The sequence below is a fragment of the Schistocerca nitens genome, chromosome 12 (assembly GCF_023898315.1).
Source record: "Schistocerca nitens isolate TAMUIC-IGC-003100 chromosome 12, iqSchNite1.1, whole genome shotgun sequence".
Classification (NCBI taxonomy): Eukaryota; Metazoa; Arthropoda; class Insecta; order Orthoptera; family Acrididae; genus Schistocerca; species Schistocerca nitens.
This window is the reverse complement of record NC_064625.1, coordinates 44,557,439-44,629,527: the sequence shown is the minus strand read 5'-3', so window position 1 is coordinate 44,629,527 and position 72,089 is coordinate 44,557,439. Positions and strand designations below refer to the sequence as shown.

The 72,089-nt window shown below is 41.3% G+C and overlaps 1 protein-coding gene across 1 annotated transcript; it reads right to left on the bottom strand.

Moving 5' to 3' along the window:
* Nucleotides 1–30,500: 30,500 nt before the first annotated feature.
* Nucleotides 30,501–63,285, bottom strand: LOC126214898 (uncharacterized). Its single transcript, XM_049941541.1, has 3 exons — nucleotides 63,052–63,285; nucleotides 42,733–42,886; nucleotides 30,501–30,649 (listed from the first exon to the last, which is right to left on the bottom strand). Exons 1-3 carry the CDS (start codon nucleotides 63,283–63,285, stop codon nucleotides 30,501–30,503), a joined length of 537 nt encoding a protein of 178 aa, XP_049797498.1.
* Between the last annotated feature and the right edge of the window lie 8,804 nt (nucleotides 63,286–72,089).

The following is a 72,089-nucleotide window of genomic DNA, read 5'->3' as shown; positions in this document are numbered from 1 at the left end:
AACGGTATTCCGAAGAACGGAAAACGTACGTTGTTGACAGTGTTGACTGGAACACATTCTGTGAAATTCTGAAGGTAGCAGAGATCGAATACCGGGAATGAAAGAGTATCCTCAAATTTTACTGAAACCAGCCCTCAGTTGAGTGGTGCAGAACGGGAAGCAGTGTTTGAGAATGGAATGAGATAGTGATTCAGCCTGATAAACGAAGTAAGAGCCTACGGAACATCAGATCAGCTGTGTGGCTCGATTGAAGAGTTTTTAGCAAACAGAACACAGCATGTTGTTCTCAATGGAGAGACATCTACAAACGTTAAAGTAACCTCTGGCGTGCCACAGGGGAGTGTTATGGGACCATTGCTTTTCGCAATATACACTCCTGGAAATTGAAATAAGAACACCGTGAATTCATTGTCCCAGGAAGGGGAAACTTTATTGACACATTCCTGGGGTCAGATACATCACATGATCACACTCACAGAACCACAGGCACATAGACACAGGCAACAGAGCATGCACAATGTCGGCACTAGTACAGTGTATATCCACCTTTCGCAGCAATGCAGGCTGCTATTCTCCCATGGAGACGATCGTAGAGATGCTGGATGTAGTCCTGTGGAACGGCTTGCCATGCCATTTCCACCTGGCGCCTCAGTTGGACCAGCGTTCGTGCTGGACGTGCAGACCGCGTGAGACGACGCTTCATCCAGTCCCAAACATGCTCAATGGGGGACAGATCCGGAGATCTTGCTGGCCAGGGTAGTTGACGTACACCTTCTAGAGCACGTTGGGTGGCACGGGATACATGCGGACGTGCATTGTCCTGTTGGAACAGCAAGTTCCCTTGCCGGTCTAGGAATGGTAGAACGATGGGTTCGATGACGGTTTGGATGTACCGTGCACTATTCAGTGTCCCCTCGACGATCACCAGTGGTGTACGGCCAGTGTAGGAGATCGCTCCCCACACCATGATGCCGGGTGTTGGCCCTGTGTACCTCGGTCGTATGCAGTCCTGATTGTGGCGCTCACCTGCACGGCGCCAAACACGCATACGACCATCATTGGCACCAAGGCAGAAGCGACTCTCATCGCTGAAGACGACACGTCTCCATTCGTCCCTCCATTCACGCCTGTCGCGACACCACTGGAGGCGGGCTGCACGATGTTGGGGCGTGAGCGGAAGACGGCCTAACGGTGTGCGGGACCGTAGCCCAGCTTCATGGAGACGGTTGCGAATGGTCCTCGCCGATACCCCAGGAGCAACAGTGTCCCTAATTTGCTGGGAAGTGGCGGTGCGGTCCCCTACGGCACTGCGTAGGATCCTACGGTCTTGGCGTGCATCCGTGCGTCGCTGCGGTCCGGTTCCAGGTCGACGGGCACGTGCACCTTCCGCCGACCACTGGCGACAACATCGATGTACTGTGGAGACCTCACGCCCCACGTGTTGAGCAATTCGGCGGTACGTCCACCCGGCCTCCCGCATGCCCACTATACGCCCTCGCTCAAAGTCCGTCAACTGCACATACGGTTCACGTCCACGCTGTCGCGGCATGCTACCAGTGTTAAAGACTGCGATGGAGCTCCGTATGCCACGGCAAACTGGCTGACACTGACGGCGGCGGTGCACAAATGCTGCGCAGCTAGCGCCATTCGACGGCCAACACCGCGGTTCCTGGTGTGTCCGCTGTGCCGTGCGTGTGATCATTGCTTGTACAGCCCTCTCGCAGTGTCCGGAGCAAGTATGGTGGGTCTGACACACCGGTGTCAATGTGTTCTTTTTTCCATTTCCAGGAGTGTATATAAATGACCTAGTAGATAGTGCCGGAAGTTCAAAAGTGGTTCAAATGGCTTTGAGCACTATGGGACTTAACATTTATGGTCATCAGTCCCCTAGAACTTAGAACTACTTAAACCTAACTAGCCGAAGGACATCACACAACACCCAGTCATCAAGAGGCAGAGAAAATCCCTGACCCCGCCGAGAATCGAACCCGGGAACCCGGGCGCGTGAAGCGAGAACGCTACCGCACGACCACGAGCTGCGGATTCGGAAGTTCCATGCGGCTTTTCTCGGATGATGCTGTAGTATACAGAGAAGTTGCAGCATTAGAAAATTGCAGCGAAATGCAGGAAGACCTGCAGCGGATAGGCACTTCGTGCATGGAGTGGCAACTGACCCTTAACATAGACAAATGTAATGTATTGCGAATACATAGAAAGAAGGATCCTTTATTGTATGATTATATGATAGCGGAACAAACACTGGTAGCAGTTACTTCTGTAACATATCTGGGAGTATGCGTACGGAACGATTTGAAGTGGAATGATCATATAAAATTAATTGTTGGTAAGACAGGTGACATGTTGAGATTCAGTGGGCGAGTCCTTAGAAAATGTAGTCCATCAACAAAGAAAGTGGCTTACAAAACACTCGTTCGACCTATACTTGAGTATTGCTCATCAGTGTGGGATCCGTACAAGGTCGGGTTGACAGAGGAGATAGAGAAGATCCAAAGAAGAGAGGCGCATTTCGTCACAGGGTTATTTGGTAAGCGTGATAGCGTTACGGAGATGTTTAGCAAACTCAAGTGGCAAACTCTGCAAGAGAGGCGCTCTGCATCGCGGTGTAGCTTGCTCGCCAGGTTTCGAGAGGGTGCGTTTCTGGATGAGGTATCGAATATATTGCTTCCCCCTACTTATACCTCCCGAGGAGATCACGAATGTAAAATTAGAGAGATTAGAGCGCGCACGGAGGCTTTCAGACAGTCGTTCTTCCCGCGAACCGTGCGCCACTGGAACTGGAAAGGGAGGTAACGACAGTGGCACGTAAAGTGCCCTCCGCCACACACTGTTGGGTGGCTTGCGGAGTATAAATGTAGATGTAGAACCCCGATGTTATTCAGTGTGTACACTGAGCGAGCTGTGAAAGAAACTAAGTAGATATGCTGGAAAGGAAATAAAGTCCAGAATATCAAGAAAAGTAAAACAAGGCTAATGGAATATAGTCGAATAATTTTAAACTATGGCGAGGAAATTAGGTTAGGATATGGGATAGAAATGGGATACTAAAAGCAGTTTTGCCGTTTGTGCCATAGAATTACTGACGATGGCTGATACATACAAGATGTAAAATGAAGCCTGAAAAGCATTTATGAAAATGAGAAATTCATTAACGTTGCCTACAGATTTTAATATCCCGACGTCTTTTTCGGAAGATTTTTGTTTGAATTCTAGTCGCGTACGGAAGTGAAATGTGGACGAATAATGTTTCACATATCGTGATTCTACAGGAGAATTCAGAAGATTAGACGTAGTGATCGAATGAGGAGGTATTTCATAGAAATGAGGTGAAATGGCACAACTTGACTAAAAGGAAACTAGGAGAAAGGATATAAAGCCATCAAGGAATAAGAGAGAGTAAGGAGGAGGGTAAAAATTATAGTGGGAGGTCAAGGCCTGAGGACACCAAATCAGGGTTGCAGTAGCTACGCAAAGAAGAAGAGGCTTGCACAGGACAGAGTAGCGTCGAGAGCTGCATCAAACCAGTCTTCGGACTTAAGATAACAACACATTGATAGTCCTATTGATGGGTGGAGCGAGGTTAAGTGCTGACCACTTGTACAGGCTCAAGATGATAGTTGCTTGTTAATCTATATCTTCACTCACACTATCCATAACGATCTACTCAAATTCTGCTAGGGACTCACTGCAGGATGAATGGTGGTATTGCTGATTGGTAAACTACACTGCACAACAGAATTATAGGACGTGTCGCACCATGGGAAGGTCGTCACACCCCTTCTTAGACATATTCCACCCCTTCTCTTGACGCCTCTGCGATGGCGGTAAGAAACGTGACGCGCTGCAGATCAGTCACACCACCGCTCAGAATCTAAGCGAAGAGGACTCACGGGGTGGTATAAATGCCGTCAATGAAACCACTCCTTCCCTGGGGCGTTTTTTCCCACGCTTCGCAGTCGAAACTACTCTACTGGCCATTAAAATTGCTACACCACGAAGATGACGTGCTACAGACGCGAAATTTAACCGACAGGAAGAAGATGCTGTGATATGCAAATGATTACCTTTTCAGAGCATTCAAACAAGGTTGGCGCCGGTAGCCACACCTACAACGTGCTGACATGAGGAAAGTTTCCAACCGATTTTTCATACACAAACAGCAGTTGACCGGCGTTGCCTGGTGAAAGGTTGTTGTGATGCCTCGTGTAAGGAGGAGAAATGCGTACCATCACGTTTCCGACTTTGATAAAGGTCGGATTGTAGCCTATCGCGATTGCGGTTTATCGTATCGCGACATTGCTGCCCGCGTTGGTCGAGATCCAATGACTGTTAGTAGAATATGGAATCGATGGGTTCAGGAAGGTAATACGGAACGCCGTGTTGGATTCCAATGGCCTCGTATCACTAGCAGTCGAGATGACAGGCATCTTATCCGCATGGCTGTAACAGATCGTGCAACCACGTCTCGATCCCTGAGTCAACAGATGGGGACGTTTGCAAGACAACAACCATCTGCACGAACAGTTCGACGACGTTTGCAGCAGCATGGACTATCAGCTCGGAGACCATGGCTGCAGTTACCCTTGACGATGCATCACAGACAGGAGAGCCTGCGATGGTGTACTCGACGACGAACCTGGGTGCACGAATGGCAAAACGTCATTTTTTCGAATGAATCCAGGTTCTGTTTACAGCATCGTGATGGTCGCATCCGTGTTTGGCGACATCGCTGTGAACGCACAATGGAAGCGTGTATTCGTCATCGCCATGCTGGCCTATCACCCGGCGTGAACGCTGGTCAATGGTGGCCGAGGAACGGGCTCGTCACAATACGCCAGTCACTACTCTTGATGAACTGTGGTATCGCGTTGAAGCTGCATGGGCAGCTGTACACGCCATCCAAGCTCTGTTTGACTCAATGCCCAAGCGTATCAAGGCCGTTATTACGGCCAGAGGTGGTTGTTCTGGGTACTGATTTCTCAGGATCTATGCACCCAAATTGCGTGAAAATGTAATCACATGCTAGTTCTAGTATAATATATTTGTCCAATTAATACCCGTTTATCATCTGCATTTCTTCTTGGTGTAGCAATTTTAATGGCCAGTAGTGTATTTGCAGTGCGATGAGCAGTGGGAAGATGTTCTTGACAAACTTTGACAGTCCTGACTCCGTCGGACATTTCGTCCCTTCTCTAAGGTCACCGTGGGGCTGCATCCCCACTGAATATGATCGCACTTCTTTGGAGTGAAGCGTGACCGCAGTTTTTGCTCTCGTCTACTGGTTGGAACCACTAGGGACTCTTCAAAACAATTCGACGCAATTTGAGCGTGATCAGAAGCAGAAAAGCGTACTTATGCTTATTCGGTCCTCCTGTTTTGCGGCCACCTTGGAGTAATCACGAGGGAGTACAATATTAACTTGTGCGTGAATAAAATGCCAAAGCGTCTTTGTAAGACATCCCAGTCGGGCAAAACCCTCGGTGCCACTCTCACACCTTTATTGAACATATTATAAGTGCACCTGTGAGAAACTTCGACGCCAATTCAGCCTCACGCTGCTCCAACGCCTGAAGGTAGGCAAGCCCTACCTAAGGGGTGTCGAATGATCTGTTAAACTAATTGTGCGGTAGTTCTCTTTACCTGTCCTTTGCGGCTTCAGGTGGCGCGTCACAGCTCGCACAGCTTCCCCCTTGGGTGTGGTCGTTTGTGTTGTCCTTAGCGTAAGTTAGTTTAGGGACTGATGACCTCAACAGTGTGATCCCATAGGAAATTACCACAAAAATTTTTCAGGACTGTCTTAACGATATTTTTCCGAAAATCTGATGGGATATGTTGACTTTCATGCATGTACACTGCTTGACATAAAAAAGGTGAAACACTCCCACGATCAGATGGTAGTGTAACTTTGCACATACAACACACTATCAGCAGGTGTGTAAATGATGAGGATGGCATTTGTCTGTGATATGAATCATTCTTGTGCGTGTTAAGTGTTGCTACTAAGCTCGGTAGATCATATAAGAGGCCTGAACATTGTGAGATGTACAGAGTGATCACTGTGAAGGCGATGGAAATGCCACGTACTTGTATGAGATAGTGTCATCAGCACCTGACACTGTTTGAAAGGAGCCGGCTGGTGTGGCCAAACGGTTCTAGGCGCTTCAGTCTGGAACTGCGCGATCGCTATGGTCACAGGTTCGAATCCTGCCTCGGGCATGGATGTGTCCTTAGTTAGGTTTAAGTAGTCCTAAGTTCTAGGGGATTGATGACCTTCGATGTTAAGTCCCATAGTGCTCAGAGCCATTTGAACCATTTTGTTTGCATGTCCAATTGGCTGGCCAGATCTGAGAGGCATTTGGATGTGACAGTGGTCCATTGTTGGACTCCATGAGAACGTGAGGACAGACATACTCATCATCAAGGCTCCGGTCGACCATGTGACAGCACAACCGTATGTCATGGACATACTGCTTCCTCAGGTGTTAACTCTCATGTGGTAGTGTTGTGGTGCCACTTTTCAACAGGACAATGCTCGTCCACTCGTGACTATGAACTGCCTGTGCAATTTTGAGGTATATTCATGGTCAGCTAAGTCCCTAGATCTGTCCCCAACCAATAGAACACGTTTGCCGCGGCCCTACATCTACATCTATGTACATACTCCACAAGCCACCATATGGTGTGCGGCAGAGGGTGCCCTGTACCCCTACTAGTCATTTCCTTTCCTGTTCTATTCACACATAGAGTGAGAGGAAAACGACTGTCTATATACTTGCCTACGAGCCCTAATCTCTTGTGTCTTGTGTTCGTGGTCCTTACGCAAAATGTATGTTGGCGGCAGTAGAAGCGTTTAGTAATCAGATTCAAATGCCGGTTCTCTAAATTTTTTTTCCTCGACAAGAACCCCTTTGAATTTCCGAAGCATCTCTGTAACACTGCGAGTTGTTTGAACCTGCTGGTAACAAATCTAGCAGCTCATCTGTCTTCCTTTAATCTGACCTGGTACAGATCCCACACTGAAGCAGTACTCCAGAAAAGGTCGCACTAGCATCCTATATACGATGTCCTTTACAGGTGAACCACAATTCCCTAAAATTGTCCCAAAAAACGTTCCCTACCACAAGCCTCACATGCTCGTTCCATTTCATATCGCTTTGCAAAGCTACACCCAAACATTTAAATGACGTGACTTTGTCAAGCAGGAAACTACTAACGCTGTATCAGAACATTATGGTTCTTTTTTCCTACGCATCAACATTAACGTACATCTTCCTACATCTAGCGCTAGCTGCCATTCATTACACCAATTAGAAATTTTGTCTAAGTCCTCTTGTATCCCCCTACAGCCACTCAACTCTGACACCTTCTCGTTCGCCACAGCATCATCAGCAAACAACGGCAAACTATTGCCCACCCTGTCTGACAGGTCACTTATGTATACAGGACGTAACAGCATCTACGAAAACTCCATCCCGGAACCAGTATCCAAAGAATCGATAACCAGTTACAATATTTGTAGTTCATCTTGCCTCAGGAGAGGGTGCAAAGGTCCTATGACACCCTTTCTAGCTGAATCAGTGCGTATAGACAGGCCAGAGGGGGTGACATCATACTGACCAATGGGCTCATACTATCAAGTTCTTTGTAATCTGACTTGATATCGTAGTCACTGGAATAACGTGACATACCCACTCAACTCATGAATTTTAATTTAGTTTCCTCGTACTCTTCTGGGTGCATAACGTTTTCATCAGGCAGTATACATATTGGGGGCCAATGGCCTTGCTGCATTGGCAGAACCGGTTCCCTTCAGATCACTGAAGTGCTGTTGTGCTTAGCTAACATGAGGGTGGCTGACTGTCAGGAATTGTTGCCAAGTGGAGTGCACTTAGCCCTTGTGAAGCAAACTAAGGAACTATCTGACTGACGTGAGAAGTAGTGGCTCTGGCCTCATGAGCCGACAACGACTGGGAGAATGGTGTGCTGATCACATGCCCCTCCATATTCGCTCCCAGTGACGTGTATGGGCTGAGGATGACACGGCAGTCGGTCCATACCTTTGACCCTTCTGAAGCCTGTTGCACAGAGTTTAATTTATAGTTTTTAATGTACATACTGGTAAGTATCCTGTACCACGAGTTTCACAGTGGTTTGCAGAGCACATATGCAGACGTAGAGAGGAGTATTCCTTGACCTCTCTGGCAGCGCTAGAGGACTTCTGCGAGGTATTTCAGGCGCCACCAACAGCGGAAAGCGTTCGCCGGCCAGCGCATCCAGGTGAGCTGGCTGCCAAGGGCCGCCCGCCACAGCCTCACACCTCACACCTTCCAACCGGTCCCGCTGTAGGGGCAGGGCGGACGCCGACCTGGTGCGCTGAGCAATCGTTCCCACCATAGGTGCGCAGTAGCGCTACACCATGCCTAGCCTCCAGATATACAAAGTAACTTCTGGCACCCCGCAGGGGTCTGTTCTAGGACCATTACTGTTCACCACACATAAAAGAGACCAGTGCACAGTGTCGCTAGCTCCATGAGGCTGCTCGCTGATGATGCTGTGTTGTATGTTGTCATTGTTGAGCTCTTTAGTGGAAGAGTGCTCTGATGCAGCTCTTCACATTACTCTGTCCTCTGCAAGTACTGCAGGTACATTCTTTTGAGCCTGTTTACTGTACTGAAACCTTGGTCTACCTCTACCAATTTAAACTTCCATTTTCCTCACTTATTCCCATCATCAAACTGACAATACCTTTATTCCTCAGTGTATGTCCTATCAACTGATCTAAATATGTGTCTACATTCATACTCCTCAAGACGCTGTACGGTCTGTGGCAGAGAATACATTGTACCATTACTAGCCATTTCCCATCCTGCTCCACTCGTAAATAGAGGGAGGGAAAAATCGTATTGAGTTACTTATCACTCTTTCATCGAACACATCATGAATTGCATGCAAAGAAACATTGGCATACGAGCTCTTGCCGAATCCTGTTGAAAAAATGTGAAGCTTTGTTCTCTTTCACTCAGTTCATTAAAAAACAGTCGCAAAATGTTTTGCACATATTTTTCACTTGTAACTGTGTAAATGAAAAAAATTGGGTCTATTTTTCTGTCACCACTAACTGTTCACCACACCCCTATTTTTTAATTGTGAAGGGGTTCCTCATGAAGCACAACAGGTCTATCTGCACTTCAATGTCGACAGTTTTGGGAATTAACATAACTGTGTAAATGGAACTGAGCCTTGTTTCAAAACTGAATGAGGTAAGGATCCATTTCTCTGTCATGCACTTGTTTTAAAACCCATTCACAAAACTTAACCCTGCATGCAGGATCACCAAGTTGAAGTTCTTGTACTACTGACACTTTATAGGGCCTTAGCCCAAGCAGCTTAGCACCTCTTTGTACATAGGCGCATGATATTTGTGTTTGCTGCAAAAGACGTCTAAGAGACTTTCTAGGGGATTTTTCCAGATGGTATGCAATGTCATTGAGACGAGCTTCTGTGAATACTGTACATCATTGTTTATGCTTCTTATCTTGAACACTTCCTGTTTCACAAAATTTATTCACTAATTTGTGAACCACATCATGACTTGGAACTTGAACACCTGGAAACTTCTGTCCAAACAGTCTCTGAACAGTACGGGCGGACTCTGTCTGCAGATACGAATCATAAATAAATACTCGTTGTGGAAACTTCACTGTTACACTGATGATGCCTGTTCCACTGCTGCTGTTTCACAGAGGAAGACCGCTCTGCAGTTCCTTCTCTAAATCCTCGCACAAACGAAAAAATGGCTGACATCGAAATAAGTGTCCAAGGAATAGAAAAGCAACTGAAATCACTCAACAGACGAAAGTCCACTGGACCTGACGGGATACCAATTCAATTCTACACAGAGTACGCGAAAGAACTTGCCCCCCTTCTAACAGCCGTGTACCGCAAGTCTCTAGAGGAACGGAGGGTTCCAAATGATTGGAAAAGAGCACAGGTAGTCCCAGTCTTCAAGAAGGGTCGTCGAGCAGATGCGCAAAACTATAGACCTATATCTCTGACGTCGATCTGTTGTAGAATTTTAGAACATGTTTTTTGCTCGAGTATCATGTCGTTTTTGGAAACCCAGAATCTACTATGTAGGAATCAACATGGATTCCGGAAACAGCGATCGTGTGAGACCCAACTCGCGTTATTTGTTCATGAGACCCAGAAAATATTAGATACAGGCTCCCAGGTAGATGCTATTTTTCTTGACTTCCGGAAGGCGTTCGATACAGTTCCGCACTGTCGCCTGATAAACAAAGTAAGAGCCTACGGAATATCAGACCAGCTGTGTGGCTGGATTGAAGAGTTTTTAGCAAACAGAACACAGCATGTTGTTATCAATGGAGAGACGTCTACAGACGTTAAAGTAACCTCTGGCGTGCCACAGGGGAGTGTTATGGGACCATTGCTTTTCACAATATATATAAATGACCTAGTAGATAGTGTCGGAAGTTCCATGCGGCTTTTCGCGGATGATGCTGTAGTATACAGAGAAGTTGCAGCATTAGAAAATTGTAGCGACATGCAGGAAGATCTGCAGCGGATAGGCACTTGGTGCAGGGAGTGGCAACTTTCCCTTAACATAGACAAATGTAATGTATTGCGAATACATAGAAAGAAGGATCCTTTATTGTATGATTATACGATAGCGGAACAAAAACTGGTAGCAGTTACTTCTGTAAAATATCTGGGAGTATGCGTGCGGAACGATTTGAAGTGGAATGATCATATAAAATTAATTGTTGGTAAGGCAGGTGCCAGGTTGAGATTCATTGGGAGAGTGCTTAGAAAATGTAGTCCATCAACAAAGGAGGTGGCTTACAAAACACTCGTTCGACCTATACTTGAGTATTGCTCATCAGTGTGGGATCCGTACCAGATCGGGTTGACGGAGGAGATAGAGAAGATCCAAAGAAGAGCGGCGCGTTTCGTCACAGGGTTATTTGGTAACCGTGATAGCGTTACGGAGATGTTTAGCAAACTCAAGTGGCAGACTCTGCAAGAGAGGCGCTCTGCATCGCGGTGTAGCTTGCTCGCCAGGTTTCGAGAGGCTGCGTTTCTGGATGAGGTATCGAGTATATTGCTTCCCCCTACTTATACCTCCCGAGGAGATCACGAATGTAAAATTAGAGAGATTAGAGCGCGCACGGAGGCTTTCGGACAGTCGTTCTTCCCGCGAACCATACGCGACTGGAACAGGAAAGGGAGGTAATGACAGTGGCACGTAAAGTGCCCTCCGCCACACACCGTTTGGTGGCTTGCGGAGTATGAATGTAGATGTAGATGTAGATGACACTGACCAGCAAGGCGAGTATGTGTGTACAGCCCTCAGGCTAAAACCCACAAAAAAGGGGGGCATAGTGCAGTCACACAGGACCAATTTGACGGGCAGATGTGGCTTCCATGGCTGGTCTGCAACACCCTGGCCAGGTGGTCATCAGATAAATGGAACACCCTGCACTTTTGTTCTAATGCTGTCAACTGCTTTCACAGTAGAGAGGGTAAAACTGAAGCCATACTGTGAGCAGGTGGGGTTATTAAATTCAAGTCCACAGCACATGGTTTAGTGGTTAGCATTGATGCCTGTAGATCGTGGGTCCCCTGGTTTGATTCCTGATCTCACTGCAGCTTTATCCGCTCTGGAACTGAGTGTTTTGTTGTCCCCATCGTCATTGCAGCTTCATCAATGCAGAAATTTCTGAAGTGACATCAAATACACTGCCAGAATAAAATGCAACACCTGCAAGGACTAAGTCTTTCAGCAACTAGGTGTAATGTACGCATCCTGAAGGGTTGCAGTGTTAGTGATTCATTTTTTTGGTCACTGGAGAACAGATGTCATTCAGGAGGCCTGTATTTGCAACTTCTGGTTTCACTCCGCAGGCAGTAAGTGTGCTGAATTTAGAGGTGCACAATATTTGCAAAATTTATTCTAGGGCACAACCGTGCACCTCCAATGAGTATTTACTCCTGTTGAGTAGCTTCAGTCATTTGAATGGGTCACATTGTGGGTTTGCAAGATGATGGATGGTAGTGTAAATAGACTGCTGCACACTTTGGCCACATCATACGGGGGGCACATCACTGCTTTCAGCAATAGTGCTGGCTTACATCGAGATTGAAGCAAGCAGTGGTGGCTGACAGACAACATACAGGCATGAAATCTGGGCTCATGTTGCATCTGCTTTGTCATGAAGGACCATTGGGAACCATCTGCTCGCGGCAGAACTAAGATCACATAAGCCTCTGGCGAGGGTACTACAGACACCACCAAGCATGGCTACTCTGCTGTCATGAAAGAGTTGATTGGAGAGTGAAATGGTGCTCTGTTATAACTTCAGTGATCAGTGTAGATTCTGTCTATATGCAAGTAATGCACATACATGTGTACAGTATAGACCTGATGAAGTGCCTGTTCTGTAGTGCATTCACCCATGATACATAGGTGTGGGGGCCATAAATTACAGCTCCCAGTCACATCTGGTATTTCTGCAAGGTAAAGTAACCAGTGCTCACTACAGTACACAGGCTGTTATGCCTGTGCTACTGCCATTTCTTTGATAGGAAGCTGATGTGCATTTTTAGCAGGACACTGCATGTCTGCATATGGCTACTGTGATGCAACAACTTATTGATAGTGTACAACAACTGCCGTGGGCAGCAAGATCACCAGATCGCTCACTAACCGAACATGTGCGAGACATGATGAAGCGAGAAGTTATGCATTTTACACAGCCTCCTGCCAGTCAGTTCACCACAGATATTCGATACCTTCCAGGAAGAGAGAATGTTCCTGCTGTTACACATTTCTGCTGCAAGACATTTTGATAATGGACTGCTAAATAACATAAAACAGTTAAATGGAAACATATTCAAGACAAAATTAAAGCAAATGTTAACTGATAAATGTTTTTGTGTATAATTTATCTTTATTTATAAACTCATATTAATGTTCATATGTTTACAGACTATCTCCATGACTGTAAGAGCTATTATGGGCAAATAAACCATTTATTATTATTATAAAAAGATGTTGCTAAGCAGTGACCCAGAATTGACCAAAGTGAAGAATTCAGGCTCCTGTTCCTTAGCATTTCTAACAATATTGTTACCTGCTGGATCATAGCTACTTTGTGGTAATGCTACAGGAAAATGTTAATTGCTTGCAGTCTGTGAATATTGTGAACTCTCTGCCTTCCATAAGAGAACAAAAGTGTTTGACTACCAAATATTCATGGTTGTATGAGGGCTGCCCAGAAAATAACGCGTTGCATTTTTTTCTCAGCTGAAAACAATGCTACGAATACAAAACATTATGTATGTACTATCTGAAGTCTCCTGAGTGAGAGCACCAAGTTTCCATCACTTCCAACAGATAGTGTAGCTGCAGGACAGTTTCAAAAAGGCGTTTGTAGGTGGTTTACATTACAAGCAACATGCCATCACTGAATTTCTCACTGCGGAGAAAGAAACTGTGGGGAACATTCACAAACACTTGTGTAAAGTCTATGGAGCATCTGCTGTTGACAGAAGTACAGTTACCAACTTGGCATGGACGGTGAGGTCATCAGAAGACAGTTTGATGGAGCTCCACGATTTCCAGCGGCTGTCGCACCTGACATGTTGCAGCGAGGTGATGTTGTCATTCGTGAGGACACACACATTACTACTCAGCAGTTGGTGCCGCATCTGTCAAACAGCAAAGGAAGTGTGGATGCAATTATCTGCACACTTTTGAATATTCAAAAGTGTGTGCAAGATGGGTCCTGTGGCATCTGACAGTGGATCACAAATTGCACAGAAAAAACATTTGTCTTGATTTGTTGCAACATTTTGAAGCTGAGGGGAGGCCTTCTCGTCCCAGATTGTGACAGGTGATGAAACATGGGTTCACCATTTTGAGCCCGAAACAAAATGACAGTCAATGGAATGGCACCATTCGCACTCCCCACAGAAGCAAAAATTCAAAGCAACTGCTTCCCCCGGTAAGGTCACGATCACAGTGCTCCAGTACTGTGAAAGTGTGATTCTAATTGGAGTGATGTCAAGAGGTGGTACCATTAAGTCAGAAGCATATGTCAACACATTACCAAAACTTAAGATGCGCTTCTGGTGACTTCAGTGCCACAGTAACTCAGGAGATATTTCGCTGCAACACAATAATGCTCAGTCCCACACAAGTCTGAGGACTGATGAACACATTCAAAACAGGGCTGGACAGCGTTACCACATCCACCCTACAGCTCTGACCTAGCCACCTCAGACTTCCATTTGTTTGGGCCATTAAAGGATGCCATTTATGGAAGACATTTTGAGGATGATAAGGAGGTGATTCACACAGTGAAGCACTTGCTCCACCACCAGGACAAGGACTGGTACTGACAGGGCATAAACACCGTCGTTTCACACTGGAGGAAGGCAATAAAATGGGCTGGAGATTACATGGAAAAATAGGGTGTGTAGATAAAACACCATTTTTGATGTGTGTCATTCTCTTTATGTTCAATAAAGAATTGTTGAAGAAAAAAATTGGTGCATTACTTTCAGGGCAATCCTTGTAGGTACTGTAGCTACACTGCATGCTAGTGAGAGATGGGAGAAACATGCAAGTGATTCAAGCATTTCTTCTCACACTTGGTATAAAGAAGCACCTGTAGCATTACCTGAAGCATCAATTATCAAAATTAAGAGAAGATCTGTTGAGGGATGAGCAAGCTCAACTTTCGTTAGCTAGTTCTTTTTTTAACTACTTGTATGATTTGACTGTTGTGTCAGTTGATGTAACAGGTTGATTACCTTTCCTCTTGGCATTTTTGCACAAGATAAACAAACAATGGTTGTTTCATTTCTGCAGCATGTAGTATCAAGATTCTATAGAAATTTTCACCATTTCTAAGGAATGGAATAGTTCATCTACTGTTTTATGATGAGAAAAATCTTTGATTTTTTTAACTTTCTCCTTGTAATGGAGAAATTTCTTTATGGGGCACATGATAACCCAAGAAATCTTGTTAATGAGGTATTGGATAGTGGTATGACACTGTGACATCATCTGAAACTCTGTAATTTCACAGGGACACCAAGTTACATCTTTCCTTGGAATGAGATGGAAACTGCTAGTATAGCTGTTTTCAGGACCACAACATTTGCAATCTCTCGAAAATCAAGTTTTGTCTGAGTTAATTTTTCTGGTGATAAGTGACCTGACTAGCTGCAACAATAGAATGCACATTGGTTGATAGTTGTTGAAGAAAAAAATGGAAATGAGCATATGGCATCGTTGGCCGGGAGGCCCCAGTCAGGGAAGTTTGGCTGCCAAGTGCAAGTCTTATTTCATTCGATGCCACACTGGGCAACTTGTGCACCAATGATGGGGATGAAATGATGATGAGGACAACACAACACCCAGTCCATGAGTGGAGAAAATCTCCAATCCGTCCAGAAATTGAACCCGGGCCTGCTTGCATGGGAGGCAAGCACGTTACCTCCCAGCTAAGTAGGCAGACATTGTTGAAGAAATATAGTTCTTAAAAAATCATTGGTTAATTATGTTTTGCCAAGAGCATGTATCTCTCTGAGCAAATGAGATGAGTTTTTGTCTCCTACTTGTACGTTAATTAGTAATTTTTTAACTGTGTGTGACTGATTCTTGAAACTCTGCGGTAAGGTATACTTTTATATCCATGTATGGGGAAGCTGATAATGCTTTGGCATGAAATCTGAAATTGGCATAGCAACTTCACTATCTAGTCATACCACAATGTAATAATATTTTGTTAGTTCATTGCTTATATTTGCCATAACAAATTGAGATTCCAGTTCAAAAAACTATATTTTCACATTTTTTCCTCTGGAAGGATTGTATTTTACAGCCGCATGCAATATTTCCATGCCAACACCATTTGATGTTGACTTTGTCATGAAATAGTGTTTGTAAATTGGTGCAGTAAAACTGGAACAATGTTTATGATTTTGTGTGCTCATGTTCATGCTATGGGCTTACCAATAGTGATGCTACTAACAATAATTATTTATTTAGCCCCGCAATACAAAACTACAACAAGTGCACATATATTTTTTACAGTCATGTTGCAATGGTAATGGTATACAGAAACAAAAAATTAACTACTCCAACATACTGTTCTCCTGTTCTATGTATGGATGTGGCTGAGAAAGGATTGATTGTTTATATGTCTCTGTATGGTTTTATTAGCATAATTTTATCTTAAAGGTGCTGATATTTATGAGGCTCAAAAATAATCAAAATTCCATAAAGAAAAGCAGTACAGAAACCATAATTTTTTAGTAAAGGAAAATGCCCAAATCTGGATCCCCATTTTGTTTTTGATTTGAAAAAATAGGAAACAGTAAAAAAGCGTTTTAAAATGTGTAATATTTTCTTTATAATGTTACACACCAGTTGCATTTTACTCTTAGAAAATATCATTGAAAGTTATTATGAAAAAGAAAAATTAATATCAACAATCTTACACTTAGCAAGCAAAATCAGACAATTTAAAAAAATAAACAAAATATTACTTAAAAAATTGAAAAAAGGTCTTAAGTGAGAAAGAACCAAACTAGTTTCAAATTGAGTATAATATAACATCATCCAGTCCAGCTCTCGGCTGATACACTTCAATGGAGCAGCAAGTTCAGTGTTTATCATTTCCTGTGCTTTCCTTTTAATATATTTGTGAAATTTTGTTCTTGTTTCCATTTAAGAGGTGTAAGAATGCATTTTGGAAGTCTAAATTTGGGCAGTCTGTAGTAGAGTTTTCACTTCTTCTGAACAGCCAGCTACCTACCTCATTGATTCATTGGTGTCCTTTGGTAACACACCAGGAGGGTAGCAAGTTGCACATCAAAGATTCTGTCTGCTTTTATAGCTTACTTCTTCACTTAATGCTACTAGTACGGCTGTATGAATGCTGTGTGCCAACACAGTAGGAGCTGGCTGTAGTTCTCAAATGGCTGAAAGCAGTTTCGGCTCCACGCTGCTGCCTCGAGGTGTAGCAGTGGCAGAGAACCTAGCACATTGCATGGGACACCTCAGGTGCTGCTCGGTTTGCCCACAGGCTCTGATACCGAGGCACCTCCTAGTGTACCTGATGCAGTGGAACCACCCTGAAAGCAGAGTGAGTGGCGTGTGGTAACGTGTTCGTGAAGCTTGAGGTGGAGAGACAATGTGGAGACTAGTCGTCTGGCATGGTACATTCACCCTGTCAGTGGACTGGTGGCTGCCCCTTCAGCAGGATCCGAGCATGACTTGAGGGGAGGTATTTACTAGTTATAAGAAGCTCCAACATTAGGCACGTTGTGGAGCCACTTTCGTGGATATCTTTCAGGGCCGCAAAGAAAGCCAATGTGCACTCGACACGTCTTCCGGGGGCCGCATTCGAGACGTGGAGGTGGCCTTGCCTGCAGCAATTGAGTGTGCAGGGTGCAGTCATCTGCAAGTTCTGGCTGTTGTTGGCACAAACTAAGCCTGTCACATGCATCCTGAGGCCATCCTCAGTTCATACAGGTGGCTGGCAGAAATGGTGAAGGCTGCTGGCCTCTCACATGGGGTGCAAGCAGTGCTCACAATTTTCAGCATTGTTACCAGAGGTGATCAGGGTTTCTTTGGTGAGTGGGGGTCTCAACCAAAGGATTCATCAACTCTGCAATGGTCTTGGCTGCAGATTTCTAGACTTGCTCTCCTTGATAGGTTAGGGATACACCACACAAAGGAAGAAGTTACTTGGGTAGAATAGTACTTATGGAGTGCACATGAGGTAATTTTAGGCTTGGCAGTAGTTTGAGGTACTCTGATAAACACTCATCAATCAATGTGCAGCAAGGGAAAGCAGTTTGTGTTCAGAGTAAAGACACTTTGACTGCCAAAATTTTATCAGTAGATTTTCAAAGTAATCATATCAAAGTTGCCAAATTTACTGCTCTCCAGGAAAGTTCTTGCGCTCAAATTATTGTCATGGCCAAGAGATGACTGAAACCTAAAGTGGAAAGCTCTGAGATGTTTAGTGAGTCATGGAATGAATACTGGAAAGACAGATTAGAAGCCATAGGAGGAGGAGTGTTCATTGCACTTGGCAAAAATACTGTCTCTATTGAGGTCGAAGTTGAATGCGACAGTGAAATCATCTGCAATGTGCAGCAGTTCTAGGTTAAACTAAGTTAATTGTTGGATGTTTTTACCAGCCACCTGATTCTGCAGTAACAGTTCTAGAGTCATTCAAAGAATGTCTATGGTCAGAAGTGTGTGAATACCCAGGCTGAGTATTATTAGTTGGAGGCAACTTTAACCTACAGAGTATAGACAGTGATATCTATAGATTCATTGGAGGGAGTACAGACAGACTGTCATGCAAAGTTTTTCTGAAAACTTTCTTGAGCAGCTAGTTTGGCAGTCCACATGCTGTGAAAATATCTTAGACCTTGTAGCTACAAATAGGCCAGACAGTACTGACAACGTCAGTATAGAAATGGGGATTAGCAATCATGATGTCATTACAGCAACTATGGTTATGAAAGTTAAATCAGTTAAGAAGGCTAGGAGAATGTTTCTGCTAGAAAGCAGTTGTTATCATCTCACTTAGTGAACTGATACCACTTAATTCCAGTATAGGCAATGTTTAAGCAGATTGTAAATCATGGTCTGGAGGGTTATGTTCCTAGTAAGTGGATTAAGGATGGGAAAGACCCACCATGGTTTAATAATGAGATTTAATAATGAGATGCAGAAAATGGTTAGGAAGCAGAGGCTTTTGTACTCTCGACTCAAAAGAGAATGCAAAAAAGATGACAGGTTACAAGTTAACAGAGATTCATTTGCCCATGAAAAGATTCATGTGTGAAGCATACAACTACTACCAATGTCATACCTTAGCAGAAGATCTGGTAGAGAACCCAAGAAAATTCTGGTCCTATGTAAAATTGTGAAGTGGATCTAAGGCTTCCATCCAGTCACTTGTTGACCAGTCTTGTGCAGCAGTTGAAGATGGCAAAATGAAACCTGAAGTTTTAAATTTCATGGTCAAAAATCATTCACTCAGGAGAAGCATAAAAACAGTCATTTGACCATTGAACAGACTCCCTTATGGATGTCATAGTAATAATCATCCCTGGCATAAGGAAACAACTCACTTCTGTTTACAAGAAGGGCAAAAGAATGGACCCATTAAATTTCTTGAGACTGAATCAGCATGATTTTAGAAAGCATCAGCCATGGAAAACTCATCTTGCCATTTTCTCATACGATACACTGTGAACTATGGATGAAGGGCAACAGGAAGATGCCATATTTCTAGACTCCGAGAAAGTATTTGACATGGTGCACCATTGCAGGCTGTTAAAGAAGGTAAGAGCATATGGAATAAGGTCACAGATATGTGAATGGCTCAAAGACTTCTTAAGTTATAAAGTCCAGTATGTTGTCCTCAATGGCGAGTTCATCAGAGACAAGTGTATCGTCAGGAGTGCTCTAGGGAAGTGTGATAGGAGTGTTATCATTCTCTATATACATAAATGATCTGTCAGACAGGGAAGGTAGCAATCTGCAGCTGCTTGTTGAAGATGATGTTGTGAAAGTAAGGTGTTAAAGTTGAGTGACTGTAGGAGCCTACAAGATGACTTAGATGGAATTTCTTGTTGGTGTGATGAATGGCAGCTAGGTCTGAATGTAGAAAAATTTAAGTTAATGGGGATGAGTAGAAACAACAAACCCATAATGTTTGTATGCAGCATTAGCAATGTTCTATTTGATACAGCCATGTCATTTAAATATCTGGGTGTAATATTGCGAAGTGACGTGAAATGTAATGGGTGTATGAGGATTGTGGTAGGAAAGTGAATGGTCAACTTATATTTATTGGGAGAATTCTAGGAAAGTGTGGTTCATCTGCAAAGGTGATTGCATATGAGATGCTAGTGTGACCAGTTCTTGTGTACTACTTGAGTGTTTGGGATCTGTACCAGGTCAGACTGAAGGAAGACATAGAAGCAGTTCAGAGGTGGGCTGCTAGATTTGTTACTGGTAGGTTTGAACAACATGCAATTGTGATTCTTCACAAGTGTTACAGAGATGCTTCGGGAATTCAATAGGGGCTCCCTGGAAGGAAGGCAACATTCTTTTTTAGGAACACTATTGAGAAAATTTAGAGAACTGGCATTTGAAGCCGACTGCCCAATAATCTGCTGCCTCCCACATACATTGTGTGCAAGGACCATGAAGATAAGATACAGGAAATTAAGCCTAATACGGAGGCCTGTAGCCAGTTGTTCTTCTCTTGTTCTATTTGTGAGTGTAACAGGAAAGGAAATGACTAGTAGTGGTGTGGGGTATCCTCCACCATGCACCGTACAGTGGATTGTAGAATACTGGTGTCGTTGTAGGTGAAGATAGAATTCTCTGTGGTTCCTTTGCGAAACCCAAGAGCCCTGCTATAGAATGTTCATGTAGCCTTTCTTTCTGGCAGTTTGGTTTTGTGATGTTTAAGAAATGGGCTAACCTGCTTTTCACCAGCAGTTCTGGTGTTGAAAGGGTGTTCAGTATTATTTCTCTCTGCCAATTGTCTGGCCATTTTTCTTGAGTCATTATGACTAAGCCTGAAGAAGGAAACTTCTATAGCAACCCAATAATGAAGCAACTGTTCTTCAAGATCTTTGCCCAAAATTGTATGTCTGCCTATTTTGTTTTTGGTGCTTCCTCCAGTGTACTGTACTTCATGTTGGACAGCCTCATAAATGTTCTTCTTAGAACATTAAACTGTTTACTGAGTTTCTTCCAACCCACCTTCTTTTTCCAAATCTTGTCAGTAGCTTTATTCATTTTAGAAGTCCTCTGGTGATTTTGATTAACCTTCTACATTGTCCTCTTCATATCTGCAACATAGATTCAAGAGAATAAGAGTGTATACTAATAAAGGCAGACTTTAAACATGGAAAAATAATGGATCCAGTTTAAGCAATTGAAGGGAGTTCAATTTACACAGCTACAGTCATCATGTTGTTAACCAAATAAATTATTTTGTTAACCAAATAAATTCTTAAACTTTTCTATTCAAGAAAACATATATGATGAATAGCTTACCTGCCAAAATGCAGAAGAAATAACAAAAACTGCAGCACACTGTAAAAACTGTTTCCACTGTCAAGACATATAAAGACAAACAGATGAGTAACAAGTGGAATGGGCTACTTGTGCATCCTTATTCAGAGTGGTAAAAGCCTAAACAACTGCTTACACTTGGTTTCACTAAAGTTTAGGAGGCTGCAGTGTCAAGAGCCAGTGGTCCACTTCAGGGGACAGAGTCCAGTTTAGGGCACTTTCACTTATTTCTAAGACTTCGTTGTTATTGACTTATCTGATGAAATTTTGAATACTACTATGGAGAATATGAGGTCTACATTTTCAGATCTTTCAGACCGGTGCATCCTACAGTGTAACCAGTGTCACATGGGACAAGATTCATTGCAAAAGATAAATTGACACATTGTATCACGGGGTTCATTGCAATAAATAAGGCAACTAATTATTTGTACTATATGTTATTCATTGTCATTAAATAAAATACTTCATTATTTATAAAAATATTAAATTTTTTATGAATTCCAAACAAACTAATTTGGTGACAATGAAGTTCTGCTTACTTCAAACACTATTCCCCACACGTCCATACTGTCCTTACTTGTATGCATAAAGAACAGAGACTGTTTTCTGTAATTTTCTGAAATACTGTGATATGTGGTGCAAAGTGGGAAATGGTACAATGCACTTTCTAGTGATTTTCAGAGCATAGACTTAGAGATAAGGCATGCAAAAAATCAAAGTGGTTCTTAATGAATAATTCCTGTCTCAAACCTTCAGCATTGTCACATTATCTCCACACCAGTTATCTTTTGTTTTATTTCTGCAATACATGTTTGAATGTACTGAGGTCTACATCAATGGAGCAGCAATCCTTGACAGAAAAATCAGGAGTACATGGGACTAACTGAAACTTCTACCATGCTTATATTTCTACTTATGTGAATTTCAGCTCCAGTGGGAATTGATATGATTCTTTTAATATTAATTCATATGTAATCATTAGATGATATTGCCGTTATGACTGTTTCAAATTCGGAAACAAAAGTACTGTTCTTGAACTGAACCATCCATAGTGGCCTTGTTCTTAGATTAGATGGGATGTTAGATTAGGTTACATTAATACCTGTTCTATAGAAGATGAATGTGACACAGTAATGATGTGGAATATGTGAGGTGAACAAAAGACTGCTTTACACGACATAGATTACTAATTTAAGTCTAGAAATTCACCTACTGAGCAGAAGGAGTTTTCATTCGGAAAAATCTTTTAATTTGTTTTGAAATGTTGGTTTTCTATCTGTCAGGCTTTTGATGTTATTTGATAAGATACCGCAGATTTTTGTGACATCATAATTCAGCACTTTCCATTTAAAAGTTAAATTTAACCCAGAGTACTGAAGATAAGCCTTTCTCCTAGTGTTTTAGCTATGCAGATTGCTATTATTTTGAAATGGGATGGGCTATTAATCATAAGCAGATACATATATTGTGAAGCTACAGTGAAGATCCGTAGTTCCTTAAAGAAATGTTTGCAAGATGATCTTGGCTGAACTCCAGCTATTATTCTAATTACACACTGTTATGCAACAAATACTTTTTTCCTTAATAATAAATTACCACAGAATATGAAATAAATGAATGAAAATAGGCAAAGTGAGCTAATATATATTTACTGCCAAAATTCAATAACCCTAATAGCATAAATAGTCGAGCTCAAATGTTTTGGCAGATCATCAATGTGTTTCTTCCAATTAAATCATTCATCAATGCACAAACCAAAAATGTGGAATATTCTGCCTCAGCTACAGACTTCTATACAAACTCTATATTTATTAGTGGTGTTGTGTCATTTACTATATGGAACTGTATACACTGTGTTTTATCAAAATTTAATGAGAGTCCATTTGCAGAGAACCACTAAATAATTTTCTGGAAGACATTACTTAAAATTTCCCTAGCTCTTTCATGTTTGTTGGCTATGATTACTATACTTGTATCTTCAGCAACAGGAACTAGCTTTGCATCTTCGTAAATATAAAGCGGCAAGTCATTAATATAAATTAAGAACAATAAGGGACCCAAGATTGAACCTTGTGCAGTCCCATTTTTGATACCTACCCAGTGTGAGGAATCTTCTGGTTTTTGCGCATGATGTGAATGGTGGTCTTCCTTCCTCGAACATAACTGTATAAGGAAAATATAGATTGGTACTGACCATGTCCACTGGAGACAGTGTGACAAGTTAGCCCAGAACTGTAACACAGCACACACGTCATACTAGCACATGTAAAGTCATGTGATGATAGAAGTTTAAACCTCCAAAATGTGTTGTTTGTATAAATAAATAGTGACTGGTAACAGCAAACTTGTTGTTTCACTTGATATCAATAAAAGTTATAGTAAAACCTAACCTAAAATGTGTGCAATATGTTACATTTATTTATGTTCAGAGTCAACTGCCAGAGCCTGCACAACTTTTTAATTCTCTGCATGTCATTCTGCAAATTGATACTATCTTCTGGAATTGCTACTTCCTTACAGACAACCACATCATCTGCAAACAGTCACCAAGAGCTTCTGATGCTTCCTGCTAGATTAATTATATACATTGCAAACAGTAATCATCATGTCACTCATCCTTAGTACTCCAGAAATTACATACAAATCACAATATCTCGATACTATTACACATGATCATCAGTGAGCATCTGAGAATGAGGGTCTGATTTGGGGGAGGGGGGGGGGGGGGTATTTATGAAAGTGTGCAATTGTGACAACTACTGTACCCGACAGTGCAGTTGTCAGTGCATCTGCCTAGTACAGAGGAGACCTGGATTTGAATCTTGATTCAGCACAGATCTTCAATTTTCCCCATTGATTTCAATGAATGCCCACTCACAGCCAATGTCTGTAATTTCTTTGTCTTAACAACATAAAAGGTGCAAAACTAATGAGATGTGTTTGGGTGTCAAAAGAGCAATTTGTGGAGCCTTCAATGACTACCATAGCAAAATTTTATCAAGAGACCTCTCACAAAATCCAAAGAAACTCTGGTCATGTGGTAACTATCACAGCAAAAGAGTTAGCGACCAGACACTCATGGATACACAGAAACTGGAACTGAGGGTAGGAATGCAAAAGCACAAGTTCTGAATTCTGTCTCCAAATGTACCTTCATTAAAGAAGATATAGTTCTGCTCTAGTTTTGTTCTGATACCATTATGAAGATGAGTGAAATGGATATTAGTGTCAGTGGTGTTGATTAATAGATAAAGTAGCTGAAACTGAACAAACTTCCAGAACCCAACAAAATCTCTATCAGAATTTTTAAATTATTACATTAACTTCACTTTTTATGTAGATGAAGAAATTAAACAAAACCACATATTTTAATGTTTACACAAAATATCAGCAGCCAGGGACTGTGGTCACTTATGTGTCAGTTGCATCTGCGGGTATGTGTGTGTGCTCTTTGTCTATTTTTGACAAAGGCCTTGTTGGTCAAAAGCTCATTGCCTGAGTCTTTTTGTTGTGCCTGTCTGCAACTCAGCATCTCTGCTATATGGTGAGCAGCAACTATACTTTTCATAATGTGTTAAATTCCATCTTGGATTTTCCTTTGCTTGAAACATAATTTTTGAAATTATGGATATGCTATGTGTACAATACCATACCAATTTAGCTTTTACAAAATATGCTATTGTTAATGAAAAAGTTATAAAACATCATGTTTACATGTGATGTGTTACAAAAGAGAAAGGAGCCTGTGACCACTGGAGACAGTGCCACGGTTTACCCCCAAATCATAACACAACACACATACATACGTCAAACTAACACATGTAAATCCACCTGATGATGAAGGTTTAAACCTTTGAAATGTGTTGTGGACTGATTGGTAAAAGTAAACTTGTTTCATATGACACTGCAGATACATAGGACAAGAAATCCAACATTGCACAACTACACTGTTGATGACAAACTTCTGGAAACAGTATCTACTGTAAAATATGTAGGAGTAACTATCTGCAATGACCTTAAGTGGAATGACCACATAAAATCAATAACCAGGAAAGCAGATATGCCAGATAGATTCATAGAAAAAATCTGAAGGAAATGTAACTCATCCATGGAGGAAATGACATAAGAGGCACTTGATCGACTGATTCTAAAGTATTGCTCAGGAATTCGGGACCTGTACCAGGGAGAAATTATAGAAGAAAAAGGCTCAACAAAGAGTTGCACATTTCATTACAGTATGTGCAGTGCAAGATCATTACAGATATGCTAAAGAAACTCCAGTGGCAGACACTACCAGTGGTGTGTTGTGCATCACAGAGATGTTTAATATTGAGATTTTGTGGGAGAACTTACCAGGAAGACAACATTCTACTTCCTCCCACATTCGTCCTGTGAAATGACTGATGAGAAAATTTGAGAAATTAGAACTATTACAGAGGCTTGCAAACAGTCATTCTTGAGTGGAACAGTGAAGGGGAGATCAGGAAGTGGTACCACAAATACCCTTTGCCACTATTAGGTGGTTTATGGAATACAATATAGATGTGTACATAATGTCAAACACTGCTCTGTCAGTTGTCGAGTTTGAGGGGAGATCACTGCAGTACCACATGAGGTATCCAGTCACCTACCTCTGGTAGCAGCAGGCAACTGCCTGAGCTGGAGACTGTATGCATACCACTTGGTGCCTTCACACAGCCAGGTCTCCCTCTGCTACTGGTGACCACCACTCTAGTGAGACACACATTCGAGCACTGGCTGTGATGGCCCGGCCCCTTGTTGCTGTACACTGGTTCGTGAAAGCTTCCACCCAGTGTGGGCATACACCTACAGCTTTGGCAATGCTGGATGTTACAGTTTGAGCACTGTCTACCCAGGTGTGGTATGTGGTGACCACAACTGAGACAAGCTGTGTCTGACACACTGCAGGCACAGCTTTTGATGCCACTACCCGTCACTCCCAGCACGTGCTGCGCTGGCTCCCGAGCTGTCAGTTCCTGACTGTAGTGCTCAGTGCACCGGCAGTCATCAATGTCATCGAGGGGTAATGATAGTCCACCTCCTTTGATCCCATCTCTGTTTCCATCTCTGTTTCCATCTCTGTTTCAGTCACCACAACCTCTACAACACACATCCCGGCGAGAAAATGGCACCGTTCCTGACCTATGAACGGCTGAGTCTTCTGCAGTTCTGGGGTAGTGTCCTGAAGCCAACACAGCTAATACTGGTCACATAAACTTAAAATGCTTTGTCTGAAGTTTATATAACAGCATCTGAGTTGCATATACAGAGGTGTAATGGCTTTTTTTTTTTCAGAGTAGCTGTTTTTCTCCTAACAAAAGTAGTCTGAAAATAATTAACATAGTTATCAGTTTCAGTAGGTTTGCATTGGTCGTAATTTGTTGTTAGTATTATTTACAGAAGTTGCCAGTACTGGCTTCTTCTTCCTGTTAAAGTATAATTTGACACATTCCACACGTCTGAAAACTCGCCTTCATGATGAGATTGATGGAATGTGATGTGTGAAGACCAGATATATGCCAAGCTTTTAAAGGATGGTGACACAGCTGGAATTAGAAGTTGTGTCTTTAATGGAAACAATTTGGAAGACAGAAATCATACCTAAAGACTGGGAAACCACAATTATATACCCCATATTTAAGAAGAATGATCCCCAAGTGAGTGATAACTACAGAGGACTTGCTTTGCTGGATGTCACTTATCAAATCCTATCAGTGTCCCTATTAAACAGATTGATCCCAAAAAAGTAATTAAAGAACTAACTGGGGACTACCGATGTGGTTTCCACAGAAATATATCCACATTAGATCATTTTTTCGCCTTAAGACAAATAACTGAGAAGGGGTGGGAATTCAGTTTAGATGTCCTGTCAGTATATGCTATTGTATGTGATAGCATGTACCAACAGATGCTCCTAAATATAATGATGGAATTTGAAATATCCTCAAAGCGAAACTGATTAGTTAAAATGTGTACAGATGAAGCTGAAAATTTTAAGGTGTACACTGGACTGAGACAAAGGGATGCTGTTTCACCTATTTTATTTAGCATCACCGAGCAAGGTGATGCAGTGGTTAGCACATTGGACTCATGTGTGGGAGGACGATGATCCAAACTCACATCTAGACATACTGATTTAGGTTTTCCATGATTTCCCTAAATCACTTCAGGCAAATGCTGGGATGGTTCCTTTCAAAGGGCATGGCTGACTTCCTTCCCTGTCCTTCCCTAATCCAATGAGACTGATGACCTTGGTGTTTGGTCCCCTTCCCCCAAATCAACCAAGCAGCCAATTTAGCTTCATCTTAAAGAAGATCGATAGAGAATTTAGTAAAACTAATCCACATGGGATCCAAATGTAGGTGGTGAATATTAGTAGACCTGCCCACACAGATGATGTAGTATTAATAAGTTGTTCCAAAACAGAACTGATCAAAACAATGCAAAATTATTACAAAATTGCTGAGACAACAAGATTATATATTAATGAAGAAAATACAGTGTACCTGGTCATAAGTAAGAAATTCAAAGTGATGCTCCTTTGGCTGTGGATGGATTCATTTTCAAGATAGTTGACCACTTCAAGTACTTGGGATGTTGTTTTACTAATGACAGTAGAACAAATATAAAATAGATGCCCATTTAGCAACAGTGAATAAAACACTTTTCGGTTTTATCAAAATCTTAAAGAATAGATCACTTGATACTAACTACAATGTTGATAGCATTATATGGATCTGAAGTTTTAATATTTAGAAAGTAAGATGATGTAAAACTGTCAGCATTTGAAAGAAAAATACTAAGAAAAATCTATGGAACAGTGCATGATGAAAATAACGTGAAATGGAGGATAAGAAAAAATGAAGAATCACAAAAGCTGTATAAACATCGTAACATCGTCGAAGTGCTAAAGGAAAGAAGGTTGAACTGGGCAGGTCATATGGCAAGAATGACAGAATAGACTATCTGGGATAGCATTCTGTAGGACAGCAGATGTAATGAGAGGAAGAGGAAGTCCCAGAATGAGAGGAAGAGGAAATGTGGGAGGACACCCCTAGGATGAACCAAATGAATGAACAGTGCATTTGACTGAAAGAAATGGAAGAGGCTCATAGAACAGGTGTGTGTTCAATAATGCCCTTGCCATATGTAAAGCACAGTAAGAATGAATGAACTGTACACAAATGGGATTGCTTACAAAACAGTTGTGCAGCCATTGAGTAGAAAACTGCTCTAGTGTGTGAAATCCATACCAAATGGGACTGATGTGGGATATTATTCTGAATCCTTTATAAGACAAAATTGTATTTTTTTGTGTGGACAAGCCTTGCCAACCATTAGTATGGTTGTGTCATTACTGTTTGTGATCGACCTTTAAAACTCAATGGTAGATTATTTATGTAGATTAAGAACAAAGTTAGCGCCAGTGCTGGTCCTTCTAGAACCCTACACATCCTATTCTTCCATTCTGAGGTTCATTTCATTCCCATGACACAGGCTGTCAATGTTTCTTTCTGTTATGAAACAGAAATGTTATGTTACCCAACATGGGGATTAATTCTCAAAACTTAAATATAATGTATTTTTATCGCATTTAAGTAACTACTCTTTCTCTGGTATAGGCAGATATTTCACACACACAGTGACACAAAGACACCCAACTGTGGTGGTGGCAACAGTCACACTTCTTATTATATAATCTGTTTGACTGTTTGAGGTACAAACAAAAGAGGTAAGCAGAGGAAAATGAAACAAGCAATCAATCCCAATAAACACAGGTCGAGCAGGTCTGCCTGATAAGACATATGCACAAGTGCGGCTGTGCAAGTGTTACAACACTGTTAATGTCTAAGTCTCTGTTTGTATGATGTTCTTTATGGTGAAATTATGTGTGTATGCCACATGGATGATGGTGTACTGTACACTTTCATATAGCTGTTAGGAAATATATGCCAAAAATCTTCAACAAAAAGGCACATTGGTAGTGCCTCAAGTGGCTCTCCAATACTATGATGTCCCACATTCCCTGACTTGAACCTGTAGGACTATTTACATTCCTTTTTCTTGGATGTTCAAACGCTTTGATATATCTCAGCCTTGTTGATAGTGTCACTGAACTCCAGGAATGCAGTTTGGATGGTTGTCAATGCATTCAGAACAAACCTGGGATTTTAACAATCACTTTCCAAATGTAGTAGCAAAAACAAGATTGAATGGTTCATTTAAAGAAGCAAGAGAATATAATGTCATTTCACAAAAATTTAAACAACTAGAAGTGGTACAAATATCCTTCACTGAAATTTCAAAAATTCTAAAAAACAAAGGTGGTGAGTATTGATGGAATTTCAAACAGAATTCTGAAACGTTGTTCAAATTTAATAAATAATGTCCTCAGTGATATATGAAGCGCATCACAGGCACAGGGAATTTTTCCAGACATGCCAAAATATGTAATTGTTAAACCACTTCATAAGAGAGGTAGTAACACAGATTTAAACATCTTTTTCCAAAATATTTCAAAAGTTATGTACATGAAAGTAGTTTCACACTTAAGTGGAAACAATTTATTTGGCCATCACAGTTTGAATTCCAGAAGAGGTGCTTGGCAGAATGCTAATTATACATTCATTCATCAAGTAGTACAAGGCTTAAATGATAAAATATCACCAGTTGGTATTTTGTGTGATTTTTCCAAGGTATTTGTGTACATCATTTTACAGTATGTCTTAACACATATATCTTAAATGAACTGTACTATAGTGTGAATGAGTACTTACTGGCATAAAGAGAGAGAGAGAGAGAGAGAGAGAGAGAGAGAGAGAGAGAGAGAGAGAGAGAGAGAGTTGATTATTTATTGTTGTAACTGGATATGTATTACTATTTATCTACTTAATGTGTTGTAAAAATTATTTTATTACACCCCCAATGTACCCATAATTTCATGTGGGACATACTCTCATTATATTATGCTCATGACAAATTGATTTAGTCCATTCTTATTGTACCCATCCATGTACATAAAATATGAAAAGGATCAATAAATAACTTAAATAAAACCTAATGTATATTCATATTCACGGTGATAATTAAATATAAGTAAATTGTGGGTAGTCTTTCAAAAATTTTATTTGTACTAAAATTTTAAGGATTTTGTGTAAAATGCCAGTTGCATGCTTATCAGAAAGTTAATGTGATATGCTTTTCTTAGTCAGTTTTTTCTTTGAAGCTGTTATGAGCTGCAATCTGCAGCAGTTGAAAGGAGTGACATAATTTCTCAACTAGCCAGGGTCCAAGAGAGGGTGGCAGCTCAGATCTTCTTGACCTTCTCTCCGACGACGACGGGGTTGTTTCGGCGTATCTCTTCGGCGCCCATCTCGCGGTAGTCGAATGTGCACTGGTGCTTGTCGCTGTAGCGGTGGACGGCACAGAACAGGCCTCCACACCGGCACAAGAAACCTGGGCAAAATATGCTTCAGTCTGGACAGAATACATGAATTCACAGAGCATTGTGGCTGAAAACTGAGTTGTAAGTGCTGTTTACCTTGTAGACTAAGTATAACATTCATATAAACTGCCCAGGTGCATGACAGTAAAATTTTATGTCATTTCTGGAAACATTCAGTTGTTCATTCAGACACATTAGCTGACAAACCTGGTATTGCCCGGATATTCATTTTGCCAATTTTCTATCAGAAACAGAAACAAAAAATGAACTGTGTTTGTAGTATAATATAAAAAAAATTCCATTTACATGTATTCAGAAAACATCTTTGAAATCATTCAGTAGACTTAGTGTGAGATGATCCTAGACAGTTTCTGTATACTGGGCATAACTGCTTTGTGTGTCTACAATTTGATTTTGTAAATGTCTCTATGGCAACATCTTTTCATAACTCTGTAATTGCCCATTGTTTTCACCTACAATCATTTCTGCTTTGCCGTTGAAAGCTGTCAAAAGTGCTACCAGGTGTAATGTGACTCGACTGCAGGAGTGCCTTAGTAGTAAAGACTAAATCTATTAGAACTTCATGCATAATGCAGCATTTTTTTCACTCATCTCAATGTTTATGAGATGTTTATTGAACTGTGTGTCATGCAATGATATATTTGTGCAGGTACATTCAGCAGCATATGTCAGTACTGCTTGTGAAATATGTTCCAAATAGAGTTAGTAGCAACGGGTAATAAATGCAAATATCATGCATGATGCACCAATTTTTCATGCATCTCATTGTTTATGATGTCATATCTCCTGAACTGTGATAGGTAGGAGGTTCTTACCCCCATGGTGACGGTTGTCTTTTTATAATTTGTATGGATTTCTCCCTTACCTTGCACTTATCCTTTTGCATGTTGTTGTTGTTATGGTCTTCAGTCCTGAGACTGGTTTGATGTAGCTCTCCATGCTACTCTATCCTGTGCAAGCTTCTTCATCTCCCAGTACGTACTGCAACCTACATCCTTCTGAATCTGCTTAGTGTATTGATCTCTTGGTCTCCCTCTACGATTTTTACCCTCCACGCTGCCCTCCAATGCTAAATTTGTGATCCCTTGATGCCTCAAAACATGTCCTACCAACCGATCCCTTCTTCTTGTCAAGTTGTGCCACAAACTTCTCTTCTCCCCAATCCTATTCAATACCTCCTCATTAGTTACGTGATCTACCCACCTTATCTTCAGCATTCTTCTGTAGCCCCACATTTCGAAAGCTTCTATTCTCTTCTTGTCCAAACTGGTTATTGTCCATGTTTCACTTCCATACATGGCTACACTCCTTACAAATACTTTCAGAAACGACTTCCTGACACTTAAATCTTTACTCAATGTTAACAAATTTCTCTTCTTCAGAAATGATTTCCTTGCCATTGCCAGTCTACATTTTATATCCTCTCTACTTCGACCATCATCAGTTATTTTACTCCCTAAATAGCAAAACTCCTTTACTGCTTTAAGTGTTTCATTTCCTAATCTAATCCCCTCAGCATCACCCGATTTAATTTGACTACATTCCATTATCCTCGTTTTGCTTTTGTTGATGTTCGTCTAATATCCTCCTTTCAAGACACTGTCCATTCCGTTCAACTGCTCTTCCAAGTCCTTTGCTGTCTCTGACAGAATTGCAATGTCATCGGCGAACCTCAAAGTTTTTACTTCTTCTCCGTGAATTTTAATACCTACTCCGAATTTTTCTTTTGTTTCCTTTACTGCTTGCTCAATATACAGATTGAATAACATCAGGGAGAGGCTACAACCCTGTCTCACTCCTTTCCCAACCACTGCTTCCCTTTCATGCCCCTCGACTCTTTATAACTGCCATCTGGTTTCTATACAAATTGTAAATAGCCTTTCGCTCCTTGTATTTTACCCCTGCCACCTTCAGAATTTGAAAGAGAGTATTCCAGTTAACATTGTCAAAAGCTTTCTCTAAGTCTACAAATGCTAGAAATGTAGGTTTGCCTTTTCTTAATCTTTCTTCTAAGATAAGTCGTAAGGTTTAGTATTGCCTCACGTGTTCCAACATTTCTACAGAATCCAAACTGATCTTCCCTGAGATTGGCTTCTACCAGTTTTTCCATTCGTCTGTAAAGAATTTGTGTTAGTACTTTGCAGCTGTGACTTATTAAACTGTCAGCTCGGTAATTTTCCAATCTGTCAACACCTGCTTTCTTTGGGATTGGAATTATTATAATCTTCGTGAAGTCTGAGGGTATTTCACCTGTCTTGTACATCTTGCTCACCAGATGGTAGAGTTTTGTCAGGAATGGCTCTCCCAAGGCTGTCAGTAGTTCTAATATAATGTTGTCTACTCCCGGGGCCTTGTTTTGACTCGGATCTCCCCCCATGAATAATGGACCTTTCCGTTGGTGGGGAGGCTTGCGTGCCTCAACGATACAGATAGACGTACCGTAGGTGCAACCACAACGGAGGGGTATCTGTTGAGAGGGCAGACAAACGTGTGGTTCCTGAAGAGGGGCAGCTGCCTTTTCAGTAGTTGCGGGGCAACAGTCTGGATGATTGACTGATCTGGCCTTGTAACACTAACCTAAACGGTCATCCTGTTGTGGTACTGTGAACAGCTGAAAGCAAAGGGTAGAACTACAGCCATAATTTTTCCCGAGGGCATGCAGCTTTACTGTATGGTTAAATGATGATGGTGTCCTCTTGGGTAAAATATTCCGGAGGTAAAATAGTCCCTCATTCAGAACTCTGGGCGGGGACTACTCAAGAGGACGTTGTTATCAGGTGAAAGAAATCGGGCATTCTACGGATCGGAGCATGGAATGTTAGATCCCTTAATCGGGCAGGTAGGTTAGAAAATTTAAAAAGGAAAATGGATAGGTTAAAGTTAGATATAGTGGGACTTAGTGAAGTTCGGTGGCAGCAGGAACAAGACTTTTGGTCAGGTGAATACAGGGTTATAAATACAAAATCAAATAGGGGTAATGCAGGAATAGGTTTAATAATGAATAAAAAAATAGGAGTGCGGGTAACCTACTACAAACAGCATAGTGAACGTATTATAGTGGCCAAGATAGACATGAAGCCCATGCCTACTACAGTAGTACAAGTTTATATGCCAACTACCTCTGCAGATGACGAAGAAATTGAAGAAATGTATGATGAGATAAAAGAAATTATTCAGGTAGTGAAGGGAGATGAAAATTTAATAGTCATGGGTGACTGGAATTCGATAGTAGGAAAAGGGAGAGAAGGAAACATAGTAGGAGAATATGGATTGGGGCTAAGAAATGAAAGAGAAAGCTGTCTGGTAGAATTTTGCACAGAGCATAAGTTAATCATAGCTAACACTTGGTTCATGAATCATAAAAGAAGGTTGTATACATGGAAGAATCCTGGAGATACTAAAAGGTATCAGATAGATTATATAATTGACAGGAAGTGTAAAATGGCTAAGCAAGGATGACTAGAGGACAAATGTAAGGATGTAGAGGCGCATATCACTAGGGGTAAGATAGATACAGCCTACAGGTAAATTAAAGAGACCTTTGGAGAAAAGAGAGCCACTTGTATGAATATCAAGAGCTCATATGGATACCCAGTTCTAAGCAAAGAAGGGAAAGCAGAAACGTGGAAGGAGTATATAGAGGGTCTATACAGGGGCGACGTACTTCAGGACAATATCATGGATATGGAAGAGGATGTAGATGAAGATGAAATGGGAGCTACGATACTGGGTGAAGAGTTTGACAGAGCACTGAAAGACGTGAGTCAAATCAAGGCCCCGGGAGTAGACAACATTCCATTAGAACTACTGACGGCATTGGGAGAGCCAGTCCTGACAAAACTCTACCATCTGGTGAGCAAGATGTACAAGACAGGTGAAATACCCTCAGACTTCAGGAAGATTATAATAATTCCAATCCCAAAGAAAGCAGGTGTTGACAGTTTGGAAAATTACCGAGCTGACAGTTTAATAAGTCACAGCTGCAAAGTACTAACACAAATTCTTTACAGATGAATGGAAAAACTGGTAGAAGCCAACCTCGGGGAAGATCAGTTTGGATTCCATAGAAATGTTGGAACACGTGAGGCAATACTGACCTTACGACTTATCTTAGAAGAAAGATTAAGGAAAGGCAAACCTACGTTTCTAGCATTTGTAGACTTAGAGAAAGCTTTGACAATGATTTTCTGGAATACTCTCTTTCAAATTCTAAAGGTGGAAGGGGTAAAATACAGTGAGTGAAAGGCTATTTACAATTTGTACAGAAACCAGATGGCAGTTATAAGAGTCAAGGGACATGAAAGGGAAGCAGCGGTTGGGAAGGGAGCGAGACAGGGTTGTAGCCTCTCCCCGATGTTATTCAACCTGTATATTGAGCAAGCAGTAAAGGAAACAAAAGAAAAATTTGGAGTAGGTATTAAAATCCAGGGAGAAGAAATAAAAACTTTGAGGTTTGCCGATGACATTGTAATTCTGTCAGAGACAGCAAAGGACTTGGAAGAGCAGTTGAACGGAATGGACAGTGTCTTGAAAGGTGGATATAAGATGAACATCATCAAAAGTAAAATGAGGATAATGGAATGCAGTCGAATTAAGTCAGGTGATGCTGAGGGGATTAGATTAGGAAATGAGACACTTAAAGTAGTAAAGGAGTTTTGCTATTTGGGTAGCAAAATAACTGATGATGGTCGAAGTAGAGAGGATATAAAATGTAGACTGGCAATGGCAAGGAAAGCGTTTCTGAAGAAGAGAAATTGGTTAACATCGAGTATAGATTTAAGTGTCAGGAAGTCGTTTCTGGAAGTATTTGTATGGAGTGTAGCCATGTATGGAAGTGAAACATGGACAATAAATAGTTTGGACAAGAAGAGAATAGAAGCTTTCGAAATGTGGTGCTACAGAAGAATGTTCAAGATTAGGTGGGTAGATCATGTAGCTAATGAGCAGGTATTGAATGGGATTGGGGAGAAGAGAAGTTTGTGGCACAACTTGACTAGAAGAAGCGATTGGTTGGTAGGACATGTCCTGAGGTATCAAGGGACCACAAATTTCGCATTGGAGGGCAGCGTGGAGGGTAAAAATCGTAGAGGGAGACCAAGAGATGAATACACGAAGCAGATTCAGAAGGATGTAGGTTGCAGTAGGTACTGGGAGATGAAGGAGCTTGCACAGGATAGATTAGCATGGAGAGCTGCATCAAACCAGTCTCAGGACTGAAAACCACAACAACAACTTTCAGTGCTCTGTCAAATTCTTCATGCAGTATCATATCTCCCACTTCATCTTCATCTACATCCTCTTCCATTTCCATAATATTGTCCTCAAGTGCATTGCCCTTGTATAGGCCCTCTATATACTCCCTCCACCTTTCTGCTTTCCCTTCTTTGCTTAAAACTGGGTTTTCATCTGAGCTCTCGATATTCATACAAGTGGTTCTCTTTTCTCCAAAGCTCTCTTTAATTTTCCTGTAGGCAGTATCTATCTTACCCGTAGTGAGATAAGCCTCTACATCCTTACATTTGTCCTCTAGGCATCCCTGCTTAGCCATTTTGCACTTCCTGTCGATCTCATTTTTGAGACGTGTGTATTCCTTATTGCCTGCTTCATTTATTGCATTTTTGTATTTTCTCCTTTCATCAATCAAATTCAGTATCTCTTCTGTTACCCAAGGATTTCTACTAGCCCTTGTCTTTTTACCTACTTGGTTCTCTGCTGCCTTCACTATTTCATCCCTCAAAGCTACCCATTCTTCTTCTTCTGTATTTCTTTTCCCCATTCCTGTCAATTGTTCCCTTATGCTCTCCCTGAAATTCTGTACAACCTCTGGTTTAGTCAGTTTATCCAGGTCCCATCTCCTTAAATTCCCACCTTTTTGCAGTTCTGCAGTTTTAATCTACAGTTCATAACCAATAGATTGTGGTCAGAGTCCACATCTGCCCCTGGAAATGTCTTACAATTTAAAACCTGGATCCTAAATCTCTGTCTTACCATTACATAATCTATCTGATACCTTTTAGTATCTCCAGGATTCTTCCATGTATACAACCTTCTTTTATGATTCTTGAACCAAGTGTTAGCTATGATTAACTTATGCTCTGTGCAAAATTCTACCAGGCGGCTTCCTCTTTCATTTCTTCCTCCCAGTCCATATTCACCTACTATGTTTCCTTCTCTGCCTTTTCCTACTATCAAATTCCAGTCACCCATGACTATTAAATTTTCGTCTCCCTTCACTACCTGAATAATTTCTTTTATCTCATCATACATTTCATCAATTTCTTTGTCATCTGCAGATCTGGCTGGCATATAAACTTGTACTACTGTAGTAGGCATGGGCTTCATGTCTACCTTGGCCACAATAATGCATTCACTGTGCTGTTTGTAGAAGCTTACCCGCACTCCTATTTTTTAATTCATTATTTAACCTACTCCTGCATTACCCCTATTTGATTTTGTATTTATAACCCTGTATTCACCTGACCAAAATTCTTCTTCCTCCTGCCTCTGAATTTCACTAATTCCAACTATATCTAACTTTAACCTATGCACTTCCCTTTTTAAATTTTCTAACCTACCTGCCCGATTAAGGGATCTGACGTTCCACACTCCGATCCGTAGAACGCCAGTTTTCTTTCTCCTGATTACGTCTTCTTGAGTAGTCCCCGCCTGGAGATCCAAATGGGGGACTATTTCACCTCTGGAATGTTTTACCCAAGAGGACGCCATCATCATTGAATCTCACAGTAAAGCTGCATTCCCTCGGCAAAAATTACGGCTGTAATTTCCCCTTGCTTTCAGCCATTCGCAGTACCAGGACAGCAAGGCCGTTTAGGTTAGTGTTACAAGGCCAGATCAATCAACCATCCAGACTGTTGCCCCTGAAACTACTGAAAAGGCTGCTGCCCCTCTTCGGGAACCACACATTTGTCTGGCCTCTCAACAGATACCCCTCTGTTATGGTTGCACCTACGGTACAGCTATCTGTGTTGCTGAGGCACGCAAGCCTCCCCACCAGCGGCAAGGTCCATGGTTCATGGGATAGGGGGGGGGGGGGGAGGGGGGGGGGGAGGAGAAGAATGTTATAAAAACACATTTCACAATACCAGTCTATGAAAAGGCTGTTAGTGGTACCAACAGCCAGCACTAGCTGTCAAATTCATGGATAAACAAGAACCAAAACTGAGAGCAGGAAAGCAAATTCAGAAGTGCACTTCACTGAAGCAGTTTAATTCTGACACCACAGTTAACTTGAGTGATCTAGATATTAATGCCAATAGTACTGAGTAACAATTAATACTGCAAAATATGACCAAAGCTCTATGGCCCAGTGGAAATCCTATCATATTTTATACAATATTTGTGGCTAAGTTAGCCCATGGATTAAACAAATCTGTTATCATTTGTGCTGTCCTTCTCTGTATATGTTCAATATCCCCTGTTAGTCCTATCTGGTGTGAGTCGCACATTACATGTGCATCATTACAACACAGAAGAGAAAACATAGGGTGCTGAATATTGACATCTGTCTTCTCCTCAGGCAAAACTCAACCACCTGTAAAAAAATTATTATTTTCACTGTGTTTTGGGATACTCACCAAATTTATGTGACCAATTACCTGGTATGAGGGGCAACAGCAAATTCTCCTCAGTACATAGGGACTCTAGCACACCTCTGATGTCAACTTTGTCATATTAGAGGCAGCCAGGTACCAATCTTGCAACATGAGAACATTTGTCCAGGCTACCCTCACACAACTGAAAAAGCTCTGTGAAATCTGAAGTTTGAACTGATTCCACACCATCCTTACTCCTCTGATCTTGTGCCTTGCGATTTTTATTTTTTTTCTTCGACTCAAGGGAGACCTCAATGGTAATCATTACACCTCCGAGGACAGGGTGAAAGTAGCTGTCAAGTGTTAGATTCAAGGAAAGCCAGAAGAATTTTTCAGTGATGGAATGAAAAAACTTGTTACATGATGGGAGATATGTGTTAGTCTTACCAATGACTATGTTAAAAATAAGTATATGATTTTGAAGTTTAAGAATTGTATTTTCAAGTACTTTTTGCCTGATCTTTCTAATTGTTTTTGTTTGTGTTCTATGAGGATATGTGCATTACTTTTCAGCCTACCCTCTTACATTAAAAAAGCTAGGAAATCAAATAAACTGGATCTTTATAAAGCACTGACATTAAACTGTTACATATGCCATATTATGACACTTGGTCATTGTAGCTCCACCTACCAAGGATTTAAATTTTCTCATTAAGCCCTCTCTCATCACATTTGTGTCTCATAAATGATTGGGGTGTTCACCTGTCATAATATCAGGGATTGTTGAAATTGTCACCTGGCTGCATTCTACTAAGTTGCTTGAACATTTTATATGCTGGGGGAACTTCGAGTTTCTTGTTGTCTACTGGAAATTGTAATTTTGTTCAGATAACTGTAAATTTCTCTGTGTACTTAAAAGGCTTACTTTATATACAGGGTGTTTCAAAAATGACCGGTATATTTGAAACGGCAATAAAAACTAAACGAGCAGCGATAGAAATACACCGTTTGTTGCAATATGCTTGGGACAACAGTACATTTTCAGGCGGACAAACTTTCGAAATTACAGTAGTTACAATTTTCAACAACAGATGGCGCTGCAAGTGATGTGAACGATATAGAAGACAACGCAGTCTGTGGGTGCGCCATTCTGTACGTCGTCTTTCTGCTGTAAGCGTGTGCTGTTCACAACGTGCAATATTCTATACTTCTGCAATATTCTATAACCGGTTGCACTAGTGATTTGTAAGCAGTCTCTTTTGCAGACTGGTTGCACTTCCCAAGTACTCTAACAATAAACCAAAATCTACCACCCGCTTTACCTATGACTGAACCTATGTGATCATTCCATTTCATATCCCTACAAAGTTTCATACAAAGAAATTTGTTTTGTATGAGTTGGCCAATTCCAACAGTGACTCATTGATATTATAGTCATAGAATACCATGTTTTTTTTCATTTTGTGAAGTGCAAAATTTTACATTTCTGAACATTCAGAGCAAGTTACCAATCTCTGTACCAAATTGAAATCTTATCAAGATCTGACTGAATATTTATGCAGTTTCTGTCATATAGTACTTCACTATAGACAACTGCTTCATCTGCAAAAGACTGACGTTACTATTGTATGCAAGGTCATTAAAATACAACATGAATGGCAAGGGTCCCAAGACACTTCCCTGTGGCACATCTGAAGTTACTTCTACATCTGATAACTCTCCTTCATAAGTAACATGCTGTGTCCTCCAGCCAAAAAAGTCCTCAATCCAGTCACAAATTTCACTTTGACACCCCAGATGACCTTTCTTTTGACAATAATTGCAGGTGCAGTACTGAGTTAAATGCGTTTCAGAAATCAAGGAACACTACATCTACCTTGTTAACTTGATCCAAAGCTATCAGTATGTGATGTGAGAAAAGTGTGTGTTGGATTTCACATTATCGATGTTTTTGAAAACCATGCTGATTGGCATTGAGGAGGTCATTCTGTTCAAGATACTTCATTATGTTAGAACTCAGAGTATGTTCTTAGATTCTGTTGATGTCAAGGATATTGGACTGCAGTTTTGTGGATCCTTTCTACTGCCCTTCTTGTGGACGAGTGTGCCAGTGCCTTCTTGTAAGAACTGGGGACAGTTTTTTATTTGAGGGATCTGCAGTAGATTATAGTGAAAAGAGGGACTAACACAGCCACAAATTCAGTATAGACTGACAGGAATTCCATCAGAGCCTGCAGTTTTGTTCTATTTTAATAATTTCAGCTGTTTCTCAACAGCACTGGTGGGATGAGGACTAAAGTGGGGAGTTCTCCTGGGTTTTTGTTTGTAAAGGACATTTTAAAATGGAGTTAATCATAAGTGTACAATGGAGATTGCTTACAAATAATTTGTGTAGCCCATTGTAGAATAGGTCTTGTACCAAACAGTGCTGACAGGGAATATTCAACATATAAAGAGAGGTGCAGGATGAATGATTATAGGTTTGATTGACTCTTGAGAGAGCATCATTTAAATACTGAAAAACCTGATTTGACAGTCTCTTGAAGATAGATTGAATTTACCCCACAAAATTTCAAGAACTGCTATTAAGTGAGAAATCTATGAGTATACAACAGTGTCATATGTATTGATCCTGCAGGGAATGTAAAGACAAAATTAGACTAATTTAGTAGACATACAGGCAACTAAACAATCCTTCCTCTCATGCTCCATAAACAAATGGACAAGGAAGATATCCTAACATGTGATACCATGCTAAGTACCCTCTACCATGCAGTTCACAGTGGCTTGCAGAGTATGGATCTAGATGCAGATGTAGATTAAGAAATAAGTTCTTAGGGAACAACATTATGCCAGGATCTCCATCGACATCTACACTCTGCAAAGCCCTGTGAAGTGCATAGCAGAGGGTTATGTCCCACTGTACCAGCCACTAAAGGGCTTTTTTGAGTCATCTATGGAGTGCAAGCAAAATGATTGTTTAAATGCCTTTGTGTGTGCTGTAATTAATTTAATCTTTCCCACATGATCCCTATTAGAGCAACACATACCCTGTGACCATTTGTGCAACCCATCTCTGCATACAGTTAACATCCCTTGTTAGTCCTGCTTGGTATGGGTCCCACACCATTTGAGCAATATTCTAGGATGAGCCATACAAGTGCATCGTAAACAGTCTCCTTTCTAGACAGGTTGTATTACCCCAGCAAAGTGAAGTATAAGATCTGCTCTACTCATGACTTAGCCTACGTGATCATTCCACATACAAAGTGTACAAATTTATACGAGTGACTTATTCCAACTGTGACGCTTCAATACTATAATCACAGAATATTACATTTTTTCCCTTTTATGAAGGGCACAGTTTTGCTTTTCTTAACGTTTAAAGCAAGTTGCCAATTTCGGCACCACTCTGAAATCTTACTGAGATCTGACTGAATATTTATGCAGTTTCTTTCAGAAAGTATTTTATTATAGATAACTGCATCATCTGCGAAAAGTCTGATGGTACTATAAATATTGTCTGCAAGGTCATTAATATACAAAATGAACAGCAAGGGCCCCAAAACACTACCCTGGGGCACACCCGAAACTGCTTCTAGATCTTTCAGTGGTTGTCCATTCAAGATAACTTGCTACATCCTCCCTACCAAAAAATCCTCTATCCAGTAACAAATTTTGCTTGAAATCTCATACCACAGTAATTTTGATGATAAGCGTAGATGTGTTACTGAGTGAAATCATGTTTAGAAGTCCAGGAATACTACATCTACCTCAGTGACTTGATACAAAGCTTTCAATAAGTCCTGTAAGGAAAGTAGAGTCGGGTTTCACATGAGGGACGTTTTCGGAGTCCATGCTGGTTGCCATGCGGTAGGTCATTCGTTTAGAGATACCTCATTATGTTTGTGCTCAGAATGTGTTCTGTGATTCTACAGCAAATCTATGTCAAGAATATTAGACACTAATTGTATGGATCACTTCTACTTCCCTTCCTGTAGGTGGGTGTGAACTGCTTTTTCTTCTAATTACGGGCACAGTTTTCTGTTAGAGGATATTAAGTGTCTGTTGAGGCTGAGTGATTCCACTGAAACCTCAACTGAAGAGGTCTGCAGAAAAAAGTGCTAATCTACAAGATTGTATTTTGAATTGCTGCATGCTATATGGTTAGTTAATTTCAAAGACAAGAACATAAATACAATAACACAACACAAATTACATGATAAACGGCTCTTTCTAGTTATAGAGTTGTTTACTCATAAGCACAACAGATAGAATGATCAGACCAATCCTCATTAAACTGAGGGTTAGTACTTTCTTCTGCTGCCACCTTCAATTATACAAAGATGTGACATCTCAGGCTGCCCATTTCAATTAAGCAGTTCCCACTGAGTTATTGTTGTCTGAGGTTGCACTACTGTGCAATAGTTCAAGTTCCAAACCATTACAGGTTACCTTCACTTTTGGCTGAACATACTTGGAAAAGTGACAAACCAGAGTTGATATATGCTGGAGATTACCTGTGAGACCAACCTTCCTGTTACAGACTGCGCAGCGGTTAACGTTCTTCTTGGTCTTTTTCTCAGGGTCCTTTGTGTCGCAGCCATCCTCTGGCAGGATGTTGTTTACTGTGTCTTCTACAGTGCTGTTGCTACTTGATCCCTCCTCTGGGTTCTGAAGTGAAACATGCACAGTTTTAGGATTTCAAAGTGGTCCAGAGATTAGCAACTTCCTTCAAATGTTCAAAAATGTAAAAAACTTTGTACTTAACAAAATTAAAAAAAAAATTCTGTTTCAAGAAAGAAATTTTGATGCTGCAGTGGAGCATGCACTGATATGAAACCTCCTGGTGGACCAAAACTGTGTCCCAGACTGGACTCAAACTGGGAGTCTTTGCCTTTTGTGTGTTCAAGTGCTCTACTAAATGAGCTACCCGAACATGACCTGTGACCCGTCTTCACAAGTGGTATCTCATTTCCTACCTTTCAAAATTCACAGTATTATGGAGACATGGGTTAAGCACAGCCTGGAGAATTGTTTCCTGGATGAAATTTTCACTTGGGAGCAGAGAGGGAACTGATATGGCGCACCCTGATAGATTAAAGCTATAGGTAAAGGTCCTGGCTTTGAGTCCTCGTCCAGCACTGTTTTAATCTGACAGGAAATTTGAAGATGGCAGGATGAAATTTTCACTGTGCAGAGGAGTATGTGCTGATATGAAACTTCCTAACAGATTAAATCTGTGTACTGGGCTGAGACTCTAACTCAGGACCATTGCCTTTTGCAGACAAGTGCTGTACTGACTGAACTACCCAAGCATGACTCACACCTGTCCTCACAGCTTTACTTCCACCAGTGTCTTGTTTCCTACCTCCACAATATTGTTTCTTCTAGGAGTGCTAGTTCTGGTAGGTTCACAGAAGAGCTTCTGTGAAGTTTGGAATGTAGGAGACAAGATACTGGTGGAAGTAAAGCTGTGAGGATAGGACATGAATCGTGCTTTGGTAGCTCAGTTGGTAGAGCACTTGCCTACAAAAGACAAAGGTCCTGAGTTTAAGTCTTGGTACAGCACACAGTTTTAAACTGCCAGGAAGTTTCAGTTTCAATATTAGTGATAACACAGATTAAGTCAACTCTTACAGATACCTGGGTGGAGAACAAAGTTGAATGATCACACAGGCTCAGTCATAGGTGAGAGAAGTGGCAGAATTCAGTTAATTGGTAGGATACTTTAAAAATGCAGTCATGCTGCAAAGTCAAGATTGCTTACAAAACACTCATGCAACCCATTATATGAGCAGGAGTCAAATGGAAATCTTAAATACTTTTTTTTTTAATTTCTGCTGTTGACAGAAGTGGAATACAAGTGTATTATTTCTTGCCATTGTCTCCCTGTCATTTGACCCACTTCCTCTAATGTGCAGGAAGTGCACAGTTTCCTCTGAAAAAAGAAATTTTTTGAGTTGTGTGCGCAGCCTCTCATACACAGTCTGCTGCTCCTCTTCATCAGAACGAAATTTGTTTCCTCCCATCAGCTCTTTGAGTGGTCTAGACATGTAGTAATCACTCACTGTGAGGTCTGTTGAGTACGGCAGATGTGGAAGAATGTCAAAGTGCAGGTCATCGATGGTTGAAAATGTTGCACAGGCAGCACAAGACCAAGCATTATGTTGCAAAATGACATCTGTAGTTATAAGTCCATGTTGCTTTAATCTTATTTCAGGCCAAAACAAATTTTTTAACATATTGGAGTACAGCACACCCATGATGGTGTTTCCCCTAGTTTTTAGTGTCAAAAGACAATGATGTGTTCATCCTGAAAGAGAGTGAGCAAAACATTCCCTGCAGACAGCTGCATCTGGAATTTCTCAGGTTTTATTGAAGAGGAACAGTGCCAATCCTGGTTTGCTCTCTTTGTTTTGGGTTCTGGTAGTGTACCCATGTTTCATCTTATGTAACAGAGAAGCCATCACCTTCTGCTTCAAAGCATTGTGAAAGTTCTTCACAGAAGTCGATGTTCAGTTCTGCAGCTATTTCATCCACCGTGAGTCAGAATTGTGGATATGCTGCTAATCCTTAACTGGCAGATGCCTGAAGACATCCTCTATCCTGTGGAAGCTTCCTTACAAAATTTTAAGAATCAGTGACAAATCTGCACATTACTCCATTAGGACCTTGAAGGCAAGATTACACTAATTAAAGTGTACAGGGAGGCATCCAAGCAGTCATTTTTCTTGCACTCACTATGCAAATGAAATGGTAAGAAGTCCTGAAATGTGGTGCAAACAGAAGCACTCTCATTTATTCATTCAGTGCTTCATTCATCATGCTCTGTATGAGGGTGGTTTGAAAAGTTCTCAGAACGTAACAGAAAAAAAGTACTTGTATCACTGAAACTTTTTTTATTTTTCCATGTAGTCTCCTTGTATCCAGAATGAGGTACTGGCAGAAGTAAAGCTGTGAGTACCGGGCGTGAGTCGTGCTTCGGTAGCTCAGATGGTAGAGCACTTGCCCGCGAAAGGCAGAGGTCCCGAGTTCGAGTCTCGGTCGGGCACACAGTTTTAATTTGCCAGGAAGTTTCTTAGTCTCCTTGTAGATTAATGCACTTGGTCCAGTGATGTTCCAGTGCCTTGATCCCATATGAAAATGAGTTTCCTCCAGGCCTGCTAAATAGTTGTCAACTCCAGCTGTCAATTCTTTGTTTGAAGTGAGTCTTCGTCCAGTTTTGGGAAGAGATGGAAATCTGACAGAGCTATATCAGGTGAATAAGACAGGTGTGGCAACAATTCATAGCTTAGTTTGTGTAATTTTGCCATGGCAATGGCACATGTGTGTGGGAGCGCATTGTCTGGATGGAAGATGACTCTCTTCCTTGCTAAACATGGTCTTTTTTCGTGCATCTTTTGTTGAAATTTGTGCAGGAGGTTAGCATAGTATTCTCCAGTAATTGTTTGCCCAGTGTGGAGATAATTTACAAAACAGAATCCTCTCCGCATGCCAGAACACTGATGCTATGACCCTTCTCACTGAAGGAATTGTCTTTGCTTACGTTGGTGGGGAGAATCAGCATGTTTCCAGTGCTTTGAATGTTGTTTTGTCTCTGGGGTATAGTAGTGCACCCAAGTGTCATCTGTGGTCACAAAATGGCACAAAAAATCTTATTTGTTTCTCCTAAAAGGGCCAAACATTGTTCCAATATGTCCAGTCTCATGCGTTTTTGATCCATCGTCAAGAGTCGTGGCACCCATCTTGCAGATAGTTTTTTCATTTCTAAATCTTCAGTTAAAATGTGATATACCTTTCCAGATGACATCTGGCAAGCGTGAGCAATTTCAAGCACTTTCAATTGACAACCCCCCATGACCATTTTGTGCAGTTTTGCAATGATTTCTGGAGTAGTGACACATCTTGACCGACCAGTGCGCAGATCATCAACTAAGCTCTCCTGACCAAATTGAAATTCATTTGTTCACTTAACAACAGTTGAATATGAAGGAGCAGAGTCCTCCAGTGTATTCTGGAAATCAGCATGAATGTCCTTTGCTTTCATACCTTTCTTTATGAAGTACTTAATCATTGCTCAAATCTCGATTTTTTCCATCTTCGCAAATCACTATGTGCGAAAAACAACAGAGCCATGTCACTGCCACAGCTCTCTTCCAAGAGCACTTATGTGGCACATGTTTACAGTTAACAGTCCAATGAATATCATGTGAACAACTCATTGCACTAGCACTGACGTCTTGTGGTGATTCCGAGAACTTTTCAAACCACCCCTCATAGAACTCAGCAACAAGCAAGACATTAAGGGGTGTTGAATAAAACTGTATAAGAGTATGTAAAGTAGTGCACACATACTTGTAGATAGTGACCTAAATGATACTGAGAAATGCACCAGGTGGCGTCTGATAGGAACCCCCCCCCCCCCCCCCCTTCCTCAACTCTCTCTCTCTCTCTCTCTCTCTCTCTCTGTCTCTCTCTCACTCTCTCACTCTCTCACTCTCTCACTCTCTCACTCTCTCTCCCTCTCTCCCTCTCTCTCTATACACTGCATTCATCTAGTGTATTTTGAGTAGCAGAAGTATGAGACATATTGTAATACTATGTCAATGTGAATTAAACAGTATGCTGTAGTGACTCCTAGTGGGATTCATCTATATTTAAAGGCTGTTTATGGTACAATGCTGTTGGTCTATTGTAAAATCATGGGTAATAAAATTTCTTGGTGGAAAGCCTGGAAAAGCAGTAATTGTTGATGAAGCATGAAGCAGATGTCCAGTCACTGCCACAGATGATAAACATTGAAGAACTTATTAAAAATGATGGATGAATCAGTAGAAAGTGTATCACAAACCATATTGATATAGCCAAAGAATGTTTCAGCTTTGTAACTGAAGAATTAGGATACCATAAAATCTATACACAATGGCTACCATGCCATGTCACACATGAGAACAAAAAGTATTGACTGGAATACTGTGAACAACTTTCACAGCACCATCACGACAAAGGAGATGATTTTCTTTTGAATATTGTGACAGGGGACAAGTCGTGTGTGCATCATTACAACCCAGAAGAGAAAACATAGGGTGCTGAATATTGACGTCTGTCTTCTCCTCAGGCAAAACTCAACCACCTGCAAAAAAAATATTATTTTCACTGTGTTTTGGGATACTCACCAAATTTATGTGACCAATTACCTGGTATGAGGGGCAACAGCAAATTCTCCTCAGTACATAGGGACTCTAGCACACCTCTGATGTCAACTTTGTCATATTAGAGGCAGCCAGGTACCAATAATCTTGCAACATGAGAACATTTGTCCAGGCTACCCTCACACAACTGAAAAAGCTCTGTGAAATCTGAAGTTTGAACTGATTCCACACCATCCTTACTCCTCTGATCTTGTGCCTTGCAATTTTTATTTTTTTTCTTCGACTCAAGAGAGACCTCAATGGTAATCATTACACCTCCGAGGACAGGGTGAAAGTAGCTGTCAAGTGTTAGATTCAAGGAAAGCCAGAAGAATTTTTCAGTGATGGAATGAAAAAACTTGTTACATGATGGGAGATATGTGTTAGTCTTACCAATGACTATGTTAAAAATAAGTATATGATTTTGAAGTTTAAGAATTGTATTTTCAAGTACTTTTTGCCTGATCTTTCTAATTGTTTTTGTTTGTGTTCTATGAGGATATGTGCATTACTTTTCAGCCTACCCTCTTACATTAAAAAAGTTAGGAAATCAAATAAACTGGATCTTTATAAAGCACTGACATTAAACTGTTACATATGCCATATTATGACACTTGGTCATTGTAGCTCCACCTACCAAGGATTTAAATTTTCTCATTAAGCCCTCTCTCATCACATTTGTGTCTCATAAATGATTGGGGTGTTCACCTGTCATAATATCAGGGATTGTTGAAATTGTCACCTGGCTGCATTCTACTAAGTTGCTTGAACATTTTATATGCTGGGGGAACTTCGAGTTTCTTGTTGTCTACTGGAAATTGTAATTTTGTTCAGATAACTGTAAATTTCTCTGTGTACTTAAAAGGCTTACTTTATATACAGGGTGTTTCAAAAATGACCGGTATATTTGAAACGGCAATAAAAACTAAACGAGCAGCGATAGAAATACACCGTTTGTTGCAATATGCTTGGGACAACAGTACATTTTCAGGCGGACAAACTTTCGAAATTACAGTAGTTACAATTTTCAACAACAGATGGCGCTGCAAGTGATGTGAACGATATAGAAGACAACGCAGTCTGTGGGTGCGCCATTCTGTACGTCGTCTTTCTGCTGTAAGCGTGTGCTGTTCACAACGTGCAAGTGTGCTGTAGACAACATGGTTTATTCCTTAGAACAGAGGATTTTTCTGGTGTTGGAATTCCACCGCCTAGAACACAGTGTTGTTGCAACAAGACGAAGTTTTCAACGGAGGTTTAATGTAACCAAAGGACCGAAAAGCGATACAATAAATGATCTGTTTGAAAAATTTCAACGGACTGGGAACGTGACGGATGAACGTGCTGGAAAGGTAGGGCGACCGCGTACGGCAACCACAGAGGGCAACGCGCAGCTAGTGCAGCAGGTGATCCAACAGCGGCCTCGGGTTTCCGTTCACCGTGTTGCAGCTGCGGTCCAAATGACACCAACGTCCACGTATCGTCTCATGCGCCAGAGTTTACACCTCTATCCATACAAAATTCAAACGCGGCAACCCCTCAGCGCCGCTACCATTGCTGCACGAGAGACATTCGCTAACGATATAGTGCACAGGATTGATGACGGCGATATGCATGTGGGCAGCATTTGGTTTACTGACGAAGCTTATTTTTACCTGGATGGCTTCGTCAATAAACAGAACTGGCGCATATGGGGAACCGAAAAGCCCCATGTTGCAGTCCCATCGTCCCTGCATCCTCAAAAAGTACTGGTCTGGGCCGCCATTTCTTCCAAAGGAATCATTGGCCCATTTTTCAGATCTGAAACGATTACTGCATCACGCTATCTGGACATTCTTCATGAATTTGTGGCGGTACAAACTGCCTTAGACGACACTGCGAACACCTCGTGGTTTATGCAAGAAGGTGCCCGGCCACATCGCACGGCCGACGCCTTTAATTTCCTGAATGAATATTTCGATGATCGTGTGATTGCTTTGGGCTATCCGAAACATACAGGAGGCGGCGTGGATTGGCCTCCCTATTCGCCAGACATGAACCCCTGTGACTTCTTTATGTGGGGACACTTGAAAGACCAGGTGTACCGCCAGAATCCAGAAACAATTGAACAGCTGAAGCAGTACATCTCATCTGCATGTGAAGCCATTCCGCCAGACACGTTGTCAAAGGTTTCGGGTAATTTCATTCAGAGACTATGCCATATTATTGCTACGCGTGGTGGATATGTGGAAAATATCGTACTATAGAGTTTCCCAGACCGCAGCGCCATCTGTTGTTGAAAATTGTAACTACTGTAATTTTGAAAGTTTGTCTGCCTGAAAATGTACTGTTGTCCCAAGCATATTGCAACAAACGGTGTATTTCTATTGCTGCTCGTTTAGTTTTTATTGCCGTTTCAAATATACCGGTCATTTTTGAAACACCCTGTAAATGGGTTCTGACTGTGACAAATAACAGTTTTATATGGTCTTCTAACATTACAACCTTTGTTGAGAACATAATATAGATTTTATTAAGAGTCAGAGATTGTGTTGTCTGTTAAGTGCAAGACTCAAATAGGTGAGGATCAGCTCTTAGTCCATCTGTAATTTTTTTTCCCTTATTGCTTGTTTCTCTTCTGGCAATGATTTATACATGTGCTATATGACAGTCTCCACTGTGGTTTGGAACCTATGTTAGACTGTAATTCCCTTGTCACTAGATGGACAAGTCAGTTTAATACTTAATATTTGTTCTATAGCTCACAAATACAACATTTCATAATGAAGTGGAAAGTGTCAGTTTACTAAGGTTTCTTTACATGATATTGTGTTGTTGTGGTCTTCAGTCCTGAGACTGGTTTGATGCAGCTCTCCATACTACTCTATCCTGTGCAAGCTTCTTCATCTCAGAGTATCTACTGCAGCTTACATCCTTCTGAATCTGCTTAGTGTATTCATCTCTTTGTCTCCCTCTACGATTTTTACCCTCCACGCTGCACTCCAGACTAGACTGGTGATCCCTTGATGCCTCAGAATATGTCCTACCAACTGATCCCTTCTTCTTGTCAAGTTGTGCCAGAAACTCCTCTTCTCCCCAATTCTATTCAATACCTCCTCATTCGTTATGTGATCTACCCATCTAATCTTCAGCATTCTTCTGTAGCACCACATTTCGAAAGCTTCTATTCTCTTCTTGTCCAAACTATTTATCATCCATGTTTCACTTCCATACATGGCTACACTCCATACAAATACTTTCAGAAACGACTTCCTGACACTTAAATCAATACTCAATGTTAACAAATTTCTCTTCTTCAGAAACGCTTTCCTTGCCATTGCCAGTCTACATTTTATATCCTCTCTACTTCGACCATCATCAGTTATTTTGCTACCCAAATAGCAAAACTCCTTTACTACTTTAAGTGTCATTTCCTAATCTAATTCCCTCAGCATCACCCGACTTAATTTGACTACATTCCATTACCCTCGTTTTCACATTATTTCTTTTTTTTTTTTTTTTTCAGTTACTACTTCATACCTAAAAATTCATCTATGGAGTAGAAGGAGTTGTCATTCAGAAATTCTTTTGTTGGTAGGCTATTTATCAGATTTTTAATGGTATTAAGCAAATGACTAAACACTTTTATGCAGCATAGTTCATCCCTTTCTATGCCAAAAAACATATTTAAGCCAGAATAGTGAATAGCATCCTTTCTTCTAGTGTTGTAGTTATGCACTTTGCTATTATTTTTGAGTTGGGATGGATTATTAATAACGAATTTAATAACTGAATATATGAATTGTTAAGGTACTGTGAATGCAGTTATTTAAATAAATGTCTGCAAGGTGATCTTGGTTGGGTTCCATCTATTTTCTGATTACAAGTTTTTATGAAATGAATACTTTTTCTCTTAATGATGAATTACCCCAAAATATGATACCATATGAAAGCAGTGAATGAGAACAAGCACAGTAGGCTAATTTACTGATATGCATATTTGCAGTAACCCTAATAGCGTAAGTAGCTGAACTCAAACATTTCAGCAAATCACCAATATATTTCTTCCAATGCAATCATGCATCAATGCACACACCCAAAAACTAGGAATATTCTGCCTTAGCAACAGACATCTATCTGTTCATAGTCTATTTACCAATGGCATTAAGCCATTTATTGTACATAACTGTATATACTGTATATCTACGTGTATATCTACGTGGAATGTTTCCCTCTATTATAACTGTATATACTGTGTTTTCTCAAAATTTAGTCATAGTCCACTTGCAGAAGCTACTTAATAATTTCCTGAAATATATTGTTTACAGTTTCCTCAGCTAATTCCTGTTTTTTGGGTCTGATTACTATACTTGGATCATCAGAAAAATGAACTGGTGTTGCATCCTCATCATTATTAAGTGGCAAGTAATAAATATATATTAAGATCAACAAGGGACCCCAAGACTGAACCCTGTGGGACACCATCATTCACCCCTGTCATCTATGGCCCGTGGTGCACCACAGCTGCCTCGGCAACCTTATTATATGGTTGTGGTTTGTATTCTGCTAGTAGGTGAATAGCAGCCAGTGCTGAGAGCTGGGGCAGTTGGATAAAAACACACACCAAAACCAGTGACCCTGAGGGAGGGGTTCGAGGGTGGCCACCCCAATCAAGCCTTCTGAGGGTTCGGGGACTCGAATCAACCCTACAGAAAACAGAAAACCGTGTTACCACACAAGTAGTTTATTTGCCAGCAATGTCCATGTCTAGCCATATTATTTGGTTAGCACCATTTTGCCATGCACAATACACTAACTAAAGCAGCAGCATGCAAACAGTTAATGAACTTACCCATTTTGGAAATTCTTCCATCCTTGACTGAAAAGCCAATGATCATGCTTTTTTTGGACATCATATAAATCACCCCTTTTCCACATTACGACAATGACTGCATTTTCTCACGAGTCCTCCCATCACGCTTTAAATACCTCCCAGTTCTGGTGCTGTCACCTGCCATCTGTGAGAGGTTATTGCTCGCTGATGTTGAACATAAGTAATGTTTACATTAATGTGACTGGATCGTGTATATTCACTACCTCTTATGCCTTTCATCTTGTTGTGGATCCACTGAGTCATCTGTCAATATATCTGCCCCACACTATCCTGCTATCTCCTTCTCGCCTCATGCATTCTCCCATGTCATCTCCCCACCTCCATCTGCCCAGGCAACTGCTTTCAAAAACTGATAATCAAAAATCAATCTCAGTGTAGCCACACGAGTGTGGGTTTGGATGTCTCTGTGTGGGAATGTGAGTCTTTTTCTAGAAAAAGACCAAGAGCTCAGAAGTTAGTGTGAGTACTGTTTTCTGTGTCATTTGACCATTTTATTGTTTATTTAAGTACAACCCAGATTTTGGCCTTTTATGCTGTTTTCAAGTACTTGATTTTATGTCTTTATCATATATTGCAGGACATGTTGAATGTCCTGCAATATGTGTTAAAGACATGAAATCAAATACTTGAAAATGCACAAACATTAAAACTGTCAAATGGTGGTGTGTTCCTTTAAAAAACACAAGGCATATATAACAGTAAATACAGTAGGTTTTCAGATCTGTATGTGGTTTTCAAGTGGAGAACATACCTACTTAGTGCCTCAAACATGTCTTATTTTGCACCTACAAAACAGCATTTGAGAGAAGTTTTACTCTTCTGCTCTCAGCTTGAGATTTCTGCTGCAGACAGTCATTATTTGCCAGTGTGAGTGCAAAGAGAACATGCAAAGAGAACATGTTCTTCCAGAATAAATGCACAGATATTGCTTTCGATGATTCAAAAACAACAATTTTAAGTTGAGTGAAAAAAAAAGTGTCATGCTCAGTGTGGTGTACCATGAGCTGCTGCAACCAGGACAAATGGTGAATCCTGACATTACAAAGTGCAATTACTCAATCTGAACCATGTACCTGCAGATAAATGCCAGCAGTATGCTCTGACACATGACAAAATCATTCTTCAATATTTTAAACATAGCTGCACTCAGTCGGTTGTGAGCTCTGCAAGATCCATGAGCTATTTTGTATTAACATGACAAACCCTAATTCTAGGGCTATATTTTATTTTTGACACATGGATCTATGCCGACAATTGTATAAACGGCGACGGTGCGTTAGTCCTTACTAATGTAAAATTGTTATCTTATTTATTTATTTAGCATCCAATAGATCACACATGTGATATAGGATTTGTCATTTGATTACACGTAACACATAACAACACATACACATAATAAATTGACAAACATATACAAACAGCAAACAAATTACATACACATAGTGCATAAGTAGTGTACATGAACATATTACCCAAAAACAGAAGTACGTGCTCATGATAAACAATTATAGATCATGAACTACGTCTTATACACAAAACGTATTACAGATATTTAACAGATTTTTCCTAAGCACCATAATTATGAAGTTGAAAACATAATTAAATTAGTTAGAATTTTTTTAAAAAGTAAGTACAGGTTTCAATCCACACTCTGAGACAGGTATTCATTTACACTGTAGTAGCATTTTTCCATCAAGTAATTTTTTACTTCACGCTTGAAATTATTTTTGCCTTTCAATTCTTTAATTTGAGATGGAAGTGCATTTAAAAGCTTTATTCCTAAATGGCTAACATGTTTCTGACTTCTAGTTTTTGCTACATAGGGAATGTGGAAGTCTTTACAATGCCTGGTATTGTGATCATGGTAGCTTGAGTTGGTTTGGAGATCGCAGTTACTTTTACTGATCATTTCCAGGCATTTAAAAATATATATTGATGGTATTGTAAGTATCTTTAGTTGTTTGAATAAGGGTCTACAGTGAGTTTGTGGTGGGCTGTGTGTCATGATACGAATAGCTCTTTTTTGCATAATAAAAATGTCATTTAGTCTTGACCTGGTTTTTCCCCAAAAACTTATGCCATAGCTTACAACTGATTGGAAATAACTAAAGTACACCGCTCTAATACATTCTTTGCTACATACCGTAGATATTATTCTTAAGGCGAAACATGCTGAGCTAAGTTTCTGAGTAAGATATACACTGTGTTCATTCCAGTTTAAATTTTGGTCAATTCGCATTCCCAGAAACTTTGTGGTGCACACTTTTTCTATTTGTTTGCTATCCAGCATAAGGCACATATTTTCCCCTTGACACTTGTTTCCATACTGTATAAAGTTTGTTTCGTTTGTATTTAATGTCAGCTTATTTGAATAAAACCATGACTGTATGTATGAGAGCATTTTTTCTGCTGTAGTACACAATGATTCTTTTATATCACTAATTATGATACTCGTGTCATCTGCAAATAGTAGAATTTTGGCTGAGCTGTCTGGAGACTGTATATCATTAATATAAATTAGAAATGACAATGGGCCCAGAATGCTGCCCTGTGGAACACCTATCTCAATTTGTTTCGGTTCAGATATGAGTTTAAAGTTGTGAAGATTGTTGGATGACCTCAGCTCAACAACTTGTGACCTGTTTTGCAGATAAGATTCAAACCATTTTTTAACAGTGCCCCTGATGCCTATTGCTTCAAGTTTCTCTAGTAATATTACATGGTTCACAGTGTCGAAGGATTTGGATAAATCTAGATTAATTCCAACAACCTGTTTATTTGACTCCAAATTTCTTACTATTTCTGTTGTGTAGTCCAATATGGCTGTTTCTGTACTGTGCCCTGCTCGAAAGCCATGTTGACTGTTACAATTTTGCTTATGAGGATAATCGTCTATACAGGCTGTTTGCTTTAACTTGGGGTACCTAAATATCTCTAAACCAACAAAGCATACAAAAATAATATTCTAGGTGAAAAGTTAACATCAGTAAAGGGGACATCCATCTGTGCTACAACAGACCACCTCCTAATCACTCTGACATGGACAGAGTCAACTTTGTATTTTCAAATACAGAACCCCTATTTTTTATTGCATATTTGGATTCCACATCAAAATATGTATGGTTTACTCAAACAATTGTTTCCCATTTGAGGTACATAGCACTGTAATTAACAGTTATCATGTATGAATATTTCTGCAGTTAAGACATTTCATTTATGATGTAAAAGTATAGCTTTGTGTTGTGACAGTTGATATTGATATCCAAACGTTACTTTAATGTTGCAAATGTGACTGTATGGCACAAAAAATATGGATAGACATCTACCTTTCTGGCAGATAAGCTACTTGTGTGGTAACATAGTTTTCTGTTCCTTATGGGGTTGACTGTGGTGAGTCCCCAAACCCTCAGAAAGTTTGATTTGAATGGCCACCCTCGAACCCCTCCATCAGGGTCACTGATTTTGATACGTGTTTTTATCCAACTGCCACAACTCTCTCACTGGCTGCTATGCACATACCAGCAGAATACAAACCACAACCAATTTAACAAGGTAAAATACCCATGAAGTGACAGTGACACTGTCATGGACACTCATCAAAATTAAGCATCCCAATGGTTTGAGGCAACCAGGCTCACTGAAATCAAGTGCCTCAATGGTTAGAGGCAAGGGGACTCACCAAAATCAAGCATCCTATGGTGGAAGACAAGGGGAGCCACCAAACTCAAGAACCCCATGGTGAATGGAAGGTGACTCATAGAAATAAAGCCCTTCAATTGTGAGAGAGAAGGGGACTCACTGAACTCAAGTGCCCCAATGGTGGGAGGCCATGGGACTCACAGAAATCAAGCTTGTTTATGGGGACAGAAAACTGTTACACACACACATTGTTGTTCCTGGATCACACTAAGGATATTTTCTAACCAGATACTGCGAAAGTTAACCATATTTTACTGTACAGTCAAATTTGCACCACTAAAGTAAATTTCAAACATAAATGTCAACCATTAGAACATTGTAAATAAAATGTAAAATCCAATGTGTCAGTTCTTAATTGCAAAAATAGGAGCACATGATATTTGTTAAGTAGCATGATCCATGACGAATGACAAAACAATGGTTTGAGTAAAGCATACACATTTTCTGGCATAGAATCCAAATATGCAATAAAACTAGGTGTCCCATTTGAAAATACAAAGCTGATCCTGCCAATGCAGGAGAGGTGGTCAGGAGCAGGCCATTTATAGCACCCTTTACTAATATTAATTCCTCACGTGGCACATTTCTTTCATATTCTGCATCATTTTCAGGATATTCAGTTGTCTCAAGTTAAAACAAACACCCTATACTCATCTCTTGTTATCCAAATGCTTTGAGGGGATTTCTAAGACATAATGGTATTTTGTTCTTTACACAGACTACAACATTCATTATACATATCATTATATTTCAAAACACTACTGCTTGGAAGGATAATCATCTATCATATTTACATATATTTTTTCCAAATGTTTTGAGGGGACTTAAGATGTACTGGAATAAAGCTATGCTGTGAGCCATGAATAAATTTAGCAAAAGAGTCAGATGAAAAAAGCAAGAATTGAAGCTAGATTTTAACATCTGTTGAAACAGAGCACTGTTATGGGAAAAACATTAGTGATGCTGAATGGTAATGGTATTTTTAAAGTTGCTATCAATCATGAGAAAATAATCCTAAACAGAATAATGCTTTTTGAAAAACTTACAGATATGTCAGATGTTGAGGAGGACATTATGCAGCACTACATAGATCTACACTGAATGTTGCCCAGCAACAGAAGTGACTGTTGTAGCCTGTTCTTTGTGAACTGGTCCTGGCACTTTATGTTATATACATGTAACTACACAAGCTCTTTAACTGTTCAACGGTGGTTGAGTGAGTCATAAGCAGTATTTAGAAGACCGGAGAAGAAGAAAGAGTTCTGAATCATTTGAAGTCTCACATGTTGCATGCAGTAATAGTGTCTTGTTAAAGGCAGCTTGAAGAGAGCTTATTGGAGATGAAGTCAGAAGCAGAACTGTTGTGGCATCCAAAAAAACCAAAGCTAGTAAGTATAAAGAGCTATTTAAAGAGTTAACATGATAAAGTCTTCACTTGTTCACAAGTAACTAAATTTAGTTTACACGTGTGATCCACTTTTTCTCCTCAAAGAGTTCTGACTACTTCCATATATGTAACAGTTATTTCAGGAGATGTAAGGTATCCAGCAATACTATAATATGAAAACAGTTATCAAGGAAAGAGAATTTTCATGGACCGGCTATTAAATAGATTAAAGTTATGGCAAAAGCCTGTATCTTTATTATGTCATTACTTAGTGATTTGGGAAATAGAGAGCTAGAGAATTTTGGTTACTTTCACTGCCTTTAATTAATTAATTCCTCATGTTCCACAGATCTCACCAAGAAGTAGGACCTTCAGGGTATGTGGAACTAATTGAGGGAAAGGTCAGTAGAAAGTAGTAATTCTGCTGGCTATGATCTTGTTTCTTCCAAAATGTTAAAATCTTGTACAGACTTTGTAGGACTACCAGTAAGATATCTTTGTAGCTAATCATATGACAGAAAGTCCAGGATGAAATAACAACAATAATGAAAGGACAGATTGCTACTCACCATATAGAGGAGGTGTTGAGTTGCAGACAGGCACTATGAGAAAGACTGATAAAACATTAAAGATTTTGGGAGGGGGCAGTGTTGGGGGGGAGGAGGGGGAGGGGGAGGAATGAAATGTGGGGGGATGGGGTGGGGGGCAGGGCAGAAGGCAAAGCAGGGAGGAAGGAGGAGAGATGGGAAAAGGGCTTGTAGGTGAAATGGCAGGGTAGGTGATGTGTGTAGTACTGGAGTGGAGCTAGGAAGGGGATAGATAGGTGGTAGGAAAGGACTAATGGAGGTTTAGGTCAGGGGGGTTCTGGGAATGAAGGCTACATTGTAAGGAGATTAATCAAGAATGTGGGGCTTATTCTTGACAGACTTAAAGTTACTGTACTAGTAATATCCATCATCAAAACTGGAGAGAAGCAGACCACCTGTAATTACAGACATGTACCACTTCATCCAGTCTTTTGAGAAGTGTTTAAGGAAGTAGCCTATGGCAGAATGCTTACTCATTTAACTGAACATAACTTGTTACCCTCCTCTCAGGAGGGCTTCTGTATTTTCCACAAAGAAAGTAATAACAGGTCTCACAAATGAAGTACTAGCAGAACTACACCAAAGATTGTATTGTTGGTATATTTTGTGATCTTGCCTGAGCCTTTTACTGTGTGGATCACAAATTCTATTCAGCAAACAAAAATTTTATGGCATGAATGGCCTTCCTCTTGCATGGATGGAATTGTACCTTCATAACAGAAAGCAGAGGGTTTGTATCTCATCCATGAAAATAACCTCAGAAATGGGGATACATATGAGGTGTGATAAAAAAATAATGGAATTTTATTTTTTAATTTCATGGGCTTTATACATCCAATTTTTAAGAAAAAATTTTATTTTGTTGTTACAGATGTTCCTGATGTATGTTTGCTCTTTCAGCTACATTCAAAATTAGTTTATTGTTGAAGGTTGAAATGGTTATATGTGTTTTGGGTTCGTCACAAATTTTTAGTATTAAAAAAGATGGATCAAAGAATTTGCATTATATTTTTCTGGAAAAATGGAATAAGGTGCAGCAATTCATTCAGATTGTTGAGTGAGGCTTTTAGCAAATCTACAAATAAACATTTCAGAGAGGTCTGAGAAGATGATGAAGACAACAACCACTCCTGATATGCTAACACATCAATAATGACAATGTGGAAGAAGTAGAGAAAATTATTCTGGAAAATCCTCGAATCAACAACAGATACCAATGTTGACATATCCTTTGGCTCATGCCAAGCATTTTTTTTTGGGATGTTTTGGGCAAAAGATGTGTAGCAGCAAAGTTTGTTCCAAAATCGTTGAATTTTGACAAAAATGATGTCATGTAGACATCATTCAGGAATTGCAGAATTAAATCGAAATGATGCAGAACTTCTAAAGAAGGGTATAACAGGCGATGAAAGATGGGTATCCCGGTAAACCAAGGCCCACTCATCCCAGTAGAAACTATCTGAAGAGCCATTGTCATTTTTGTCACAGGCCCATCTTTGTCTTATACTTGGTACATATTTATATCTATGACATATGTAACTTTGGTTTAGTGCTGAGGTCACGATAAGTGGGAAATCTGAGTTTCGGTTCCAATCTGGCACAAATTTTCATATGTCACTTTAGTAAGTACATCTTCATCTATTACAGTTAAGTCAAATTACAGAAATAAATTTCAGTATTTGAAACTGTAGTTTGTTATCAAATATAAATGTACATGAAGTGAAGAAGTGCCTGTGACCAAACATGGTCTATGGCTTCTTGTTCTCTTGATTCTAAAAAACCTGCATGGGAATCATGAGATATGTGAGTGTGAGTAAATGAATTAATAATCTGTGAGAAGAATTAGATAGGTGTTGACATATAGAAGTTTGGATTGTTCCTGAGAAGTATGCTCAGATGGCTGAAATGGTTAAGGCTGCCACTTGTGATAAGCTGGAAATCTGGTTTCGAGTCCCGAGCTGGCACAAATTTTCGTGTGTTACTTTTGGTAATACATCTACACTTATTACAATTAAGTTGAATTTCAGGAATAAATTTCAGTACATAGATTCCCAAAAATTTGGGTAAGATAAAAAAAATTAAAGAGATAAAATGAACAAGGAAAATACTAATTTACTTTCATTAGGTCAGTCATTTCAAAAAACAACATAATGTAAATGTTAATAAAGCTTATTACACAAAGTTGTTCACGTTAGGAACAGAAAATAGCAGTTTTTTTTTCCACAACACCCTCCCACTAACACCTCTTATTAGCATCATTTGAAGATGTTAAATAGTCATTTCTTTTTTTCTCTAGCTGTTATAAGTTTGTCTCTCCTACCACATCAAATTCAGTTGTATTCCTTGGCAAGTACTGAACCAGCTTTTGCCTGGTTAGTGAGACATTTCCACACTTTTCAAATCAGGAGATTTGGTCCCTTTTAGGCTCTTCAGAAGTTCATTTAGTATCAGAGGAAACACTTGTCAGACTGATGTGAGAGAATTCTGTTTAAGAGCGTAAGACATTTTGAAAATACACACTAATAGTTAGTGAAATAAACAAAAATTCAGTCTAAAATTGTCAGGCCAAGGTTTCCCCAAAACATTTCACACCAAAATGAAGAATTAGAAAATTCTTATTTTACACCTGAATCTACAAGAATGAAGCAATAACACAAATTGCTTACCAACATTAAAACAACTTCCATAACAGACAAACAAATGAAAGTTGAAACACCACTGTTGTGCCTCAACTAACAGACACTTCACATAAAAAATGCTTTTGCAGCAGCAGATTTGAGAACCTCAGAAACAGTGCACAAGCCATAGAACTATTTCTGCTGCTTATTGTTAAAACAAAGAACATGGATATTCACTGTCATATGAACCAAGGACCTTGCCATAGCTAGGGAGGCTTGCATGCCTCAACAATACAGACAGCCGTACCGTAGGTGCAACCACAACGGAGGGGTATCTGTTGAGAGGCCAGACAAACGCGTGGTTCCTGAAGAGGAACAGCAGCCTTTTCAGTAGTTTCAGGGGCAACAGTCTGGATGATTGACTGATCCGGCCTTGTAACACTAACCAAAACGGCCTTGCTGTTGTGGTACTGCGAACGGCTGAAAGCAAGGGGAAACTACAGCCGTAATTTTTCCCGAGGGCATGCAGCTTTACTGTATGGTTAAATGATGATGGCGTCCTCTTGGGTCAAATATTCCGGAGGTAAAATAATCCCCCATTCGGATCTCCGGGCGGGGACTACTCAAGAGGACATGATAGATAAACTCCAGTGGAAGACTTTGCAGGAGAGACGCTCAGTAGCTCGGTACGGGCTTTTGTTGAAGTTTCGAGAACATACCTTCACCGAGGAATCAAGCAGTATATTGCTCCCGCCAACGTATATTTCGCGAAGAGAGCATGAGGATAAAATCAGAGAGATTAGAGCCCACACACAGGCATACCGACAATCTTTCTTTCCACGAACAATACGAGACTGGAATAGGAGGGAGAACCGATAGAGGTACTCAAATGGTTCAAATGGCTCTGACAAGGCGACCTCCCCATCGCACCCCCCTCAGATTTAGTTATAAGTTGGCACAGTGGATAGACCTTGAAAAACTGAACACAGATCAATCGAGAAAACAGGAAGAAGTTGTGTGGAACTATGAAAAAAATAAGCATAATATACAAACTGAGTAGTCGATGTGGAAGATAGGCAACATAAAGGATAGTGTGAACTCGGGAACGCGTGGTCCCGTGGTTAGCGTGAGCAGCTGCGGAAGGAGAGGTCCTTGGTTCATGTCTTCCCTCGGGCGAAAAGTTTAATTTTTTATTTTCAGACAATTATCAAAGTTCAGGCACTCACACATAATCACCTTCGCTCTTCAAAATTCCAGGACATGTTCAGATTTGCTTGGACATATGCAGGATTTGACGGTCTACACAGGGAAAAATTTGAAAACGTTAAAAACATATGTTTTGACAGAGCACAGGGAAAACTGTGCGACTGTGAAACTGTTGCATTCATTTCTTGCAGTTTATGTGACAAACTCTTATGTTTTCATCACTTTTTTGGGAGTGATTATCACATCCACAAGAAAACGTAAATCGGGCAAGGTAGAAAAATCTTTTTACCCATTCGCCAAGTGTACAAGTTAGGTGGGTCGACAACATATACCTGTCATGTGACGCACATGCCGTCACCAGTGTCGTATAGAATATATCAGACGTGTTTTCCTGTGGAGGAATCGGTTGACCTATGACCTTGCGATCAGATTTTTCGGTTCCCATTGGAGAGGCACGTCCTTTCGTCTACTAATCGCACGGTTTTGCGGTGCGGTTGCAAAACACAGACACTAAACTTATTACAATGAACAGAGACGTCAACGAACGAACGGACACATCATAACTTTGCGAAAATAAAGACCGTAACCTTTTCACTTGAGGGAAGACTTGAACCAAGGACGTCTCGTTCCGCAGCTGCTCACGCAAACCAGGGGACCACGGCGCTCCTGAACTCATAGTATCCTTGATGTTGCCTATCTTTCACATCGACTTCTCAGTTTGTATATTTTGCTTATTTTTTTCATAGTCCCACACTACTTCTTCCTGTTTTCTCGATTGATCTGTGTTCAGTTTTTCAAGGCCTATCCACTGTGCCAACTTATAACTAAATCTGAGGGGGGTGCGATGGGGCGGTTCCCTTGTGAGCACTATGGGACTTAACTTCTGAGGTCATCAGTCGCCTAGAACTTAGAACTAATTAAACCTAACTAACTTAATGACATCACACTCATCCATGCCCGAGGCAGGATTCGAACCTGCGACCGTCGCGGTCACTCGGCTCCAGACTGTAGCGCCTAGAACCGCACGGCCACTCCGGCCGGCAGAGGTACTCAAAGTACCCTCCGCCACACACCGTCAGGTGGCTTGCGGAGTATGGATGTTGATGTAGGTGTAGATGTGTGACGGGCTTTGCGATGAGCAACGTGTTCCGGGTAAGGACGGTTTTAGGTCTCTTCGAGTCCCAGGCCGCCACACCGTTTCGACGTGTCGTTAGTTTGACCGTGTTGCGAGTCGCTGCACCGTCGGAGGCTACGCTAGGCCGCGCCGGGTGCTACCTGTGGAGGTCGGCCGCGTAGCATCCCGACGCCGGGCGTCCCGACGCCAGTGGACGCCGCGCCGGTCGATGTGGCGGCGTGGCACGCGCTCATCTGGCGGCGCCATTGTGCTCGCTGATTGTCGAGGCGCGCCCGATACGTCCCCGCGGGGAGCCGCGCCGACGAGGCAGCGGCGGCGGCCCTGCCCCACTCCGGGGCTGCCACTGCTTTGGCAAAAAAATAAAAATCGAGCATCACTCGGAAGATTTGTCCTTCCCCCACCAAGCGTCCTGCCTTCGCAGGTTCACTTCACGCGTGACGCTTGTAATGGAACAGAACGCTATTTATGAAACTTCCTGGCAGATTACAACTGTATGCCGGACCGAAACTCGAACTCGGGACCTTTGCCATTCGGGGCCAAGTGCTCTACCATCTGAGCTACCCGAGCACGACTCACGCTCCGTGCTCACAGCCTTACTTCCGCCAGTGCCTCGTCTCCTACTTTCCAAACTTCACAGAAGCTCTCCTGCGAACCTTGCAGAACTAGCACTCCTGGAAGGAAAGATATTGCGGAGACATGGCGTAGCCATAGCCTGGGGGATGTTTCCGGAATGAGATTTTCACTCTGCAGCGGAGTGTGCACTGATATCCCCCAGGCTGTGGCTAAACCGTGTCACTGCAGTATCCTTTCTTCCAGGAGTGTTAGTTCTGCAAGTTTCGCAGGAGAGCTTCTGTGAACTTTGGGAAGTAGGAGATGAGGTACTGGCGGAATTAAAGCTGTGAGGACGGAGCGTGAGTCGTGCTTGGGTATCTCAGATGGTAGAGCACTTGACAGTGAATGGCAAAGGTCCCGAGTTCGAGTCTCGATCCGGCACACAGTTTTAATCTGCCAGGAAGTTTCATATCAGCGCACACTCCGCTGCAGAGTGAAAATCTCATTCTGAAAACATCCCCCAGGCTGTGGCTAAGCCATGTCTCCGCAATATCCTTTCTTCCAGGAGTGCTAATTCTGCAAGATTCGCAGGAGAGCTTCTGTGAAGTTTGGAAAGTAGGAGACGAGGTACTGGCGGAAGTAAAGCTGTGAGGACGGAGCGTGAGTCGTGCTTGGGTAGCCCAGATGCTACAACATATGCCCGAGAAAGGCAAAGGATCCCGATTTCGAGTCTCGGTCTGGCACACAGTTTTAATCTGCCAGGAAGTTTCATATAAGCGCACACTCCGCTGCAGAGTGAAAATCTCATTCTGAGAACGCTATTTGATCAAAAGTATACGGTATTTGGTATGGGGTTCGTCCACCCAACGCCCTTATGGCAGCTTCACCTCTGCAGGGGACAGTTTCACTGAGCTGGATGAACCACTTTGGAGGGAAGTCAGCCCACTCTTCCTCAATAGCCGGAACCAGAGGAGGCAACCATGCTGGAGGCTGGGATCTGGAGCGGAGTCTACGTTCTGACTCATCCAGGAGGTTCATGTTGGGACTCAGGGCATGACAGTCTATTTTAGGAACGTTATTGTCCAGAAGAACAAGGTACAGGAGAATGGAGAGAAAAACTGAGGATCTGTTAACCGACGATGAGTTTTGCTTTAGGAAAGGAAAAGGCACCAGAGAGGCAGCTCTGAGGTGGCGCTTGATAATCGCACCAATGCTGAAGAAAAGAAATGTTCATAGGATTTGTCGATGCAGAAAAAGCGTTCGAGAATGTGCAAGATGTTCGATATCTTGAGGAAAATTGGGTAAACTATAGAGAAAGACGGGTAATATACAATCTGTACAGAAGAATAGAGAGAATAATAAGAATGGGAGACCAAGAACGAGGTGTACGGACGAAAAATGGTGTAAGACAGTGATGTAGCCTTTCATCCCTGGTGTTCGAACTATACGTCGAAGAAGCAATGAGCCGGCCGGGATCGCCGAGCGGTTCTAGGCGCTACAGTCTGGAACCGCGCGACCGCTACGGTCGCGGGTTCGAATCCTGCCTCGGGCATGGATGTGTGTGATGTCCTTAGGTTAGTTAGGTTTAAGTAGTTCTAAGTTCTAGGAGACTGATGACCTCAGAAGTTAAGTCCCATAGTACTCAGAGCCATTTTTGAAGGAGCAATGAGGGAAATAAAACAAAGTTTCAAGAGCAGAACTGAAATTCAGGGTGAAAGGATATCAATGATAAGATTCGCTGATGACGTTGCTATCCTTAGTGAAAGCGAAGAAAAATTATAGGATCTGTTGAACGGAATGAACAGTCTAATGAGTAGAGAATAAGGATTGCGAGTAAACTGAAGAAAGACGAAATTAGGAGAAGCAGCAGAAACGAGAACAACGAGAAACTTATATTTGGTGATCACAAAGTTAAACAATTCTGCTACCTAGGCAGCAAAATAACCAATCCAGGACGGAGCAAGGACGACATAAGAAGTGGACTAGCGCTAGCATAAATGGCATTCCTGGCCAATAGAAGTCGACTGTTCCCAAACATGGTTTTTAATTTGAGGAAGAAATTTCTGAGAATATGCGTCTGGAGCGCAGCGTTGCATGGCAGTGAGACGTGGACTGTTGGACAACCGGATCGGAAGAGAATAGACCCATTTGAGATGTGGTGCTAGAGAAGACATTCAAAAATTAGATGGACTGATAAGGTAAGGAATGAGGAGGTTCTTCGCAGAGTAGGCAAGGAAAGGGAATATGTGGCAAACGCTGACGAGAAGAAAGGATGGGATGATGGAATTATAATGAAATCTAGACTTTTAGCTGGACTGCTACGAGTAATGAGCAGTGGTCAACCGTATCAGCTCGTCAGTACACAAGGTCTTCCGGGTCTCACTTTAGTCGAGGTTGTCCCTCCACGTTTCCATTTCACAGTCACATCACCGACAGCCGAGTTGGGTAACTTCAGAAAGGCTGAAATGTGATTCATGTATCTGTTGGATCTGTTACTCCTAGGTCAATGAGACATTCTTTTAACGAATCTGAAAGCAATATTTTATCAGCAGGTTCTAAAAATAACCCCAAAAAATTTTGGTCGTACGTAAAATCTATGAATGCTAGAATTAATTCAATACCTTTTCTTGCTGACAGTACGGGTAATTTAGCGGATGATGATAAACAGAAGGCCGAAATTCTAAACCTAGCTTTCAAACACTCGTTTACTGTGGAGGACTGCAGCACCACTCCCCCTTTCAATCATCGAACAAACGCAAGGACGGCCGACAGTAATTAGTGTATCTGGGATTGTAAAACAGTTAAGATCCTTAGACGCCAGGAAGGCATCTGGCCCAGACGGTATCCCCGTAAGTTTTGACTATGCTACAAATATAACACCATTCTTATCCATCATCTATCAGAGATCATTGGAACAGTGGAAAGTTCCACGGGACTGGAAGAAGGCCCAGGTCATAGCTGTCTATAAAAAGGGTAGAAAATCGGATGCACATAATTACCGGCCAATTTCGCTGACATCGATTTGTTGTAGAATCGTGGAACATACTTTGTGTTCAGACATAATGACCTTTCTAGACTGAGTAGCTCATCTGCAGAAACCAGCACGATTTTAGTAAACAGCGGTCATGTGAGACATAGCTGGCCCTCTCTGTGCATGATATACAACAGGCTCTAGATAACAGCTCCCAGGTTGATTCCACATTCCTCGACTTTTGAAAGGCGTTCGACTCAGTTCAGCACAGTCGCTTGTTCCAAAAAAGGGCGCGGTTACGGTCTATCCAGTGACATATGCGATTGGATAGAAAGTTTTCTAACAGACAGGGAGCAGTATGTCGTCCTGAATGGGGAGACTTCAACAGAAACAAGCGTAACATCTGGTGTGCTCCAAAGCAGCCTAATAGGTTCGCTGCTTTTTACGATTTACAAGACGATCTGGTTGATGGTACTGACAGCGGCATTACAGTGATGGCCGATGTTGCTGTAGGCTACACGAAAGTAGTATCACACGAAAGTTGTGAACAAATCAGTGAGGATTTGCAGAAAATAAATGCGTGGTGTAATGACTGGCAGTTATCTCTCAATATTAGTAAGTGTAACCTACTGCGTATAACAAAGCGAAAATCCCCATTAATGTACGAGAACAAAATAAATGCCCAGTCTTTGGAAGAGGTAACATCAGTCAAGTATGTGGGTGTGACAATTCCAAATGATCTCAAATGGAACGATCAGATTACACAAGTAACGGGAAAGGCGAACTCTTTACTGGTAGAATCCTGAAGCGACGCAGTCCTTCTACATAGGAAATTGCTTACAATGCTTTAGTTCGTCCAGTCTTATTGTTCGCCGGCCGGGGTGGCCGAGCGGTTCTAGGCGCTACAGTCTGGAGCCGCGCGACCGCTACGGTCCCAGGTTCGAATCCTGCCTTGGGCATGGATATGTGTGATGTCCTTAGGTTAGTTAGATTTAAGTAGTTCTAAGTTCTAGAGGACTCATGACCTCAGAAGTTAAGTCCCATAGTGCTCAGAGCCATTTGAGTATTGTTCGTCTGTATGGGACCCTTACCAGTTGGGTCTGATTTGAGGGATTGAGAAGGTCCAAAGAAGAGGGGCAAGATTCGTGACTGGTACATTTAGCCATCGCGAGAGCGTTACAAATCTCATAGAAAGTTTGAAGTGGGACACACTTGCAGATAGACGACGCACTAAACAGAAGGCGCTGCTCACTAAACTCCGAAATCAAATCTTCAACGAGGATGTAAAGCATATATTATTACCACCAACTTCCATATCGCGCAATGACCACCATTCGAAGATAAGATAAGATATTTAAGAGCTCGTACTGAGGCGTTCAGACAGTCGTTTTTCACTCACGCGATCCGCGAGTGTAACAGAGAGGGAGAAATATGACTTTGGCGCGGATAGTGCCCTCCGCCACATACCGCTTGGTCGCTGGCGGAGTATGTAAGTAGATGTAGATGGCCATCGAAGTCACTTATCCCTCCTGGACGACCTACTCTACTATGACTGCTTCTCTACTGATATCAAAGTATGCCCTGACTTTTATACTGGCTGGTACGGTCCTCATGACATCTGGTGCACAATGCCGATCTATGTAGCTATGCCTGGATGATTTTGATTAGATGGTGTTCAGTGATGATTCAAAATATTGTGACCATGTGGTTAACAGCGTGTTGGTCTACGTTGGGACGTTTACAGCAGCGATTCTACATGGCACGTGTTCAAGTAATTGGCGGGTTTCTGGAGGTATGTCGCACCAGATGCCTGCCAGACAGGTCACGCAGTTCCACTGGCTTACGAGCTGGTGGTTTATGGGCGGCGAGCTGGCGGTCAGTAGCGCCACAGAGGTGTCGGCAGCAGTTTTAGATCGGACGAGTTTGGTGGGCAAGACATCGACTTGATTCCTCAATCATACTCCTCAAACCACTGGAGCATAATTATGCTGTTGTGACACAGACATTTATCCTGCTGGAAGATACCGTCACCATCGCTGAAGAAGTAAAGCATGAGACAATGGAGGTGTTACGAAATAATGTAGTCGTAGGCAACAACTACCGTGGTGCATTCGATTGCTGTTATAGGATCCAAGGAAGTCCACACGAATGTCCCTCATAGCACAATACTGCCCCACACCAACTAGCGTTCTTGGCGCAGTGTATACACTATTGGCCATTAAAATTGCTACACCAAGAAGAAATGCAGATGATAAACGGGTATTCATTGGACAAATATATTATACTAGAACTGACATATCATTACATTAGCACGCAATTTGGGTGCATAGATCCTGAGAAATAAGTACCCAAAACAACCACCTCTGGCCGTGATAACGGCCTTGATACGCCCGGGCAAACAGAGCTTGGATGGCGAGTACAGGTACCGCTGCCCATGCAGCTTCAACACGATACCACAGTTCATCAAGAGTAGTGACTGGCGTATTGTGACGAGCCAGTTACTCGGCCACCATTGACCAGACGTTTTCAATTGGTGAGACATCTGGAGAATGTGCTGGCCAGGGCAGCAGTCAAACATTTTCTGTATAAAGAAAGGCCCGTACAGGACCTGCAACATGGGGTCGTGCATTATCCTGCTGAAATTTAGGGTTTCGCAGGGATCGAATGAAGGATAGAGCCACGGGTCGTAACACATCTGAAATGTAACGTCCACTGTTCAAAGCGCCGTCAATGCGAACAAGAGGTGACCGAGACGTGTATCCAATGGCACCCCATACCATCACGCTGGGTGATACGCCAGTATGGCGGTGACGAGTACACGCTTCCAACGTGCGTTCACCGCTATGTCGCCAAACACGGATGCGACCATTATGATGCTGTAAACAGAACCTAGATTCATCTATAAAAAATGACGTTTCACCATTCGTGCATCCAGGTTCGTTGTTGAGCACACCATCGCAGGCGCTCCTGTCGGTGATGCAGGCCAAGGGTAACCGCAGCCATGGTGTCCGAGCTGATAGTCCATGCTGCTGCAAACGTCGTCGAACTATTCGTGCAGATGGTTGTTGTCTTGCAAACGTCCCTATCTGTTGACTCGGGGATCGAGAGGTGGCTGCACGATCCGTTACAGCCATGCGGATAAGATGCCTGTTACGGATAGAATTCTCGTTCTGTGCATCGAATGCTCACTCCATAGATATTTATACTCTACGTACATCCCTCCACTAGCATTTACTTATACGAATTTACACTGACACACCGAACCATGTCCGCCGAGTGCTTCAGTTTTTTTTTTATCAGAGAGCGTACGACATCTGCATGAAGAGCTGATTTTCCGCTATGAGCCCGCCTGTTCGTGGGAATTGAAATAACTGTAAGTAAAGAAATGATCTTTGATGTGTGTAGCTAACCGGGGGCTCAAGAGGACCCTGAAGAAGATCCCAGCATAAACGTCAGTTGTTTTAGTAGGAATTTGAAGAGGATCACTACGTGCCTAACAACTGACAAGATTTTACTTTGAATGACGATAGCCACGAGTGAAGGGAGACGAAAATTTAATGGTCATGGGTGACTGGAATTCGAGTGTAGGAAAAGGGAGAGAAGGAAACGTAGTAGGTGAATATGGATTGGGGCTAAGAAATGAAAGAGGAAGCCGTCTGGTAGAATTTTGCACAGAGCACAACTTAATCATAGCTAACACTTGGTTTAAGAATCATGATAGAAGGTTGTATACATGGAAGAACCCTGGAGATACTAAAAGGTATCAGATAGATTATATAATGGTAAGACAGAGATTTAGGAACCAGGTATTAAATTGTAAGACATTTCCAGGGGCAGATGTGGACTCTGACCACAATCTATTGGTTATGAACTGTAGATTAAAACTGAAGAAACTGCAAAAAGGTGGGAATTTAAGGAGATGGGACCTGGATAAACTGACTAAACCAGAGGTTGTACAGAGTTTCAGGGAGAGGATAAGGGAACAATTGACAGGAATGGGGGAAAGAAATACAGTAGAACAGGAATGGGTAGCTTTGAGGAATGAAGTAGTGAAGGCAACAGAGGATCAAATAGGTAAAAAGACGAGGGCTAGTAGAAATCCTTGGGTAACAGAAGAAATATTGAATTTAATTGATGAAAGGAGAAAATATAAAAATGCAGTAAATGAAGCAGGCAAAAAGGAATACAAACGTCTCAAAAATGAGATCGACAGGAAGTGCAAAATGGCTAAGCAGGGATGGCTAGAGGACAAATGTAAGGATGTAGAGGCTTTTCTCACAAGGGGTAAGATAGATACTGCCTACAGGAAAATTAAAGAGACCTTTGGAGATAAGAGAACCATTTGTATGAAGATCAAGAGCTCAGATGGAAACCCAGTTCTAAGCAAAGAAGGGAAAGCAGAAAGGTGGAAAGAGTATATAGAGGGTCTATACAAGGGCGATGTACTTGAGGACAATGTTATGGAAATGGAAGAGGATGTAGATGAAGATGAAATGGGAGATACGATACTGCGTGAAGAGTTTGACAGAGCACTGAATGACCTGAGTCGAAACAAGGCCCCGGGAGTAGACAACATTCCATTGGAACTACTGACGGCCTTGGGAGAGCCAGTCCTGACAAAACTCTACCATCTGGTGAGCAAGATGTATGAAACAGGTGAAATACCCTCAGACTTCAAGAAGAATATGATAATTCCAATCCCAAAGAAAGCAGGTGTTGACAGATGTGAAAATTACCGGACAATCAGTTTAATAAGCCACAGCTGCAAAATACTAACACGAATTCTTTACAGACGAATGGAAAAACTAGTAGAAGCCGGCCTCGGGGAAGATCAGTTTGGATTCCGTAGAAATACTGGAACACGTGAGGCAATACTGACCTTACGACTTATCTTAGAAGAAAGATTAAGGAAAGGCAAACCTACGTTTCTAGCATTTATAGACTTAGAGAAAGCTTTTGACAATGTTGACTGGAATACTCTCTTTCAAATTCTAAAGGTGGCAGGGGTAAAATACAGGGAGTGAAAGGCTATTTACAATTTGTACAGAAAGCAGATGGCAGTTATAAGAGTCGAGGGACATGAAAGGGAAGCAGTGGTTGGGAAAGGTGTGAGACAGGGTTGTAGCCTCTCCCCGATGTTATTCAATCTGTATATTGAGCAAGCAGTAAAGGAAACAAAAGAAAAATTCAGAGTAGGTATTAAAATCCATGGAGAAGAAATAAAAACTTTGAGGTTCGCCGATGACATTGTAATTCTGTCAGAGACAGCAAAGGACTTGGAAGAGCAGTTGAACGGAATGGATGGTGTCTTGAAGGGAGGATATAAGATGAACTTCAACAAAAGCAAAACGAGGATAATGGAATGTAGTCAAATTAAATCGGGTGATGTTGAGGGTATTAGATTAGGAAATGAGACACTTAAAGTAGTAAAGGAGTTTTGCTATTTGGGGAGCTAAATAACCGATGATGGTCGAAGTAGAGAGGATATAAAATGTAGACTGGCAATGGCAAGGAATGCGTTTCTGAAGAAGAGAAATTTGTTAACATCGAGTATAGATTTAAGTGTCAGGAAGTCGTTTCTGAAAGTATTTGTATGGAGTGTAGCCATGTATGGAAGTGAAACATGGACGATAAATAGTTTGGAGAAGAAGAGAA

What these genes read in the sequence shown, in the direction of transcription:
- LOC126214898 (XM_049941541.1), bottom strand. Translation starts at nt 63,285, where the DNA reads ATGCTCGATTTTTATTTTTTTGCCAAAGCAGTGGCAGCCCCGGAGTGG. An exon ending in TACGCGGCCGACCTCCACAG is followed by an intron (nt 42,887 to 63,051) that starts GTAGCACCCGGC and finishes GTTTCACTTCAG; the next exon opens with AACCCAGAGGAGGGATCAAG. An exon ending in CAGGAAGGTTGGTCTCACAG is followed by an intron (nt 30,650 to 42,732) that starts GTAATCTCCAGC and finishes TATTTTGCCCAG; the next exon opens with GTTTCTTGTGCCGGTGTGGA.